This window comes from Kogia breviceps, chromosome 2, assembly GCF_026419965.1.
Source record: "Kogia breviceps isolate mKogBre1 chromosome 2, mKogBre1 haplotype 1, whole genome shotgun sequence".
Taxonomy (NCBI): Eukaryota; Metazoa; Chordata; class Mammalia; order Artiodactyla; family Physeteridae; genus Kogia; species Kogia breviceps.
Window position 1 is genome coordinate 183,805,824 of NC_081311.1, and position 68,984 is coordinate 183,874,807.

Below are 68,984 nucleotides of genomic sequence, written 5' to 3' on the forward strand. Positions count from 1 at the left end.
ATTTTTGGAGGTAATATATGCACCTCTTCATTCCCTTCCATTGTGCCCCCCTCCCCTGCTGCCTTCCCGATCCATGAAGATACCTAGTTGAGGAAACAAAGAAATCATCCAATTTCACCCTCTCTACCCACAATGCAATTTCAAGTGTGAAATTTTCATTATGGAGGAATCCTTAGCTTTCGGTTATCCGATCTCCTGCAGGAGTCTGTAGCACCAGAGTGGTGAGGTCCAGATCAGAGACAATGGCTCATGTCTTAAAGATGAACTTCTGTTCCCCCGTGGGCAACAGTCCAGGGGATTGCATGCTCCAAGGAAGCAGAAACAAGTAAGCTTTGGACCAGGATGCTGAAGTTTGTATTCTCCGGTAGCTGATTTTGTCATTCTTGTATGAAGATATCCTCTCTTTCCTTCTCTCCATTCCTGCTGCCTAAGTTATAACCAGCACACCTTCCCTTACCCCTTTGGTAACAAGCATTTTGCAGCTGCTACCCCAGGGAACTTAGGGGTGGCAGGGAAGCTACCAGTGGCAGCCGCTTACAACTCACTTTCCTCCTCACACAATAACATGGGGCTGAAACCTGATGCACATTTCTGATTTTAGGTGGAGTGTTATTCCTGCGGAATAAAACTCAGAAGAGTGTTTGTAAATTAAGAGCATGATGTCATGGCATTTCTTTGAGGAACATAATTTCATTCATGGTAACATGAAATTATGCAGTAGCAAGCCCTGTATATTATATTACTTTCTAAGGACAAGTTTTTTTGAAATGGCATTGCATGCTTTTTAAATAAAGATAATAATTCTTTTTTTTGTTTGTTTGTTTTTTCGGTATGTGTGCCTCTCACTGTTGTGGCCTCTCCCGTTGTGGAGCACAGGCTCCGGACGCGCAGGATCAGCGGTCATGGCTCACAGGCCCAGCCGCTCTGCGGCATGTGGGATCTTCCCGGACCGGGACACGAACCCGTGTTCCCTGCATTGGCAGGCGGACTTTCAACCACTGCGCCACCAGGGAAGCCTGATAATAATTCTTTAAGAGGTGAATTTGAAATTTGAACTTTAAAGAGTCCTTAGATTTAATTTTTAAAACAATGTTTAGCTCTTTAATCCTCCTGGAATTTAATGTGTGTGGTGTAAGGGAAGGAACTTAGTTTTTTTCAGATGGACAGCTAGTTGTCCCCAAACTATTGAACAACTCACTTTTTTTAATACCATTAAAATCAATTTTATCATGGATAGTAAAAAAAAAAAAATCCCCATGTATCTTGGTTGTTTCTGTCAATATTTGTCTATCTCTTTGTCAGTATCATGCTGCTTTGGTTACTGTGGCTTTTTTTTTTTTTTTTTTTTTTCTGGTGGTACGCGGGCCTCTCACTGCTGTGGCCCCTCCCATTGCGGAGCACAGGCTCGGGACGCACAGGCCCAGCGGCCATGGCTCACGGGCCCAGCCGCTCCGCGGCACGTGGGACCCTCCCGGACCAGGACACGAACCCGCGTCCCCTGCATCGGCAGGCGGACTCTCAACCACTGCGCCACCAGGGAAGCCCGGTTACTGTGGCTTTATAGGACATTTTGTTATCTGGTAGGGCAAGTCCCTTCTAAGTGCCTCTTATTCTTTTTTTCCCTCAAAGTTTCTTGGCAGTGCTCATGTTTAGTCTTCCAGAGGAATTTAAGAATTAACTTGTCAAGTTCCAAAATCTTCCCATTGAAATTCTGATGGAAATTGCATTAAATTGACATCATTATAATATTGAATCTTCTCATCAGGAACATGTTATCTTTCAATTACTTAGGTCATTTCTAATGTCCTTAAAGTTCTCTGGTTTTATATATATATATATATATATATATATATATATATATATATATATATATATATGGCATATTTCTCAAAATGTCCTAGGTTCTCTCTTTTTCTGTTACGGTGAATGGATAATTTCTTTCCCTTTCAGACTTTAAGTTTTTGCAAAGGTTTTGCTTTAGTCCAGGTCTTTATGGTAGCACTTTACAGAAATACACTCAACCTAACTTAGGGAAAAAGAAAGGGGTGGGGTGGGGAGAATTCTTTGGAAGGTGGCCAAGGCCTCCCCTGCAGGCCAAGGGCAGAAAGGGGAGTGGGCCTCACACAGGGCTTGAAAAAAGAACTGCTTGGTCTCTTCTTGTTGCTTCTCTCAGGAGATGGTTTCCTCTCCCTCTGTAGTTCAGCTTTCTTTGCTGCTCTTTGTCCCCCTTTTACATTCAAGGGGATGCAGAACAAATATGGCTATAGGGGCTACCCACATGAATGGTGAAAAACGATGTGGGCTGGAGAGGCACCCCTGAAATTGATTTCAAAGCACTACAATGTCAGAAACATCAAAAGAATCTGTCTCTTCTTGTCTAAAAAGGATAGAATTAGTAGTAACAGTATGGGAGAACCCGCCCTCCCGGGCTCCAGGCGATTAATAAACAGGGACTGACAATCATCACCCTTATGGGATTAATAATTCAACAAAAATATATTGCAACCTACTGTAGAGCACAGGGAATTCTACTCAATGCTCTGTGGTGACCTAAATGAGAAGGGAATCCAAAAAAGAGGGGATATATGTACAGGTATAGCTGACTCACTTTGCTGTACAGGGTAAACTAACACAATATTGTAAAGCAACTATACTCCTATAAAAATATGTATATATAGGTCCTACTTTCACTTCATATTTGTATACTGCTTCGCTGATCATGACGTGCTTCCTCTTAATCCCTTTCACTGCCTTTTAGGCTTTGGGTTCAGACCACACAAAGTATGCCATAGTCGCCAAACTGTGTGCTTTAGTGGCATAACTTGCCATTTCAAATAATTTGTCTTCAGAAAAGAAGATCCTTCAAATTTTGCAACTTGGGATAAAAACGACTATGACCTTATTCCTACTCTCAACTGGCTTACGATTCATGTTGAAAATAAATCAGAAAATTGGGCACTACATTTAAAAAAACCCAACCAAACAAACAAACAAACCTTCCTAGAAAACAAGAAATTCTGTTAAGAGACATTATTCTTAATCTAATTCCGTAGTCGACGTCTGTTATTTGACCGGGAGCCAGGTGAAAGCTACAAGGGGAACTTGGCAGTCTCAGCAATATCGGTCACTAATTGAACGACCTTCCCAAGTAACCTAAGCTTTGTGAATCCGTTTTCTCATTTTCAAACCCGAAACAATAACAACTTTTAAATTCAGGTGTTAGAAAACAAAGTAAAAACAACAAAAAATACAAAGGACGGGGCGCACGTGGAGGGCTAACAATCGCTAACGAGAGAGCCCGATACTGATAAAGGGAAAAAGAAAAGCGAGTCTGGAGCGAGATTAAGTAAAAACTGTCAAAGAAACCCCAGAAATGGCACCTCCGCCAGCTCCAGCTCTTTCACACAGATGTCAAAAAAAGTCCCTCCATGGCGGACACGCTCTCCTTTAATTGAAAAAGGAGTGTTCACTTTGGACGAGTCTTTTCCTTACTGACAGAAAATTCCTTTTCTCTAAACTTTGCTTCCCCGCCCAGTCTGCAAACAAGGAGTCAGATTTTCCTCACTGGCTCGTAGGAGCGCCGCCGAGCCCAGCGAGCGTCTCAGGACGTGCGGAGACCACAGCTGGGCGCGGTCGACGGAGGCCCAGCTTCCAGCAGTGGTCTGGGCTCAAGCAGCTGCCACCGCAGAAGGCCCGCCCCCCACAGAACCAGCGGGCACCGCCCCCCATCCGACACTTTCGCACGACTTAGGGAGTGGTTTCCGGCAGCGGAGGCCTGCTTTACGGCCGTCCTCCCGCGCGCCTTTCTTCCGGGGCGGGACTTCCTGTCCATTATTGATAGACGCCGGGCTGCAGAGCTGGTGGTAGGATTATACAGGAAGGTCAGTCTGGCTGGCCAGACGTTATGCTCCTTGAAAGGGCACCAAGGAGGAGCTCTTACTCGCTCTCTTTTTTGTTTTTTTTCTCTCCGCGAGGCCTCGGTTTGCGCGGACGTCTTGGCCTTTTGGCACTACCACCCACCTGAAGCTCTTCCGCTTCCTCTTTGCTCAGGCTCCGCCCCCAGCGTCCTGTGGCCATGACTACCGCCCCGCGGGACTCCCTGGTGTGGAAGCTCGCTGGGCTGCTGCGTGAGTCCGGTGAGTAGACTTCCGGCTGGGCGGGGGCGAGATGGGGTACTTCCTACCTTCCAGAGACACGCCCCCTAAGAGTCATGGGGTTACAGCTTTTTAGGGTCACGAGGGTTTGGGTGTCGAAGAATTTATTTCTTTACTCTTCTGCGGTTTGTTCGTTTTGTTGTCCTTTGTCTTTGACAGTCTAGACCTTAGCCATCCTTCGAGGCCAAACTCTAGTGCCCCTTCCTTCATGCGTTCTCTGATACTCTGAGGGAAGTGATGGTTACTTGGTCGTAAGCCCCTCGAGACCAAGGACTGGTCATAATCATCGTTCTGTGGCAAAGCACTAAGTTTAGCATAATTAAAAGCACGGGATTTGAAGTCAGACCCACCTGGGTTGGAATCCCAAGTCTTTCAAATTTGACCAAATTGTTTAAGTTTTCTGAGCCTTAGTTTTCCTCACCAGCAGAACGACATAATGATTGTACTTATCTCAAAGGTTGCTATGGGGATTAATTTTAATTCACATAAAGCATTTAGAGCAACGATTGCATATACAGTAAGTGCTCAAAATTGGTAGTAATTATTATAATTTCTTTCTTCGGAGGCTGGACACAGTGGAGCCATAGTCGTTGTTCAGTAATGGATGGCATTAGTTGTGGTAGAACACGTCCCGGCTTTGAGATCAGATGGACAACTTCCTACCAGCTGTATGATCTCAATCGAGATTCTTCTTTGAAGTCCAATTTCCTTATTTGTAAGAGAGTGTTAACAGTGCTTCTTAGGAGATTCTGATGACATTTAAATGAAGTAACATATGTCTGGCACGTATTACTCAACGTTAGCTGCCTTCCATCTCCCTGCACTCCTATTGATGGTATCTGTGGAATCTCTATAGCAGTTTTACTTTCTGGCTTGTAGTATTAACTGCACATGTCTTATCTCCACTTGTAGACTGGGAGGCTCTTTGAGGGTGGGGAGAGTCCTTGAACCTTGTCTGTATCTATCCTCGGTGTTCAGTACATAGAAAATCCTTCATACAAGGTTGTAGGATTTGATAATTTATTCAGCAGAAATCTGACTTGGTTCCAGGGGTTAGGGCTGATGGTGTGTGTGTGTGCGTGCACACACGTGCACGTGCAGGGACACAAGAGACTAAAGAGGTGGCAGGAGGGAGAGTGTTGCAGTGTTGGAATAGATTTATTTGTATCTTGATGTAGTGGTGGTTACAGGAATCTACATGTAGCAAAATAGCATAGATCTATATATACACATTGTACCAATGCCAATTTCCTGGTTTTGATATTATACTCCATATAAAATATAACCATTGGGGATTACATTTTAAAGGTATGAGGGACCTGTCTGTACTATTTCTGCAAAATCTTTCTAGTCCATCCTTATTTCTTCAAAAAACTTAAAAAAAATTCTCTTTGCCTACCTTGTAGTTGTACTTTTTTAGTTGCAGTAATGAATACCAAAGATGCCCTCAAGGATGAGAGTCTCACTGGAGAAAGCAGTTTTAACATGGAGAGCAATAACAGTACCGTAGTGCTATAGAGTGGTTATTTCCATGACTTGCATTTTAGTGTTGTTTGAAAGTTTCTGTAAGTGTGCATGTTACTTCTGCAATCAGAAAAAAAATACAGATAAAGCAATCAACTTTAACGTAAAATGAGTGATTATGGGGAAAAGTTCAGCAGTGTTGTGTGTTGAGGAAGCTTCCTGGAGAGAAGGTACGTCTCAATCTGGGCAGAGTGGAAGGGGGTGTGTCAGAAAATGAGGAAGCTGGGAACCAAGTCGACTGTATTACCAGCACTGTGAGTAGGCCAGGCTCTTTTGACCAGAAGGTGAAGGAAAATTTAGAAAAGTTGGAGTCTTGTAGCAAAGCAGTCTGCTATATCAGGCTGAAAAGTTAGGAGTTCTTGACGGTAGAGGAGAGTCGTTGAAGACTTTTGAGCAAGGAAGAGGTAAAAAATTTGATCCTGTAGTGGAGGATCGACAATGCGAGTTGGAGTGGGTGTATCCTGGGGTCACAAGTCTTAGAATAAAAGGAAAGAGCCTTATGTGCTCCTCCTGTCTGCCCCTCTCCCTGCAGGAGATGTGGTCCTGTCTGGCCGTAGCACCCTGAGCCTGCTCACTGCCACACTGCAGCAGCTGAACCACGTATTTGAGCTGCACCTGGGGCCATGGGGCCCTGGCCAGACAGGCTTTGTGGCTCTGCCTTCCCACCCCACCGACTCCCCCGTCATCCTCCAGCTTCAGTTCCTCTTCGATGTGCTGCAGAAAACGCTTTCACTCAAGGTTCTGGGGTGGGAATGGGGTAGGATATACAGAAAGCCCAAAGGAGCAGTGGAGGCGGGGCTGGGGGTATGGCATGAGTGCACGACGTCTGCAGGGCCCAGATTCAGGTGAGGTGAGAGCTGTGCTTGGCCATGCTAGGGAAGAGAGGCCAAGGAAAGGGACGTGTGCTGGACCTCAGTGACCTGAGTGTTTTTTTTTTTAGCTGGTCCATGTCCCAGGTCTTGGCCTCCCAGGGCCCATCAAAATCTTTCCATTCAAGTCCCTTCGGCAGCTGGAGGTATGGGGTGTTGGGGGATGTCTGTGCACCAAACCCAGCTTGAGCAGTCATTTGGGGTGGGGAAAGAGATGTGGCCTCTTTTGGTGGGGTGGTGGTGGGGCAGACCTGAGTGTGCTGGTTGCTCTGCAGTGATGTGCCACCCACTGTCTTCCACTTAATGCTGCCCTGAACCATAGGTGGCTTCGTCATCTTCTCCTGCCTCCCTCTTGGGAGGCGGGGATGAGACCTCTGTCTTCTGTGAAGTTCAGTCTTCTTCCCTCCCTCCCTTCCCTTGCCCCAGCTCCGAGGTGTCCCCCTCCACTGCCTCCACGGCCTCCGTGCCATCTATTCCCAGCTGGAGACCCTGATTTGCAGCAGGAGCCTCCAGGCATTAGAGGTGAGGAGGGTGAGGGGTGAACGTGGACGCCTTGTCCTGAGGGACGTGGAGGACCAAGCTCTGGGGTTCCCCCTTCTCTGCAGCCTTCCCTGCCTCCTACCTCCCACCTCCCCCTGGACCCAGTGTCCTTGCTCCCTCTGCGGTGTTCCCGCAGCACTCTGTGCCTGTCCACGTGTTTACAGTCACACCCGGCATGTTGTATGCAGTATCCTCATGTCTGCCTCCCCGCCCTGCCCGCAGTGAACTCCTTGGGGACAGGGCCCTGGGCTTTCCTTAAGTCTTCATCTCCAGACCGAGCTCAGTGTATGAAGAGTGAATGAACGGCCGGCTGATAGAGCGTGGTCTTGGCATGGTAGGGAGGGGAGAGTGGAGGTAACAGCACCTGCCTGCCCGCGCAGGAGCTCCTTTCAGCCTGCGGTGGTGACCTCTGCTCCGCCCTGCCCTGGCTGGCTCTGCTCTCTGCCGACTTCAGCTGCAACACTCTGACTGCCTTAGACAGCTCCCTGGTGGGTGAGCCCCAGAAGGGGCTTCGGGGAATTGGGGAGCGACAAGGATGGGTCCTTAGGGAGGAGGGCCAATTGGCTGCCTGGGGGCGTCCCATGTTCCACTTCCTTTTCCCATCCCCTCTCAGCGTCTCTTGTCAGCTCTGCGCTTCTTGAACCTGAGCCACAATCAGGTCCAGGACTGTGAGGGTTTCCTGATGGTGAGTAGGAATAGCCTGGCTGGGTGGGTGCCGCTGGGGCCTCTGATTGTTCTGCTCTGACCCTCTCTCCTGGACTCCTTTTGCTCCCACCTTGACCTTGCCCCCGCCCCCAGGCCCCTGACCCCCTAGGAACCACATTCTGGGAGGTGGTACTGTTTGGAGGCACAGATTCCAGCATAAGACAAAGCAGTGTTCAAATCTCAACTCCTATCCCTGTGTGATTTGGGACAAATTAGTTTCTCAGTTTTTTTATCTGTAAAGTGTGCATCCTAGAAGTACCTACTTTTATAGTATTAAAATGACTGTGAACGGTATCTGATGTTACTTAGCCCAGTGCCTAGCTCAGAAAAGGGTAGCTTTCGTGGTGAGAATGAAGAACACTTCTCCCATGTCTCCCTGTCAGAGATAAAGCTGGATACTAGTTAAAATGGTAATAAACTGTTTGTGATATTTAATTAGTAGTAAGACTATCTTAATCAGTAATAAGCTATTCAGCGTGAACTGAACTCAAGTTTGATTTGTGCATCGGTGGGCATTTTCAACGGAGAGTGAGCTAGTGGGAAGGGGGGCGATGGGGGGCTTGAGCAGATTCTTTCCTTGACCAAACTCTGGATGGGATCCTCTGAAGTCAGGGAAGTGGACATTTAGAAAGAGCAGGAAACGGGCATTGGTCTGTGTGAAACCTGTCTGGTTTGCTAACTGGTACTTTTCTAAGTCCCGTGGAGGCTGGGAGACCTGGGCCCTCTGCTTCAGGCTGGAGCAAACTAAATCCTTCTGGCGGCCTTGAGTTTTTCTGGGCAGCAGTGTAAGGGGGCTGGAGTTGTCATTCTGGAGCTATCAGAAACTGGTAGATTTATGCAAGCCTTAATGTGGGGGGAGGTGGGGGAGATGAAGTCATTTGTGCTGACAGTCTGCAGTCTTTATAGGCCAAGGTTGAGGCCTAGTCGAGAAGAGGGTTCAGAGGAGCCTGACTAGAGTTTGGTCAAGGAGAGACTCTTCCTCACCCCCACCCCCTCCCAGGACTTGTCTGAGCTCTGCCATCTGGACCTCTCCTATAACCATCTGCGTCTGGTGCCGAGAATGGGACCCTCGGGGGCTGCTCTGGGGACCCTGATACTGCGAGGCAATGAGCTCCAGAGCCTGCACGGTGAGTGGGGGAGATGGGGCGGCCAGGCTGTAGGGGAGGGCAGGGCAGACGTGGAGGGGAACGGCGGCATTGTGAGGCTCAGGGCGGCCTGGGACCCGCGTGCCCCCAGAGCCTCTCATGCGGCCTTCGGGCAGGTCTGAGGTGCCCAGGCTGGCCTTTCTTCTGTGCACCCCCACCCCCACCCCCTCCACCCTTGCTCACCCGCATGCCCCTCCTCCCCTCTCACCCCTGCCCCAGGCCTGGAGCAGCTGCGGAACCTGCGGCACCTGGATGTGGCCTACAACCTGCTGGAAAGACACAGGGAGCTGTCGCCGCTGTGGCTGCTGGCTGAGCTCCGCAAGGTGAGGACCCAGGAGCTAGCTTTGCGCCCCTCCTTCCTTCCCTCCCCCACCCCCCCCGTGCCGAGTTGCTCAGCATCCCTCCTCACACGGGGGTGCCCAAGGCCTGCCTCAGCCTCCTCTTCCCGTCCCCAGCTCTGCCTGGAGGGGAACCCTTTGTGGTTCCACCCTGAGCACCGAGCGGCCACCGCCCGGTGCTTGTCACCCCGTGCCAGGGACGCTGCTGCTGGGGTGAGTGGTCTTCCCGCGTCTGCTCTGCCTTCCCTTTCCTGCCCAGGCCTCCCCAGCCCCTGCACCCCTTTGCCTCTCCACCCCCATCCCTAGGCTAGGGACCAAGGCCTCGGACCCCCTGTGTATCATGCTGTTCCCCCTCGCCGACCCTGCTGGTGCTTACAGGGCTAGGAGGACCCCCAGCCCTGGCTTGGGGCTCCCCAGGGCGTGTGCTCCCCACCGACACTTCCCTCCCCTTTTATCTTCACTCAGTTCCTTCTTGATGGGAAGGCCTTGTCACTGACTGATTTTCAGGTTCGTGTGGTGGGAATGATGGCAGGTTCGATTTGGGAGGATGTGAAGGGAGGGCACTGGCCGATGGAAATAGAGGGCTGTGCAGAAGGGGGCCGCCTGCTCAGCTGGCGAGCGGGTCCCGTCTCTCAGCGAGCTCGGGCGGGACAGAGGTGCTCCCTGGCTCCGACCTCTTTCTCCTTCCTGTTGCCCCACGCCAGACCTCCCCATCCTCAGGCCTTGGCCCCGTGGCCCCACCTCTGCCCTGGCCGGTGGGGAGTACCACAGAAACCTCCGGTGGCGCTGACTTGAGTGACAGCCCCTCGTCGGGGGGCATTGCGGCCCAGCCCCCGGTTCGTAAGGTTAAGGTAAACGGTGTCCTAGGCTGCCTCGTGCCCGGGGTTGGGTGCTTCAATGGCGGCTCTGGTTAGCCGATGCACTGGGAGTAAGTAAGGGCTTATCCTTGCCGGTGGGTGGGTATTTGGGGCAGGTTGGGTGGCAGGCCCCTGGCTTTCATAGAATGTGGTCCTCTACCCAACCTTAGAGCCGAGTCCGTGTGAGGCGGGCGAGTATCTCGGAACCCAGTGATACGGACCCGGAGCCCCGGACTCTGGACCCCTCCCCGGCTGGTGAGTTAGCCCACCGCCAGCCCCCCTGCTCCCGTCCAGTCTGCTCCAGTCTTCTGGCTGGGAGGACTTTTATTTTCGGTGGAGTGGAGCATTGCGAGGGGCCTTGTCGTCCTTCCTCTTTGCTTTTAGTCTGGGGAAAGGAGAAGAGACTCCTGGGTAGCACTTTCCAAAGGGTGTTTCAAGGAACACTGTTTTTGTTGGATGTCAGAGGTCAGGTGATGAAAGGACTCCGTGGCCTGATCATTCTGGGAAAAGCTGTGTTAGACGAGAGTTAAGTAGTTTCTTCAGGACCTGAAATGTGCAGCTCGGTCTGTCCAGTCTCCCAAAGCGGCAGGTGCTGCGCGCTTCTCAGTCGCACGTGACCACAGTGTCCCGCAGAAGGCGCTTTGGGACGGGCTCCCTCTGACCTGGCTCTCCCCCTGCTGCCGCACCCCCTTTTACTTCACCCCGAGGGAGGGGCACGCTCCGAGGAGGCCGGGGCCGCCGGGGGTTGTGGCCGTCCGGGCTCGCTGAGCTGCGCTCCCCCGCCGGCCCAGGGTGCTTTGTGCGGCAGCGTCGGGAGCTGGAGCTCATGAACAGCTTCCGGGACCACTTTGGCCGTGACTGGCTGCAGTACAGGAATCACCTGGAGGCCTCCGGGACCCCTGCCCTCAGCACCCTGCCTCCGGACGCCCCGAGCCCAGAGAGCCCAGAGGCTGTGTGCAGCCCTCCGCCCGCTGAGAAGGAGTCTCCGCAGGAAGAGGCAGAGGAGGTCGGGGTGGAGCCGGAGCCTCGGCAGGAAGAGGAGGGAGAGGAGGGGGAGCAGGAGCGAAGCCAGGTGGAGGGTGAGCGCTCGGTGGCCGGCGGACGCTGGGGCCGGTGTTGGGGCGCGTCTGCGAGTTAGGAGACCCCAGGGGCGGGGTGGCTGACCCCTTTGGGATGGAAGGCCACCCCACGGGGGGCAGAGTCTTGGCTGCCTGTCTCTCCTTACAGGGTCCCTATCTTGGTCTCTCCTCAGTGGAGCTCTGCCGCCCCATGTTGGTGTGTCCCCTGGAGGGCCCCGAGGGCTTGCGGGGCAAGGAATGCTTTCTCTGGGTCACTGCTGGCCACCTGTTTGAGGTGGAGCTCCAAGCAGCTCGAACCCTGGAACGGCTTGAGCTCCAGAGTCTGGAGGCAGCTGAGATAGAGCCTGAGACCCAGACCCAGAGCGAGCCCGGGCCCGAGGTGAGCCTTGGAAGCTGGGGCTCTGGAAGCGGTGCTGGGCCTTTTTCGGGAGCCGACTCTGACAGCATGGCGTCGGGTGCCAGGCGCTGGGCGGCATGTTTCCCACACTCCCTCTCTGAGCTTAGAGCCTTGGAGGGGCGCTGAGCGGGGGAAGGTGGGCTCCAGGTGGCTTGGGAGGCTGGGCTGAGGAGCAGAGCTTCTGGGCTGGAGCATGGCGGTCAGCAAAAGCATTTTGACGGAATCCAGAGCTTTGTTTTCCTCCACGCTCTCAGTATAACCCTCGTCCCTCCGACCCCCTCTTCCTGCGCAGGGCTCACATCCACGCCCTGGGGGCCCTGTCCTCGTTCTCCGCTTCTCCTACATCTGCCCCGACAGGCAGTTGCGTCGCTATGTGGTGCTGGAGCCAGATGCCCAGGCGGCTGTCCAGGTGACGGGGCCTGGCGTGGGGCCCAGGAGGCTACGGGAAGTTGGGAGCCCGAGGGCTGGGGTCCTGCTCACGGCGCTGTTTGGCCCTCCCTGTTTCAGGAGCTGCTGGCTGCATTGACCCCAGCAGCCACCTTGGGGAAGCATCAGCTTGGGGAGACGAGGGACCCACCTGGCGACAGACTCCAGTGTCTGCGCTGTGGCCACGAGTTCAAGCCAGAGGAGCCCAGGTCGGGACTGGACGGTGAGGAAGGCTGGAGGCCTCTGTTCCGGAAGACAGGTACCAGCCCTGCCCTCGACCTCCCTGCCCAGGTGCCTCCTGCTGCTTCAGGGAAAATGGTTTTGAGGTGGGAGTGAGGAGGGGGAGCCCTAGGGCAGAAAGGAGCGGGGACCAACTTTTCTGCCTGGAAGAAAAATTAAAACCGTCTGCCTGCCGCATTTACGACAAAAGAAAGAAAGAAAAGAAGAAATTACATCCTTTTTTCCCCCCTTAAAGTCAGGAAATACAGTCTCTGTAACTGCTTGAACATACCCATTAATTTTTCATAACTCGGAGCCTTTCCCTCTTTTTTTTTTTTTTTTTTTTTTTTTTTTGCGGTATGCAGGCCTCTCACTGTTGTGGCCCCTCCCGTTGCGGAGCACAGGCTCCGGACGCGCAGGCTCAGTGGCCATGGCTCACGGGCCCAGCCGCTCCGCGGCACGTGGGATCTTCCCAGACCGGGGCAACTCAACCACTGCGCCACCAGGGAAGCCCTCCCTCCTTTTTTTGACTAATATGTCAGAAACTACATAAAACCTACTCAGCCCCCACTGCAGTACTGGGCTGTCTGGCTGCTGAGTAGGATGCTGTGGGAGTTGACTTAGACTGTCCTTCCCTGACTGACCTTGTGAGCTACTTGATACCGAGTAGCGCCTCGTGGCATCTCTTCACGTCCTGTTCTCTAAGACGAGAGGTTTTTCCATTACGGACCAGTCAAAAAGCCATGTCTTTGAAGACACTGAAGAAGAAAGAAATATGCTTGGTAACACCTGTGTTGAAATGTATGATTTTTTTTTTTTTTTTTTTTTCTTTTTTTGTGGTACGCGGGCCTCTCACTGTTGTGGCCTCTCCCGTTGCGGAGCACAGGCCCCAGATGCGCAGGCTCAGCAGCCATGGCTCACGGGCCCAGCCGCTCCGTGGCATGTGGGATCTTCCCGGACCGGGGCACGAACCCGCGTCCCCTGCATCGGCAGGCGGACTCTCAACCACTGCGCCACCAGGGAAGCCCAAAATGTATGATTTTTATTGGTCACTTTTCCCTTCTTGGCAGCAGCTGGAGCAGGGGTTTAAATTTTATTCAGAAACTTGAGCCCTCTCCATCCCCCACCGTGAATTTGCCCTGGCAGCCGCAGGCCCCCAAGGCCCAGCAGCACAGTGTGTGCGACGGAAAGAGCCCCACGCTGTCCCCGACCCTGTCTGTACACCATGGGTCGTGTGGCCCTGGGGGTCCTTTCGGTGGTGGCGTTTGTCATGAACATTCCTGTGTGCCCCATTCTCCTTTGATTTGAGCCTTAGTCACCTCATCTGAGCAAAGAAGCGAACGGACTTGCCCCATGACGTTAGGAGGTTTAAAAGTGACAGAACGGCACCAGGCACAGTTGCCTGGCACAGAACCAAGGACCTCCACAAATGGTAGCTGCTGCTATGACCCTCCAGCCATGTGGTCTTGGGCAGAGTGCGTCAGTCATTTGATCTCTGCTTTCCTCACTTGCAAAACGGGCTCAGGAGAGTTTTGATACAACGTCAAAGGGTGTAGCATGTCCCCAGTGCGTTGTTGCTGCCCAAAGAATGTTTCCTGTCTCATCACTGATCGGTGTCCTGGAATCTTTACCCGATTCCATTCCCTCGTCCTGACCACCCTCTAAGATAGATACCGTCATCATCCCCACCTCACAGATGAGGCACCAGGCACAGAGCGCTTAGGTGACGTGTCAGAGTTGCTTAGGTGACAGCCTTCAAGTAGTGGAGCCTGGAATTGGACCCTTATCTGTTGACTTGGGGCTTTCAGATGTCAAGTACCTGCCCAGCCCAAGGCTGTGGGAGGGGCCCAGAGCAGGGCCTGGCTGAGTTTGGCCCTCTGTGAGACAGCCTGAGAGGAGAAGGCAGGGTGTACTGAGGTTGTGGGCCGAGGCTCCGGGCTTGCTCAATCCGCACTGGGGATTGGTCAGCGGCCGCTGCTGCAGAGGGCGTCAGGTGGGTTGGGAGCCTGCAGAGCTGGCGTGTGAAGCTGGAGGTGGGGGGGTGGGGGCGGGAGGCCTGTGAGCACAGCGAGGGGGTGTGGTGCTGTGTGTGTGTGAGTCACGGGACTGCGCCCATCCTCCCTCCAGAATCGCCCGCTGTGTGTCCAAACTGTGGTAGTGATCACGTGGTTCTCCTGTCCCCTGGAACCCCCAGTGGGAAACGGAGACAGGGAGAGCAATCGCCGGTCCCCTCACAGTCCCCGAGCCCCGACCACAGCCCTCCTGGCCACAGTGTCTACAGCATCAGGGCCGGCGGTGCCCCATCTCAGGCACCGGCCTCCCGTGACCGCCACAGTTGGAGCCTCAGCCCCCGTGAGTCTAGGCGAACAGAGACGGGGTGTGTTCGGGGGAGGGGCGCTGGAGCCAGGGTGGCCGGGGCAGGCTGACGGCCCACCGCTTGCCCCCAGCCCCCGAGAACTGTGGCCTCCGCTCTGTGGACCACCGACTCCGGCTCTTCCTGGACGTCGAGGTGTTCACCGATGCCCAAGAGGAGTTCCAGTGCTGCCTCAAGGTCTGTGCCAGCCTGGCTCTGCCCTGTGCCCCCAACTGAGCAGGGTGCCCGCCTGTTTCCACCACAGCAAAGTGTGTCCAGGCGGTTGGCGCTGGAGCCTCCAGGTCTGGCTTCTGGTTTAGACTCCAGCAGCTGCTCTCAGTGTGGCTGTGAACACGTTTCTTGGTATCTGAGTCTCTGTTGTCTCCCCTCTACCACGGGGAGGATACTGCCTACCTCACGGGGTGTGGAGCACACGTGAGAGCCGATGTCTGCAGGCTGCCTGGTGCAGCCCCTGGCGCTTAGTAAATGGCGTCTCCGGCCATTATTGTATATGCACCACGCCATCAGACCCTCTCTGCGGAGCTCTGAGCAGTTGCAGGGCACTAAAGAGCTAGAGTACATCGGTCTTGCCCTCCATCTTCTCTTTTGGTGTGAGGAGCAGCCAGTCATGACGCGGTGTGAAAGTGCCGGAATCAGGCTCAGGCCGCAGAGGGGCGTCTGATCCAGCCTGTGTGGGCCAGGGAAGCTTCCCCTTCCTGTGGTGATGGTTAAACCAAGTCTTGAAGGATGAGTTACAGAGGAGGGAGGAAAAGAATGTTGTAGGAAAAGGAAGCAGCAAATGCGTGGAGGCCTGAGAGAGTAGCTAGTGGGGAGAACTGGCCGTGATCGGGACAGCCACGGGGTGGGGGTCCTGAGAGGAGTCTGAACGGGCAGGCAGGGGTCATTCAGGAGCATTGTCTTGTGTCGGCCACGGAGTTTGGACTCGAACCTGGGTCCTGCGGGAGCCACTGCAGGCCTTGGAAGCAGGGGAGCGGCCATTGGTTTTGTGTCTGGGGACAGTTGTTCTGTCAGAGGGTGGCTTGGCGGGGGCGAGATGACAGGCAGGAAGACCTGCTAAGAGCCTGCCGTGGGTCTGAGTGCAGGTGGGGCTGTGGCATAGAGAGCAAGGCCGATGGAGAGCCTGGGATGCACGCGCAGTGTCACCGGTAGCTCGGCCCTCAGCCTGGCAGCCGCCTCTCTAGTTCTCTCTGTTTCACATCAACTTCCTCTTCCCCTTAGGTGCCACTGGTGTTGGCAGGGCACCCCGGGGAGTTTCTGTGTCTCGCGGTTGTGTCTGACCACAGGCTCTACGTGTTGAAGGTGACAGGGGAGATGTGGTGAGTGAGCAGGGCCACGGCCGGGGAGGGCTCCGTCCGGGGCCCCCAGGCTCTCACTGTGCTCTCGCTCACTCCTGCCGTTCTGCCCTCACTGTCTCCACAGCGGGCCTCCGGCCGGCTGGCTGCAGCCGACCCTGGCCATTCTCCTGCAGGATCTGAGTAGCATAGAGCTGGGCCTGGCAGGACAGAGCCTGCGGCTGGAGTGGGCGGCCGGGGCAGGTGGCTGTGTCCTGCTGCCCCGAGATGCCAGGCACTGCCGGGCCTTCCTGAAGGAGCTTACGGGTGAGAGAGGGAAGAGGGAGGAGGGAGGGTGGGGTGGGGGCCGAGGGCCACAGCGCCAGCTCTGGTGCCCGCAGCGGAGACAGCCGGGTAACGGGACCCATCCCTCTTGGAAGTTCCGCAGTGCGGAGGATGGGAAGGTGTTAAGAGGTTGGGATGGAAGAGATGGAGTCTTTGAGGGCTCCCTGTCCCTGGCTGGCTCTGTCCAGATGTCTTGCAGTCTCTGCCCCCCACCCGGAGGAGCAGCGTCAGCGCCACGGAGGAGGAGGTGACCCCGAAGCATCGGCTCTGGTGAGTCGATAAGGAGGCTGAGACCAGGCTGAGGCCCAGATGGCTGCTCGTGGAGCACAGGCCCTCTCTCCACAAGCCCCTGGTCAGGCCCTGAGCGCCCGTGCCTCCTGACCCGGGCCTGGCCTTCTCCCCACTCTACCCCGTCGTGGTACTTCCCATCCCCTGGCTGACCACTGCTTCCTGGGCCTGCCGCCTTCTCCCCAGGCCGTTGCTAGAGACAGACCCTTCCTTGGAGCCTCTCCGGTTCTTCTATCTTCGGGCATTCCTGGTTGAAGGTGAGGCCACCGCCTCGGCCACCCAGCCCCGCAGCGCCTCTCCATGCCTTTGTAGCAATTCTCAGTGTTGGGATGTGGACTTCCCACCCAAATAACAGCCTTGGTGTTCCCGGCCTCTCTGGGAGGAGCCAGGAGGTGCCCTGGGGCGTCCGTGGCTCAGAGACCTTTGCTTCTGGGCCCAGATCGTCTGGGTCTGCTCTGCCTCTTCCTTGTGGTGAAGACGAGAGCCGGTCCTTTCCGATGGGGAGGTGGGGTGGTCAGGCAGGTCCACTTTGTCTTGGGCCTCAGCGGTCTTGGAGGCTGGAGATCCCTGGCGTTTGGGAAAGGGGGGGCCTTGGCCCCCAGAGGCACAGGCCGCACTGTGGCTGCCTCAGTGTGGTCACTCCTCTTCTGAGCAGCGCTGGGACGCTGCCCGGGGGATCTGGGCTCTTCCATGGCCTTCTCCTCCGGGCCTCACCCTGCTTCTTTCCCTCCAGGGCCTTCTACCTGCCCCGTGTCCCTGTTGCTGACTCTGTCCACCCTGTACCTGTTAGATGAGGACCCTATAGGGTCCCAGGCAGAGCCCCCTCTTCCAGCGGCATTGGGCGAAGCCTCCGAGAAGGCCCCACCCCCTGGGCCGGGCCCTTCAGTGCGTGTCAGGGAGCAGCAGCCACTCAGCAGCCTGAGCTCCGTGCTGCTCTACCGCGTGGCCCCAGAGGACCTGCGGCTGGTCTTCTACGACGAGGTGTGGGGGCGTGTGAGAGGGAGAGGGGCATTGTGTGTGTGTGTGTGTGTGTGTGTGTGTGTGTGTGTGTGTGTGTGTGTGTGTGTGTGTGTGTGTCGGGCTGTATGGAACTTACCACGGGCAGTCAGGGTAGGGGGGAACACAGAGGATTAGGGTGCAGGGAGCCAGGAGGCTGTCACGGGGGGTTTGGACAGTAGGGAGGGAGGCAGTTGTAGGCAGCGGAAACACCCTGGACTTGAAGCCCAGCCTTGTGTCATCTGGGAGGCCCTAATGGAGCACCCGGCTACTTGGAGTTCGTGTCTGATGGGGCCCGTGTGCCAGCTGTGTGATCTTTACAGCCTCCACGTGAGGAGGTACTATGATTATTAGTCTAGTTACAGTTGAGGACGCTGAGGCTTGGGGATGGTTAACCAACGTGCCCAGGTCACAAGTGGCAGAGCCAGGACTGAAGCCCAGGCAGTTCCTTGGAATTGACCCAGAACTGATGATATTCTGGAAATGGAGGATTAAAGAAACCAGGTGGTAAATGCGAAAGCCCTTTTGGGGCCTTCAGTCAAGGCTGATTGGGTTCTGTTTAAAAAACTCAGAGTCAGGGTCTTTTATGGGGAGTGACGCAGGCTTGGGGATGAGAAGAGGCCATGAACCAGGGAGGGGCGTGGGTCCTCCTGAGGCCTTCCCTGCCTCCCCTGCCCTGGTGTGGCCCTTGTGAGTCTCACCTCACCACTGGTTGTCTGCCAGGTGTCCCGGCAGGAGAGCTTTTGGGCACTCCATGTTGTGTGTCCGGAGCAGCTGACGGCCCTGCTGGCCTGGATCCGGGAGCCCTGGGAGGAGTTGTTTTCCATCGGACTCCGAACTGTGACCCAAGAGGCTCTAGACCTTGGCCAGTGAGGCTGCCATGCTGGCCCCGCCCCTGGCCTCAGGAGCCACGGCTACAGATGTTCTCTCTCCAGACTCTGGCTGCGGACTTCTCTGGCCTTTGGGCACTGGTCAGCAAGGCCCCAAATGACCCACAACTCAGGGGCAGGGTGAGAGGACTGGTCCAGCCTCTAGATGACCTGGCCCGAGGGAACGGGCTGAGTGGTCAGAAGGAATGTTTCTCCTGCACTTTTTCTCAGGTATCAATAAAGTTGTTTCCATTTCGGATGCCATGGGTGCAGTTGGATGTGTCACTCGTGAGGCCTGCTGTTCCCCTACTACTTCTAACAGAAACTGCCCCGCCCATGGCTCTTCCCCAACGGACAGGCCAAGCAGCCTTATCTGAACTGTGACACCCTATCTTCCAACCCTGCTTTTTGCCCCCACTGATGGGATCCAGTAGGGCTCCTACCCATGGGCACCAGTCCTCAGCCAGCAGCACCTGTCCTGAGGCCTGGTGTGAAATCACTGCCTAACAAACAGCTGGGACAGTTACATTGTCACTCTCCTGAGTTTCAGCTGCGAACTAATGAGACTCTCAGGCCATCGGCCAGTGGGAGCCGAATACGAGTGTGACTGCCGAGCGGGTTCGTGGAGCCGGGCTGTGGAGGGAGGGCAGGCATCTGGAGGCTTCCGTTCCTGCCTTCTTGTCAGTACTGCCTCACTCAGCCCAGGGGCCTGGTTGGGTTGACCCCACTCCTTTCCCTGTGTCTCTGTGGCCGTGGTGATCGGTTCAGGAATTCCCACGTGGCCCGGTTTGGCCTACCAAGGCCCAGTCCTGGCCTTTTGCTGGAACAACCGAGAAAGAGGCACGTTTCCCCCAGGAGGGCTGCTGAGAGGATGAGCCTGCAGCTGCTGGCCCCGAGGGGAGGTGGAACCATGCCGAGACAGGGAGGCAGAGCTGAGAGGTGGGGCAAGCAAGGCCAAGTCTGGGTGGTGTCCGTGGAATCCTTGGGTCCAGTGTGACCGCAGGCAGACAGCCCTGGAATTTTAGGTTACGTGAGCCGAAGGGGACCCCCTCCTTTTTTCTGTTCGGCTTAAGCTAATTTGAGCCAAATATGAGCCGCTGAACGGGTCCTAACTACATACACCCCTATTCTGACTTGATCCCGCCTGAGTAGGGATCTGTTTCCTGCACCCAAGCATGAACACAAGGGGAATAGTGGCTCCCGCACGTTTGTGTAGAGGTCCTAGTAAAAGGGCTTGGGAAGGGAGTGTGGGGACTCCCTTGGAGCCCCAAAGCCTGGCTCTGGTTGAATGTGTGTGTGGTTTTGAGAACTAATTGGTGGGCCTTATTTGGGGAGCAGGTACGTGCCAGGCACTGAGTTCAGTGTTGACAGTCTGCTCCACGCAGGGGTCCTGGGAGGTGGTGGGCATCTTGTTACAGGTGAGGAAACTGAGGCCTAGAGGAGGTGGATGACTTGCCCAAGATCTCGTCAGTAAGTAGAGGAGACCTGATGAGTCCAGGCTAGTATGACTTCAAACCTGCACTGTCAGCAAACCACTGGGCGCACTGCCTGCCCCTTCACTGCAGTGCGTGGGCCTCTGTGCCAGCCCCGCTCAGAGAGGGATCACTGCCCACTTTATCCTGGGCTGGGGCTCTCTGAATAACCGTACACTTGTCTAGGACGGGGAGGCCCAGATGCACCGTATTTGAAGTTTTTCTTTCCTCCAGAGTGTGGTGAGATGTTAGGAGAAGTATTAATTCATGGGTGGTTTTCACCCCTCCCAGCCGACTGGAGAGAACAAGATGCCGGATCTTGCAGTTGTAAGCGAAAGGGCTAAGCTGTAAGAAGAGACTTGAAAGGGACCTTAACTAGATAAGAGGTCTGGAGCGGGAGAGGGGAGGGTTTTTAGAGAAGAGCATTAGAGGCAGTGTCGGTGCAACTCCCCTGACATTGGGGGGCTCTCAGGGTGGAGGACCCTGTGCCTTGCTCCCTGTTTGGAATTAGGAAGGACAGTGACCTGTCAGACGCTCCCCAGGCCACCGGGGCAGATGGAGATATGGCAGTTGGGAAGGACCTGGCAGAATAGGGCTGGTGAATAAAAGCAAAAATAAATAAATGAGACCTAATTAAACTTAAAAGCTTTTGCACAGCAAAGGGAACCATAAACAAAATGAAAAGACAGCTCTCAGAATGGGAGAAAATACTTGCAAACGAAGCAACCAACAAGGGATTAATCTCCAAAATATACAAACAGCTCAATATCAAAAAACAACCCAATCAAAAAATGGGCAGAAAATCTAAATAGACATTTCTCCAAAGAAGACATACAGTTGGCCAAAAAGCACATAAAAAGATGCTCAACATCACTAGTTATTAGAGAAATGCAAATCAAAACTACAATGAGGTATCACTTCACACTGGTCAGAATGGCCATTATCAAAAAAAAATCTACAAACAACAAATGCTGGAGAGGGTGTGGAGAAAAGGGAACCCTCCTACACTGTTGGTGGGAATGTAAATTGGTACAGCCACTATGGAGAACAGTATACAGCGTCCTTAAAAAACTAAAAATAGAGCTAACATATGATCCAGTAATCCCTCTCCTGGGAATATATCCAGAGAAGACCATGATTCGAAAAGATTCAGGCACCCCAATGTTCATTGCAGCACTACTTACAATAGCCAGGACATGGAAGCAACCTCAATGTCCATCAACAGATAAATGGATAAAGAAGATGTGGTATATATATACAGTGGAATATTACTCAGCCATAAAAAAGAATGAAATAATGCTATTTGCAGCAACATGGATGGACCTAGAGATTGTCATACTGAGTGAAGTAAGTCAGAGGAAGACAAATATCATGCCACTTTTATGTGGAATCTAAAAAAATGGTACAAATGAACTTATTTACAAAACAAATAGTCACAGGTGTAGAAAACAAACTTATGGTTACGGGGGGAAAGGGGCAGGGGGTGCATAAATTGGGCGATTGGGATTGACATATACACACTACTATATGTAAAATAGATAACTAATAAGGACCTACTGTATAATACAGGGAACTCTACTCAATACTCTGTAATGGCCTATATGGGAAAAGGATCTAAAAAAGAGTGGATATGTGTATATGTATCACTGATTCACTTTGCTGTACACCTGAAGCTAACACTACATTGTAAATCAGTTATACTCCAATAAAAAGTTAAAAAAAAAAGCTGAGCAAGATCAAAAAAAAAAAAAAAATAGAATCGGGCTGGTGACATTTGCTCAGATTTCTCTTGACTGGAGAAGGGAGGTGGCCCGGAAGATCCTGCGGGCCTGCAGTGGGCCCTGGAGGTCAGCTGAGAGGGTGCTGCAGGGGTCACTGCAGGAGAACGGGATAGGCCTGGCCCCCCTGTGGGGAAGTGACCAAGTTAGACTTGAATTGAGTTTAAATCACTGACTGGGCTGAGTCTACCAGAATGTTACCAGGCTGACTTTTCTGTCGGTTAGAAATGGGGACTCATCATGAAGATAAAGTTGAGTTATAGAGGAAAAAGTTCTAGTTTTGCACACCTGAATTTGGGGGACCACTATGTTTCTGGAATTCCTATCTGTTACCTTTGGAAAGGTCAACACTGAGGGTTTGGAAGGTGTGGCCCTAGAGGGCAAGGGAAGTGGTTCTTTCACAGCGGTCTAGGGGGTGACTCCCTAACCCTGACTAGAGGCATTCAACTTGGGGTTCCCCAGGGAGGGATGTGTTCTGATAACTTAGGCCTCACTGTAAAGCTTTGTTTTGGGGAAGTCCAAGGCAGGGGTGGCTCCTGGGACTGGGGGGCGGGGAGAAGACTTAAATCCTCCTGGGGTCCTGTTCCACCCTTGACCCAGCCAGCTCTCTGCAAACCCTGGGCCCCGGTAGGATGGAACCGTGTGGGAAAGAATCAGTGCCACTGGAGGACAGTTACTCAGCCTCAGGCCCTCCTCATGAGGTACTGAAAGTCCCATATCGAGGTGCCTGGATTCCGGGGAGGGAAAAGAACGGCTGGTCCCCAGCGGGGGAGAAGGCGTTAGGGTGTTTAGGGCCACTCTGAGCAGCTGTGCCTTTCCTGACCTCCATGTTCCTCTCCTGAAGCACGTGCATTACATACTCATTCATAAATCCACTGAATGGATGCATTTATTCATTCCTTCACTCCATAGAGATTAACAGGACACAGGTTCTATCGCAGAGCCCATTAGAGCATATGTCAGGGCCAAAGGTGTTCCCCAGTGGCTCATAAACTACTCCCTCGAAACAACTACCTTCTCTGGGCCAGGACTGCAGGGAGGATGTGGTGGGGCCAATATTTGAGGCTCCGTTGAAGATTTATAGTGGAACACCCCTAAATAATGATGAAGGTAACAATCTTAACAGCTGTGGCTTAGTGAGCCCTTACTATGTTCCATGCATTGTTCAAAGCATCTGATCTTTTCAAGTGTTTCTCCTGTTCCTATGGTTGTAAGACACAGAACCGATAAGCTCAAGAAAAGAACCCTCAGTGTATAGACATGACCCAGACCTGGAAGGCTGGTGCCGAGGCCCCAGAGACGGGTTTTTCCTGTCTCTTGGAGCCAGATGGTTTCTCTCTCCCATCCCCAGTAGGGCCCAGGTCTGATCTGGCTGGAGAATGGGGAGGAAATGGTGTGAATCTTGGAACTGGCCAGTTGGGAAAAAGCTGGCCGGGGTGGAGGTTCTCTCAGCGACAAGCCTCCTTCTGCAGGGGTGGAGGGGCCCAGAAAGGGTGGTGCAGAGTTTCAGGAAATAAGTTCACCTACTTCTGTTTTGCGTGGAGCTGGCCTGAATTTTTAATTGAAGCAAATTAAAACTTCCCAAAAATACTAGTCCAGTTTCTTGGCAGTGTGCACACCCCCCTTCCCCACCGGTGATTTTGCATCATCTGCAAACAAGGGCCCATGCTGGTCCTGATGAAAGCCTTCCCCAGCCTCTGGCCCAGAGCTACCTTTCCTGGAAGCCGGGCCCGTCAACAAGCACATTCCCAGAAGCCCCATCAGGTCACGGTCCGGATGGGGCAGAATAATCTCCAGTCATTTTAGGGTCATCTGGAAAGCCGTGTGAAGCTGGGGGACTTGAAAGAGAACCTTCCTCCATTTCCTTGTGCTTAAAATCTCTGGGCACATCTTTGTTTTCTGTAACAATTCAACGAAGTCCTCTGCGTCCTTTGTCCCGAGGATGCTCTTTGTTTGGTGAGCCAGAGGACAGAGGTGCTGGTGTTGCCTGCTGAGGCCATTACCACTCCTGGGAGCATCTGACCTTTAGCTCTGCACCCCACCTGGAGGAGATGCCGGGACCCACCTCCTCCTCAGACCCTGCTTCATTCTGAGAAACTGGGGCTGCTTTGCCACTGACACTTGTGCACAGACGTCAGTCTGCAGGACTTGCCTTACACACCCTGAACTGACACCGGAGATCGATTTGTCTGCTCCCTGAAGGATTCGCTCCCTGAAATTGTACATAACAACATATGTAGAAATAAGGTGGGAGGGGATAAAATATACACGCACGTTTGCTTCTATTTGTGTAAATGAATTCTGGAGGGAATAAACAGACATTTGTGGTAGGGGATGAAGATGAGAACGAGGCAGAAGGGGGAGAGGGGTGGTATTGACTTTTATTTTTTTGGTTTTTTTTTTTTTTTTTAGCGGTACGCGGGCCTCTCACTGTTGCGGCCTCTCCCGCCGCGGAGCACAGGCTCCGGACGCGCAGGCGCAGCGGCCATGGCTCACGGGCCCAGCCGCTCCGCGGCGTGTGGGATCTTCCCAGACCGGGGCACGAACCCGCGTCCCCTGCATCGGCAGGCGGACTCTCAACCACTGCGCCACCAGGGAAAGCCCGACTTTTATTTTTTATTTATTTTTTACTTTTTAGCTGAAAAGTATTTAAAAAAATCTCTCGATGCGTTATGATTCAAAAATGATATTAACAATTTATATGAAGCCCTGGGGGGCGGTCAGTGGCCAAACTGAGCAGTGTAAGCTCTGATTCCTAAGACTTTGGAAGAGGGGAGCAGGTCAGCTTGAAGACCCATCCCTCTTTCTCAACGGGAGAGGGTCCATCTTGGCTGATGAATCATTCCATGAGGAGTGAGGGGGTGACCTCCCTCTCCTCCGTTGCCAAGATGCCGCGGTGGCTTCTAAGAAGACCCCGCCCAGACTGGTTAGCTGTGGCTGAAATTTCCCGCGCTGTTCTGTGTGGCCGTTTTGCCCATCTCTGGGTGCGCGCAGCATTTTGCATCCACCTAATCAAGAGTCGGTGTGTGTGATGGTCACATAGGAAAAGGCACAGGGGACTTAGACCCCAAAGATCCGGGATTATGGTTTGGTTTTGCATCTCGCTATATTTAACCACAAGCAAGCAACTTGCCCTTGCTGCTCTGTGGCTCCTTCATCTACAGTGAGGAGAGGAGACTAATCAATATCTTATCCAGGTCACCAAATTGTTGAGTGCAGTGACGGACATGGAAGCACTATGTGAATCATAAAGTAGTAAATACACGCTGTTTTGAAAAGCCCTGCCTGTTTGTTATTACAACCTGCTACGTTGCCTAGAAATGCTCTTTGTAAGCGGAGAGGGAAAGCCTGCATCTTCCTGCCTGTGTGCTTATGAGTGGCTATTTCTCCAGTGTGCTTCAGAGGGAACCTCAGACACTGCTGGAGACTTGAGCAGACCATGGCATGCTTTCTTCCTGGCCCATTCTCAGTCATTTGATCATCTTGGACCCAGTGACTTCTACGCCCTCCACAAAAACATTCTTCAGTTTATTAGTTACTATAACTACTTGTGTACTCGCCTTCAATGCCACAGACATTACTGAGCTCCTAAAGCGTGCCAGGCTCTCTGTGAGAGGAGGGGGTGGGATATGAGGATGAACCAGACATGCCCTGGCTCTCCAGGAGCTTACCGCCCATGGAGGGAGTGGGAAAAAGCACCTTGGAGCTGGGTCATGAGGACAGGAAAGATTTTGGAAGGAGAATATCATCATAATGGCCATTTTGGAGCATCTACTTTGTACTAATCGTTTCATCGACATCATTGTACTTGGTACAACCCTGAGGGAAAAGTGTGATCTCTAGTTTACAGGGGAGGAAGCTGAGACTCAGGTTAAGAAAGGTGATTCTCACCAAGGGGATGCTGGATCTCCAACTCCAGCCCTTCTTCTCTTTCCCTGAAACCTTATTGCCTCTTAGACCTTCCAGGGTGCCTACCCTCTAGTCCTTTTCAATCTGCCCCCTTGTGGCACCAGGTTCCAGGGATACCGCATCCTACCACCATCCAGATCCTCAGCACCCAGATACCTGTGCGGATGCCATTCTTTCCTGCCACGGGGCCTTTCCTGAGCTCTTCCTTCTGCCGGGATGCTTCTCCTGCTTCCCCAACTCACCCCTCTTTGCATGGCTGATTCTTTCGTACCCTCAGGTCGTAGTTTAATTGTCTCCCCCTTACAGAGCTCGTTCTTAACTCTGCTACCGGAATGTTCCCTGTAAATGTGCTGCCCCCCATGGCGCTTGCCACATTTCATAATTATAATTTATGTATTTGCTTGTTTGTTGTCTGTTAGCTTCCCCAGGGCAGGGACCATGTCAGATTTTCTTCACTGATGTATACCCAGCACCTGGCATAGTGTAGAGTGAGTATGTGGGTCTCGGTTTACACACTTGGGAGTGCAAGAAACATTACAACATTTTCAAAACAACCTTTTATTTCAAGCCCCCATGCCATGGGGTTGGCAGGACTTACTGACCTCCCCCCGTCTCGGGGAACGGGGGGTAACCTCCTTCTGCTTTGCTGATCGGGGAGGGCAAAGGGTGGCTCCTCCACCCCCTCCCTCCCCTCCCCAGTTTCTGGCCAAGACACTGAGGCTCTTGCTAACCTTTTCTTTTTCTTCCTCTGCAAGCCTCCCTAGGTTTCCTGAGACTTTGGCCCTGTGGGAACAAAAGGCAAAAAGGCTTGCTGGCTTTCCGTCCCACCCATTCCCCCAAAATGACAAAATCCAAAGCAGGTTAACTGTTTGGGTGGGGTTGGGGGAGAAGAGAGGACCTAGACTCATATGTCAAAATGTCACCCTAGCACAGATGAATCCGTTCCTCTGGAGCTGAAAGGTGGGCTCTGCAGGGCGAGAGAAACTTCGAGGGCAGGCGGTGTTGTCCTGGGATTGGGTTTGTTTCAAAGCTGAGTCCAGGCTTACTGATGGACACGTGGATTATGACAGGATAAATCACTGCAGAGTAACAACAATAGTAAATAAGAAGAATGACATTTACTGAGCACATATTCTGTGCCAAGCATTGAACTGGCATTTATATACAGCATCTCTGACTCCACAGTCTAGGCTTTTTATCAAAGCCACGTTACTTCTCTAGTAAAAATAAAATAAGGTCTTACTCACCACGAGGCCAGTCAACAGCATACGGCACTGGGTGCTCTGTTCTGAGAAGCAGGGAGGAGATACTGTTGGCAAGAAGGAATTCCAGGCCAGTCTCAGTGACAGCCTGGGGCTACCTGAACCCACACCCTATCATCTTCCAGAAACTCCTCAGCCTGCCAAGTTAGGATTATAATTGCAAAGATTGGTTCATTGGCCAAGGCCTGTCAGAATCTACCCTGATGGAGTTAGATCTCAGATCTTTCTGTCTTCTTCGAATTGGCGTGGATGGTATCTTCAGTTTGGCTGGACGGCTTACTGTGCTTTGAGATATAAGCCGACTTCTACTTATTTCATGTGTGTACATTTCATCATTTTTCAAACTGCAAGTTACCTGAAGGCTTTTGGGGCTCTTTGATTTGTAGTAATATTGAAATTAGCTTAACGTTTATTGAGCGCTTACTATGTGCCAGGCACTGGTCTGAGTGTTTCACACAGATGAACTCATGTCATCCTCTCAACAACTCTGTTCTTATTGCCATTTTGCAGACGGGGAATCCGAGGCCCATAGAGGGTAAATAACTTGCTCCAGGTCATGCAAGTATCAATGGCAGAGCTGGGCTATGAACTTGTGCTGCTTGATCACTCCCCTATATGGCTTCTAGTAGCAAAGATGAAGTCTCCTTAAAAAAACTCATCTGGGGAGCAAGTGGTATATTTCAGCTTGTGCTCATGGCACGGAAAGTTTAACACTTGTGGGAAGGCACCAAGGCGTGGTGGGGGTGGGCACGGGGCGCCGTGGGTGTGCGGATAAACACGAGACATGAAGCCAGAAGCCCTTGGGTTCAATTCTCCGTTATTCTGCCTGTGAGTCTTGGACCTTGGCCAAGTCACTTAAACTTCCTGAGCCTCATTCTTCTCACTTGTCAAATGGGATTAAGATGCTCTACCGTAGAGGGTTGCTGTGAGCTCATGAGAATATGAATATTAAAGTGGCTTGTACTGAAATTTAAGCTAATAAGATGATCACGGTTGTTATCTTTAGGACTGAAGGATGGAGTTGGTGAGGAATGACGTCGTAATAAGGGAGGCAGGGGTAACCCGGGCCTGCTAATAGGATATTATTCTCTCTCTTGCTCTCCCCCAGCTCCCTGACATTGGTACCATTCATGCCTGGTGCCTGTACAGCTCGTGCCCTGGACCCAGACCCCGTTTCTCTGATTCTATCAGTCAGGATGCCAAGCTGCAAAGAGCAGCTACTCTAAGCTGGAAAGGAATTTATTAAAGGGAATAGTGAATATTAGGTGGTAGTTTGGGGAGGAAGAGAGAGCTGGGAATAATGAGCAGCCACATCACCAGAGCTTCTATCTTCTATCTTTGGGCAACAAAATCTCCACCACACACACACACGCGCGCGCACACACACACACACACACACGACATGCATACAGAGTGGCCATCCTTTGTGCATGCAAGGAGCACTCTTTTGTCATAGGAATGAAGACCTCTTCGGGCACTTTCCACAGGGGACTGACAATTACAGATGCACAGTGAAAAAGGCTCCCAGATGCCAGCAGATCTGAGTGGGAATAACGAAAGCACACACTGCTGCCTAATAGGATGAGTTGGTATGAAACAACTGGGGCCATCAGCATCTCTTTCTTCACCCTGGAAGGAGAGATGAACATGGGTGTCTAGAGATCCTTTGAGGGGAGATTTCACTCCATCTCACTCCCCAGGGGTTAGGGGACAGAGGAAGGGGCTTGCAAGGCTAGAGACCAAAGCTGCTGACTGGGCATGGGGTGGGGGGAGTCCCCAACTGGGAAGAGAATGGGAGTCTGAGGGCCCCAGGGAGATGAGGCTTGTGCTCAGGCTGTTTCCTGGGGAGGGAGGGGCCTCAGAGGGATGAGTCGTGTGGCAAGGCATCAGTGTCCAGGACCCAGGTTGGCAAGACCGTCCCCAGGGTGTCTTGGTATTAAAGCAGGTGCTGTCTGACTTTACAGGCTAGAAGACAGGGACGGGGGCCATGAGCAGGACAAAGGTGTCAAAGGTAGACTGAAGGTCAGAGAGCCCTGGGAACGGTTCCCAGTCGGGGAACTCCAAGTCTCCTGTGCGTCTCTGAGCAAGGGCAGGCCCTGCCAAAACGCTCAAGGTAGACACTTGGAACCGCGTTACCTAGCTCAGAGCGATAAGGGATTGGGCCGTGTATTAGTGTGCTAGGGCTGCTGTAACAAAGAAGAGCACGAACAGAGCAGCTTAAACAACAGAAATCTGTTGTCTCACAGCTCTGGAGGCTGGAAGCCTGAGATCAAGATGCCAGCAGGGCCCTGTTCCCTCTGAAGGCCCAAGGGAAGGATCTGTTCCAAGTCTCTCTCCCAGCTTCTGGTAGTTCCTGGGCTTGTGGCAGCACAACTCCAATCTTCACATGGCGTTCTCCCTGAGTATGTCTGTGTCCATATTTCCCCTTTTTAGAAGGACACCATTCATACTGGGAAAGGAGCCCACCCCAGCCCCAGTATGACCTCATTTCCAAATAAGGTCACCTTCGGAGGTAATGGGGGTTGGGATTTCAACCTATGAATTGGTGGCATGTGAGTGTGTGTGTGTGTGTGTGTGTGTGTGTGTGTGTTGGATGGGGACACACAATGCAACCCATAACAGATGGGTCTCACATCCTGAGTTTTGGGGCACAGTTCACACACCCTACTTACACCCAGCTGGCTCTCACGTGGGCATTTTGGTTCACACTCTGCACACCCTGTGAGACGGGGAGGCCTAGCACATCTCTTTCCTTGAAAGAGGCTTGGAGCGGTAAATGTCTGTGGCTGGGTCATACACCGATGATGCCCTGTCAGCAGCCTCCTTCCCAGCTGTGACCATGGCAGGGTAACAAGGCTCCCTGAATCTCTGTTGTGGAAGCCAAGATGAGTATGGAGAGGGCCCAGCACAGGGCTGCTGGTGCAAAGCCAAGGGCTCAGCGGATACTAGCTGCCTGCCCCTCTTCCCCCTGATGGCTCTGAATGTAGAGAATCTTCCCTCAGGTTGACCTGAGACCCAGGTGAGGACAGGGCTGGGAGAGGGTAAATTACATGCCCAAGGTCACAGGGTTAAACCTCTTCCCCATACAGAGACCATCATGTCCAGCACCCTGTCATCCCCTGCCCCTCTCCCCTCCCGCCTCCCACCCCCTGCCCCCTGCCCCGCCGTGGCAGGCGTTGGTTTCTCTCTCCTGGGCCTGGCCCCTCTCCTGCCCATCAGCTCCACCCTGGGTTCTCCCCCAGTTCTCCTCAGGATTCAGGAACGTGGCTCCACCAGCTATTAATGAGGGGTTGTTAGGGACATGGCATTGTGCTAGGTGCTCAGTTTCAGCGAGACCCCCAGAGGGTCAAGTTGGGATCCAGTCGTTCCTTCCAAAGACCTTTGCCCTTGGAAAAGGAGATGTGACCTCGGGGGGTGGAGGAGGGGGAGAGAGGGTGTAGAAACCGAGCCGCAGAATCTCAGAGCTGGATGGAACTTCGGATCACCCCATTTCCAGGCCCCTCTGGCTACGTTGGGGAAACTGAGGCCTAGGGAGGTAACTGCCAAGGTCAAATGTTGGGCGCTGCCTGGTGGCAGAAGCCAGGCATCTGAGGCTATACCGGGACCGAAGGGACAGGTGGTGGGTGCTCCTGTAGGCCTGCGAGCTCAGTTTCCAAGGTTGGAGGGGCTGGCGTCTGCGGAGGGGTCGCCTCCACGGCTCTTGAGGGGAGGGGAGGCTAAAAGCAAGGTGGTGCGTGCATCTGGGGATTGTGGGAGTGGAGGGTGGCGCACCCGCCCTCGGCAACGCGTGGGGTGCCGGAAAAGGGGGCAGGTGGGGTCCTGCGGGGGCCCGCGCGTGGGGGCCGGGCCGGCCGGGGCGGGGTGAGTCACCGCCCGCCCGCTCCCATTGTGCGGCCCGGAGGCGGCGGCGGCGGCGGCGGCGGCGGAGCTGCGGAGCCGAGCGAGAGGAGGTGGAGCCGCGGGCTGCGGGCTCCGGCGCCTGCGTCCGCCCAGCCCGCCAGGCTCGCTGCCGCCGCGGGCGCCCCCAGGCCGTCCGGTCCTGCGCAGCGACAGGCCCCGGGGCGAGCGCGGGAAGGAGATGGGGCGCGGCGGTCGGCCCGAGCCCCGCACGCTCCGGAGCCCCGAGGTACCGCAGGGCGGGGCGGGGAGCGGCGGGCCGGGGCCCGGGGCATCCCGGGCGCGGCGGGGCCTCGATGGGCGCTCGGGCGGGCGGGCGATCCAGCTCCGGGGAGGAGGAGGGAGAGGGGGAGGGGGGGTGCGGCCGCGCGAGGCTCCTGACCCCGCCCTCCTCCCCCAGGGCTCCCCATTAGGTCCGCGCAGCGCCCCCGTCTTCTCACCCGGGTCACGGGTCCCTCAGTGAGTCAGAGCCCCCCTAGCCGCCTCTCCGGACATGGCCAATGGAGTGATTCCACCGCCCGGGGGCGCCTCCCCCCTACCCCAGGTGACTGACGCTCGCGGGGGTGGGAGAAGAGGAGGGGGAGGGACCTCAAGAAGGAGAGGGGGGTCTTCTGGTCGACCCTGGGACCCCCAGATCCAGGGATAGAGCTGGGCGGGAGATATGGAGAAAGAGGGGGTCTTTTGGTATTTCTCGGATCTGTTGCCCCCTCTCCTCCCAAGCCCTGGAAGCCTGGGAGGCTGACCCCAGCCTTGGCCACAGGGAGTAGAAGATGAGTCTGCTGGCCTCCCCCACACCTAGGGCTTGGAGTTGGGGTGGGTGTGTGGCGTTCATGGGTCCAGGGTTCCTTAGAAGAGGCTGTTGGGTTTGCAGGTCCGGGTGCCCTTGGAGGAGCCCCCTCTGAGTCCAGACATGGAGGAGGAGGAGGATGACTTGGGCAAGACCTTGGCTGTGAGCAGGTTTGGGGACCTCATCAACAAGCCCCCGGCCTGGGACCCCGAGAAGCCCAGCCGCAGCTACAGCGAGCGGGACTTTGAGTGTGGGTAGCCTGGGGACCCCTAGTGTGGCCGCCCTCACCGCCATCACCTTCATTGCCACCATCACCGTGCTCACCACTGGCTTGGTCACCCGGTGTCATCTTATGCTGGATGCTGTGCTGGATGCTGTGCTGGGCCACCATGCCATGTTAAGTCATCCTGCCTCACTTACCCATCACCTGTCTGCCTGCTAGGGGAGCTGAGCCCCAGACACAGGGGAGATGTAGGGAGATGGGCCTGAGGCCTCCCTTGGTGACCTTCATCTTCCTCAAGGCTCTGTCATACCTCTGGCCCTGCTCTCATCTCTGCCACCTCCCCTCCCATCCTTAGCTCTGCTGACTCCACCTTTCCCTTCCTTGCTGTGTCCTGTCCTCTCATCCCCGCATCCTCGCTGTCACATCCTCCCCTCTCCATCCCTTCACCCCCCCCCCCAAGTCTACCAGGCCTTTCCAATGACAGGCTATGGATACAGGTGTTGGGGGGAGCCTGACTCCGGAGGAAGGACTAGGGTGCCCTTGTCTGAGGCCTTGAGCTAGAATAAGGTGTGCGTCCCTAGGGTGGTGAGGGGCCCCTTTCTGTTGTGGGGGCCCCAACCAGCTCTCCTGCACCCCCAGTTCACCGGCACACATCCCACCACACCCACCACCCGCTCTCGGTGCGCCTGCCTCCACCCCACAAGCTGCGGCGACTGCCCGCCACGTCTGCCCGGCAAACCAGGAGGAAGAGGAAGAAGGAGAGAACCTCTGCTCCCCCTTCTGAGGGGACCCCTCCCATCCAGGAGGAGGGGGGAGCCGGAGTGGATGAGGAGGAGGAAGAGGAGGAGGAAGAGGGAGGGGAGTCTGAGGCAGAACCTGTAGAACCTCCACCCGCTGGGTCCCCACCGAAAGCAAAGGTAAGGTCTGTCCCCGGGGCGGGGAGGGGGGGGGCTGGCTGCTGAGGGAGAGGAGGGGAGGCCTGGGGGGAGGAGGGGAGGCCCGGCAGGGTTAGGGGGAGGCGGGGCTGAGTGGGGGTATTGGGGCTGAGTCAGGGCAGGGACCCAGGGCACACGGGGTTTATCCGCAGTTCTCCATTGGAAGTGACGAGGACGACAGTCCCGGCCTCTCGGGGAGGGCCGCCTTCACCAAGCCCCTGCCCGCGGTGGGCCCGCGCTCCGACAAGAGCCCCCAGCACTCGGTCAGGTACTGGCCTCCAGCCCAGCCCAGAGCAGGTCCCAGGCTCCTTCCTGACCCCAGTGAAGAAGCGAGGAGGAAAGGAGGCGGGGCGGAGGCGCCGGGGAGGGCGTGCCCCTTCTCTGCATGATTGACAAGGAGGAGAGAGCTAGAGGGCCGGCAGAGAGAGTCCTCCAGGAGAGCGAGGGTGTCTGGGTGAAGAGGAGGATGGGGACAAAGAGGAACTGGGGACCAGTGCGACGGGGGCAGGAAGATGGAGGTAAACTTTTCTCTCTGCCCAGGAGGAGCCTGTGTGTGGCCCCCAGGGGGCCTCTGCAGGCCCCGTCCCAAGCTGGGGGAGGGCAGAGGAACCCCCTCACCTGGCCCACCTCCACCGAGGGTCCCAGCCGATTTCAAGGTTGCCATGTTGCCTCTGCAGCTCCCCTAGTCCCCGGGCCCGGGTCTCCCGAGTCTCCGGAGAGAAGAGCCGGCCACGGAGCCCGTCAGCCAGCTATGACCTGCGGGAACGGCTGTGCCCAGGCAGTGCCCTGGGCAGCCCGGGTGGCCCGGAGCAGCAGGTGCCCACTGATGAGGCGGAGGCCCAGATGCTGGGCTCCGCGGACCTGGACGACATGAAGAGTGAGTGACACCCACTTCCAGGGGTGCCCAGCCTGTGAGGGACCTTGGAGAGGCTCTGTGTTCTCCCCCACCCAGGGCTGAGCTCCTCTGCGGTATCCCTGTCTGCTGGAATGTGGCCAGTGATGGGGAACTCACTACCTCAAGCCATGCCTCGGGTGCCAGGGCTGAGATTTCCCCTCACGATGCCTTTGCCCTTCCGTCCTGCTTGTGTCCTCTGAGTCACCCCCGGAATAAGGCAGCCCTTCTTCCACATGACGTTTGGAGACATCATTGTACCCCCCTCCCCCGAGGCTCCTCTTCTCGGGGCAAACTCTTTTTACCCGCTTCGAACCAGTGCCCTGAGTCCCAGCCACTCTGCCAGGCCCTGCCTCTCCCTGTGGCAGGAGCCTCTTACTCCCATCACACCACCCTCGGCCGGGCCTGGCTGTGATCTCGGCACATTCCTTCCGTCTTATCAGTGTCCTTGTTTCTGTGCCACCTGTCCGCACCCATGGGGCTCTGTGCCCAGCCAGGGGCATCACCGACCCCGCCCTCCTCCCCCTTGGAACCACAGTGTGTGTGTGTGTGGGGGGGGGGATGGGAGGGGGGAGGGCTCTGAGCGCAATACGTCATGGAAAGTTGCCAGGGCCTGAGGACAGGGACAGGAACAATCCGATGGCAGCAGCAGCGGCAGCAGCGGCCGTGGTGGCGGTGGGATGGGGGGGGGGTCAGGGGGAAGGCGTGTTTACAGACCTAGGGTGTGGGCTGGAAGCAGCAGGGAGCAGGCTTGGGGACCTGGGGAGTCGGGGTCAGGAGGCCCGGCCACTTTCAAGCACCGGTTGGACCAAGACCACTGCTGTCCAGGCTCCTACCTCTCAGGAGAGCCGGGGCTCTAGGAAGGAGCAGGGGCTGAGGCCTTGGCCATCTGGGGAATGATGAGCCTGCTGGAGGAGGTCACAGAGCCCAATGGGGCACTGAGCCCTGGGCCCGGGGACGCCGAGGGTCAGGGCCCTCAGAGGGCTCCAGCCCCCAGCCCTCGAGCCTCGCTGGCCTCAGAGGACTTAGAGATGTTTGTGCTGGACCTTGAGGACTATGACCTGTGGGAATCCATCAGGGGCCAACTGAGCCCCATGGTGGGCGGACCGGCTTGTGAGTAACTGGGCTGCTGGCCTTCCCCCAGCTGCGGGCCTGGAAGGGGCAGATGGGGAGGAAGGGAGAGAAGCTCTGCCTGAGTCCGTCTGGATGTGTACCCATGGGGGAGTACACATGGGTGCCTAGGGGCACGGGGAAGGTGCTGAGGGCGCCGGGCCTGGCGACTTATCGTGGGTCCTGGCACTGCCGAGTAAGAGGCAGTGGCCATGACCGGGGCTATGGACTGAGTTGGGGGTCTGCCTCTTTACTGTGGCTTAGCCAGTGTCCCCGTGTGACTTTGGACTAGTCCTTTCCCCTCTCTGGGCCTCAGTCTCCTTATGTATGAAATGGCCCATCCGGACGATATGGTTTTATCGGCATGGTCCCTGGGTGACTGTGGCGCCCCCCCAGAGTAGAATGGCTGGGCAGAGCTGGAGGGGCTGGCAATGACCCCGAGGCCCTGAGCTGGAACCCTGGGACCGCCAAGCCCATCTTCTCCGCAGGTCACCGGCTGGAGGACAACCCTGGCGTGCGCCGGCACCTGGTAAAGAAGCCGTCTCGGACGCAGGGCGGGAGGGGCAGCCCCAGTGGCCTGGCCCCCCTGCGCAGGAAGAAGAAGCAGCTGCTGGACCGGAGGCCTCATGAGGTACCGGGCCCCGAGGAAGTGGGCCTTTGGATGCTTCCCGCCTCTCCTCGCCCCTTCTCCCTCCCTGCCTGGCCCATCACCATGTCCCCAGGACAGCCGGTCCCACCTGGAGGCCCCCAGGCCTTCACCCTTGGCGCCCACCCCAGGTGTTTGTGGAGCTGAATGAGCTGATGCTGGATCGCAGCCAGGAGCCCCACTGGCGGGAGACAGCTCGCTGGATCAAGTTTGAGGAGGATGTGGAGGAAGAGACGGAGCGCTGGGGGAAGCCGCACGTGGCCTCGCTCTCCTTCCGGAGCCTGCTGGAGCTCAGGAGGACCATCGCCCACGGTAGGGGCCCTGCAGGCCTGGCCCTAGAGCTGCAGGCCCTCTTCATAAACCACAGAGCTCGGCCTGTGCCAGGGACTGCTCCCTGGAGCCCTGGGGCCAGGTGAGGTCTGGCTGCCACTTTGGGGACATGGGGTCCAGCTTCCTGCACAGCCATAAGCTCTGAGGGGTGGGGATGTGCCCAGGTACCTGGCACTGTACCCGGGGCATAGTAGGTATCTGTCCGCGTGCAGTAAATCAACAGATGACCCCCTCTCTGGGCAAGGAGGGGCTGTGCCCTCACCCCGTGCTCTCTTGGCATCCCTCTCGGGCTGGGCTGTGGCCACATGGAGCTGTGTACGCACCTGGGCACATCAGGTGCTTGGCTCACCCGGCGTGTCTGCCTGCCCTTGGGGAGCAAACCGCTGGGGGGGTGGTTTTTTTCTACCTGACGGGACCGTGCTCCCTCCCCTGACTGTGCCCCCAGGAGCTGCCCTCCTGGACCTGGAGCAGACCACTCTGCCAGGCATTGCACACCTCGTGGTGGAGACCATGATTGTGTCTGACCAGATCCGGCCGGAGGACAGGGCCAGTGTCCTTCGCACCCTGCTGCTGAAACACAGGTGCCAGGGTGGGGCGCCTGGGAGGGCGCCTTCAGGTTCAGCTGCCTTCCAGGAGTACAGACTCTACTGAGTGGTTCTCGAGCCTCTGCTTGAATACCCCCAAATGATGGGGAGCTCATTCCTCCTTTATCTTTGGACAGTACCAACTGTTAGAAAGTTCCTTCTTACATTGAGGCAAAAAGGATGGAGGCCCTGACCCTCCGTTTCTCATTTCCTTATGACCTCAGTCCACCAAGGGGCTGTCTTCCTAACCTGCCTTGCCCCCTCTGCCCTTTCCCCAGCCATCCCAATGATGACAAGGACAGCGGCTTCTTTCCCCGAAATGCGTCCAGTTCCAGCGTGAACTCGGTCCTAGGGAATCATCACCCAACCCCCAGCCATGGCCCCGATGGTGCAGTGCCTACCGTGGCTGATGACCTGGGAGAGCCAGCCCCACTCTGGCCTCATGACCCTGAGGCCAAGGAGGTCAGTCGCCTTGCTCTGACCTGGGCTGGGGGATGAGGAGGGCTTCCAGTTTCAGTGGAGGCCACGAATATGGCTTCACTGAGTGGGTCAGGAAGGTTGGATGCTGGGCACCATACTAGGGATGCGGGGGACCTACATTCAGGAGGGACCCCTGCCCTGGAGAAACAGAAATTTTAAATGGGATGACGGGACAGACCCAGGGGAGCCATTTAAACAAGGTAAGGCTGAGATGTAGGAGGGGGCTTGGAGGAGGGGTCCAGATCCTGCTGTGGGGCACTTCACCAATAGTCTCCACCCTGGCTGGGGAGGGAGAAAGCAGGGCCCAGATCCAGGGGTTGGTGGGCAGAGTCCAGGCCTAGAACAAGGGATGGGAGGGCCTGCCATGGCCTCCGGTCTGGGTCCCAGCCCTATTCCAGTTCTGCGTCCTCAGAAGCCCCTCCACATGCCTGGGGGAGATGGTCACCGGGGGAAAAGCCTGAAGCTGCTGGAGAAGATCCCTGAAGATGCTGAGGCTACTGTTGTGCTCGTGGGTAAGGAGGGCTGGGCCCTGGCGGCATGGGCTACAGGACGTGGATGCCTCCACCATGGTCTGCTTGTCTTGACCTCTGGCCTGCAGGCTGCCTCACACCCCCAACCAGGCCCCCACCTTGCCCCTGGTCTTCCTCTCAACCCATCTTCCCTAATCCTCTGCCTGCTTCCCATCCAGTTTTCTGCTATCTTGGATTGCTTCTAGTCCATATAACACCGTTGTGAGAATTAGAAAAAAGCACCCCTTCTTCAGTACCCTTGATTTCCACCTGCTGGTAAATTGTAATAAATGTACAGACATAAACAAATAGGGCTTCTTTAGATTGGGGTCTCTTTGTGCAGTGCACAACCTGCTCAACTGTACATGATGGCCCCAGATGTGCCCCCCAGGGCCTGCCTTGACCGCTCCCCTTTGCCGAGCACCCTGTGCCTTACTGTCCCCCCAGGCTGTGTGCCTTTCTTGGAGCAGCCAGCGGCAGCCTTTGTGCGCCTGAACGAAGCTGTACTCTTGGAGTCTGTGCTTGAGGTCCCCGTGCCGGTTCGCTTTCTCTTCGTGATGCTGGGGCCCGGCCACACCAGCACTGACTATCACGAGCTTGGGCGCTCCATTGCCACCCTCATGTCTGACAAGGTGGGTCCGGCAGCCCCCAGGCTGGGCGTTCAAGGCCTGTTCCCCTGAGCCCTGCTTGTTCTCTGTCCCTCTCTCTGCCCCCAGTGGTATCCATGGGTACAGGGGTGCTAGTGGCCCTTCGGGGTGGAGGCAGCGCTCTAGAGTGGTGGAGGGAGGGGTGAGCTGAGAGGGAAAAGGGAGCCTTGGGCTGGGGCTATGGGAGGGGACAGGGAGGTGGATGCAGGAACGAAGTAGCCCAGACGCTGAAGCTTTGGATGTGACATGAGAGTCGAAAGGGAAGCTGGGCTTGGAAAGGAGGGTCCTCTAGCCAGGGGTGATGTTCGAAATATTTCCCAACCAACAGGATATGGGCACTCTCCAGTGAGGATGGAGATTGGATTGGTAACGCTATGCCAGGCGTCATCCCTTCAGTTGTTACATTGTGGAAAAGTCTGGAGGCTCCCAGGGGAAGAGCGTGGGCACTCGTGGGGGTTTGGGAGGTGTTCAGGGCTGTGGCTGCCGCCGGCCAGCAGGGACATGAGTCAGAGTTTTGACAAGTGGACTGGACCTGTGTATGTGGCTGAACGTCCACCTTGCCTCTGGCTCTCTGACGGCCCAACACCTCCTCCCCGAAGCCCCCCCTCCCAGGGCCTCCCTGGGCTGTGGGCTCAGCCCCTGGCTTTCCTGCCTCCAGCTATTCCACGATGCTGCCTATCAGGCAGACGACCGGCAGGACCTCCTGAGCGCCATCAGTGAGTTCCTGGATGGCAGCATCGTGATCCCCCCGTCCGAGGTGGAGGGCCGAGACCTGCTGCGCTCCGTGGCTGCCTTCCAGCGCGAGCTGCTCAGGAAGCGGCGGGAGCGGGAGCAGACCAAAGTTGAGATGACCACCCAGGGCGGCTACGTGGCCCCTGGGAAAGGTCAGACCCTTTGGGGCCCGGAGCCCCCTGAACACATGCCCCCTCCTCGGCTCCCAAGGCTCTGACCCCAGCCCCATCCCGACTCCTGAGCCCTGCACGTCAGCTTCCAATCCCTGACCCGGGTCTCTGCACTGCGTCCCAGGCTGGGAAGGGTTGGGCCCAGGGCCTCCTCCACGCACGAGGTTCCAGCAGGCTCTTGTTCCCCCAGAGCTGGCGATGGAGTTAGGGGGCTCCGAGGCGCCCCCTGACGACGACCCCCTGCTGCGCACTGGCTCGGTGTTTGGGGGGCTTGTCCGGGACGTGAAGCGCCGGTACCCGCACTACCCCAGCGACCTGCGGGACGCCCTGCACTCCCAGTGCGTGGCTGCCGTGCTCTTCATCTACTTCGCTGCCCTCAGTCCCGCCATCACCTTCGGGGGGCTGCTAGGTGAGGGGCGGGAGGAGAGGTCAGGGGGCTCACTGTCATCTGCAGGGTTGCTGGGTCAGGGTGTCCCAGGGGTCCCTTCTGGGATGACGATGAAGTGAGAGCGAGTGGGTGCAAGGGGTGGGGGATCCGGTGATTACCCTGGGGGGGCTGGTGGTGAGAGGCGGGAGGGCTGAGAGTGCTGAGGGTCCCTATCTACCACTCTGCGGGGGGGGGGCTGCTCCATTTTTCTTGGGTCTCCAGCTTAGGGGAAACTAGACAAGAAAGAGGAGCCAGGTAGAAGGAGCCAGGCCAGGGCCGTCCCACTGACCCTTGCCCGCCCCAGGGGAGAAGACAGAAGGACTGATGGGTGTGTCTGAGCTGATCGTGTCCACGGCTGTGCTGGGTGTCCTCTTCTCTCTGCTGGGGGCCCAGCCGCTGCTCGTGGTCGGCTTCTCGGGGCCACTGCTCGTCTTCGAAGAAGCCTTCTTCAAGGTGACAGCCACCCCGCCCCTCCCCAGGGGTCACCTGCTCCACCCTGTGCCCCTGGCCCAGGCGATGGGCCCCTGCGGTCTTTCCCCCTCCTCTCCCTCGGGATTCACCTCCTGCCCGTCCCGTGGGGGCCCTGAGGGCCAGGTCAGATGGCTGTGGGTGACCACCTCTCTCTCCCGACCTCTAGTTCTGCCGAGCCCAGGGCCTGGAGTACCTCACAGGCCGGGTGTGGGTCGGCCTCTGGCTGGTGGTCTTTGTCCTTGCCCTGGTGGCCGCGGAAGGCAGCTTCCTGGTCCGCTACATCTCACCTTTCACCCAGGAGATCTTCGCCTTCCTCATCTCGCTCATTTTCATCTATGAGACCTTCCACAAGCTCTACAAGGTGGAGGCCCTGAGGGGTCTTGGGGGGGGGTGTAGATGGGGGCTGCGCAGCCCCCTGGGAAGGAGAGCCTGGGGTGAGGGTGTGGAGCACTGGGGGTGGAGGGACAAGGAGGAGGGCTCTGTAGGGTGTGGGCGTGGGGCTTGAGGATGCCCTAGGGCTAGGTCTGAGCTGAAGGGCAGGGAGTCAAACCCAGAGGTTTGAAGACCAGGATTCACCTGAACAGGTATGGGACGGAAAGGGGGCGTTGTCAGGGCTACGGGTCTGGGGGCCTTGGGTCCCTGTATGAAGGGGAAGGGCGTCTGTGTGTGAGATGGAGCTGGATGTCCTGTGTTATGCTGCCTGGTCAGGTGTGGGAGGGGCCAGCCCTCTCCCTCGCAGCTGTACTGATGCTATGAAATCAGGCACCTGCCCAGGTGACCACTAGGGCAACTCTGTAACCCACACAGGTGTTCACGGAGCACCCACTGCTGCCATTCTACCCCCCTGAGGGAGCCCTGGCAGCTGAGCTGGACCTGAATGGGAGTGCCCTGCCCCCCACCGAGGGGCCGCCGGGCCCCAGGAACCAGCCCAACACGGCTCTGCTGTCCCTCATCCTCATGCTCGGGACCTTCCTCATTGCCTTCTTCCTGCGCAAGTTCAGAAACAGCCGCTTCCTGGGTGGCAAGGTGCGTGGCCAGGGGGAGTGGGGCCTGTGGACCCCCTGTGGGTGTCCCTCAGTTCCTGCTGTCGCTGCCAGGCTCCGCTCGAGAGAGGCGCTGTCCCCTTCTCCCGGTCATGGGAGACCTCAGCCAAGGGCGTGCAGCCTTTGCCCCTGTCTGAAGCCTCAGAGAAGTGTCATCAGGAGAGGAATGCCCTCTTGGGCTGGGCTGGCACCTGTGGGGTTTAAAGGGACAGGTCAGGGGACTTCTGGCTCCTGCTCAGGCCCCACGTTAGTTTCCTGACCCTCCCCTCCATCCACCTTCTGCTCCCTTCCCCTCGCCGGCCCCTCTCAAGGCTCGCCGTATCATCGGGGACTTCGGTATCCCCATCTCCATTCTGCTGATGGTCCTGGTGGATTACTCCATTACAGACACCTACACACAGGTGAGTGAGTCCTGACCCCCTCTGGCAGCTGGTTCTCAGCCCCAGGGCCCTGAGAGGCAGGCCATAACGTCCCCATTGCCCCAGCAGCCAGTCAGGGCTGGCACCCAGCTTTCCTAGTGGAATGGCTATGTGCTGGGGCTGCACAGGGGTGGGTAGGCTGGGGGTTTCAGAAGCAGCTGTGTGGTCCAGCTGAGGAGGCCGGCCAGGGGGTCTGGGGCTCTGTGTGACCCTTAGTCAGGACTCCTGGAGGAGCCGGTGTGGGACTGGGGGCAGAAAGACAGGTGCCCCCGCCGCAGGTCTCCTGGCAGCTCCGGGGCTCAGGGAGAAGGTGTATCATTTCCTCATTCGCTGCCAGACCCCTTGGAGGAACAGTGACTTAGGAGGATACAAAACCGATTTTCCCCAAACCTGTTCTCACCCACATTCCCTGGAGCCCTGGTACTGGGCACGCAGAGCTGGGTGGGGGCAGCTGCTACGTGGAGTTGCTAGCGGACCCGAACCCGGTCTTCCTTCTGGTCATGCAGAAGCTGACGGTGCCCACGGGGCTCTCGGTGACCTCCCCCCATAAGCGCACGTGGTTCATCCCACCCCTGGGTAGCGCCCGCCCTTTCCCGCCCTGGATGATGGTGGCAGCCGCCGTGCCGGCCCTCCTGGTCCTCATCCTGATCTTCATGGAGACACAGATCACTGCGTGAGAGGGCTGGGGGGAGGAGCGGGGGGCCGTGGCGCTGGCGGCCGGAGGGTGTCCGTGGGCCCGGGGCATGGTTTCCCCGTGGTGCTTTGCCACGATATCTGTCTGTTACCACCACCACTTGCAGGGTGGCACTTGACAGTCTTCAGAAAACCCTGGCAGCATTTTCTCTCAGCCAGTGATGCTCACGTGTATCTCATTTTGGTTAAACCACAATGACGTGGTGAGAGCTGGCATCTGGCTTTTGTGGGGTTTTAAATATCCACAGTATGGGAATTTGTCTCAGATTTGCTTAAATATGAGAACTTCCATTTGAGAACTTGAAAGAGGAAGCTGGCAGGTCCTGGGAGAGTTCCGCTCTGCATGTCCTTCCCCCTCTACACCGTCCCTGCTGTGTGTGCCTGGCCCTGTCGCTGGCCACCCCCCCACTCACCCCCACTTCCCATCCTCTCCCCGCAGGCTCATTGTCAGCCAGAAGGCGCGGAGGCTGCTCAAAGGCTCCGGCTTCCACCTGGACCTGCTTCTCATCGGCTCCCTGGGTGGGCTCTGTGGCTTGTTTGGGTTGCCCTGGCTCACGGCCGCCACCGTCCGCTCGGTCACCCACGTGAATGCGCTGACCGTTATGCGCACTGCCATCGCTCCCGGCGACAAGCCCCAGATCCAGGAGGTGCGGGAGCAGCGGGTCACTGGAGTGCTCATCGCCAGCCTCGTGGGTGAGAGCGCCCACCTTGCGCGGCCCTGGTCCCCACCCCGCAGACTTGCGTTCCTGGGCCTTAAATCCTTTCTCCGTCCCAGGCTTGACCCAGATCTCTTCTGAGTTTCCAAACGCATCAGGACCAGCCCCTGCTCTGACCCCCAGACCTGCTTCTTGACGCTCCATGTGCCTTTTTGCTTGAGCCCTTTGGTTCTCTATCCTGTTGCATCTTCTCTTGGTCACGGTGATGAGGCCCGGCTCATCCCCTCCCCACCAGGCCCTTGCATCCTCACGGGGGCTGCCTGAGTGGTCATGTGGGTGTGTATCACCTCCAGGCCTGTCCATTGTCATGGGGGCTGTGCTGCGCCGGATCCCACTGGCTGTGCTCTTTGGGATCTTCCTGTACATGGGGGTCACGTCGCTGTCTGGCATCCAGCTGTCCCAGCGTCTGTTGCTGATACTCATGCCAGCAAAACACCATCCCGAACAGCCCTATGTGACCAAGGTAGGGCCAGGAGGCACAGAGGTGGGGCGACAGGGTGATGGGGAGTGGGGGGCGGCGGCGAGGGATCCCTGGGCTGCAGATGGACTCTGAAGGATAAGTTGGGACGTGGGGACCCGAGTCCCTAAAGGTGTGGTGAGACCTGACGCCTGTTCCCCAGGTGAAGACCTGGCGGATGCACTTGTTTACGTGCATCCAGCTGGGCTGCATCGCGCTGCTCTGGGTGGTCAAGTCCACGGCGGCCTCGCTCGCCTTTCCCTTCCTGCTGCTGCTCACGGTGCCCCTGAGGCGTTGCCTCCTGCCCCGGCTCTTCCAGGACAGGGAGCTACAGGCGGTAAGGGAAGGTGCTCGGGGCAGTCTCAGGGGCTTGGGCCCTTGGGTGCCAGTCTCTGCTGTTGTGTGACCACAGACAAATTACCTAACGTTCTGAAATCTCATTTTCATCTGTATGACGGGGCTACCAATAGATTCTCCCTTATAGGATCATGGTGAGGATTAAACACAAATCCAGGTAAAGCAATGAGAACGGTGGTTTGGTGTGAAAGATGCACAGGGCTGCTGTAGACAGCTGTGCAGGTTGTGTCCTGAACAAAAGCACACAGCTGAGGGATGAGCGGGCGTGGGGTGGTGCTGAAATCCATCCTGAGCCCTGTTTTTGTCAGCTAGGGGAAGGGACATCTTTTTGAAAATCCTCTGCCCACGCATGGTGTACAGAGGTACCGCAGGAGCTCAGTGCCCCAGGAAAGTACTTCTGTGTGGTAGCTGCTGTCATCATCATTATTATTATTAGGAGGTATCGCTGGGGGGGTGACCTGAAGGTTTTGGCCAGAGGGAAGTGCTTCACCCTGGGGCCACAGTCCCTGTAGACAGTGAGGCTTGGAAAGGTCTAGGGGCAGTGAGGGCTGCCGGCCCAAGGAGGAGCTGGGGAGCGGGAGGCGGTGAGTCTGCTGCCCTGCCCCTCCCAGCCCCCCGCTCCTTTTTGCAGCTGGACTCCGAAGACGCTGAACCAAACTTTGATGAGGACGGCCAGGATGAGTACAACGAGCTGCACATGCCCGTGTGATCCTCCACCGTGGAGCCCCTCGGGGACCCCGACACCTTGGTGATTGACACCAGGCCCCAGTCAGAGCCCAGCCCCAGGGCCAGCGGGCTCCTCATGACCCAGAGACGTGCCTGGAACCACTACTGATGCCATGGCTAGAGTGGCCCCCTGACTCTGCCCGGGGCACTGACCTCGTCTCACCCAGGCCCTTTCACAGACCAGACCGGCACAGGCTTTGAGCTCATTATAACCACACTCCTTGTCTTGTGTCTGCCTCACTTTCTTGGTTCCATCTCTGGTTTCTCGGGTCATACTTATCCATCTGGAACTGGAAGAATTCTATTTTCAGGGTCGTCAAAATCGGGGAGAGTTTTGAGGCAAGGACAGAATTCTTGGGGGAAAGGGAGAGAATCAAGACCACAGAAGGTCAGAGCTGGATCTTATCAGCACCCCCTCGACCCCCCCCTGAAGTACAGTTGAGGAGCTGGAGGCTCAAGGTCTGGCTCAAGGTCACATGCTGTTGATCCAGCCCCTGCTTAGAAGGGGGAGGTTGGGGGACGGGAGAGGGAGGAGGTTGCTCTGCTTTAGCCACTAGGGAAATCAGAGCGTCCCAACGGCTGTGGGGCTACAGAGGGGAATGGAAAATGTTTATTTTCTTTTCCTGATCCTTGGCAGTCCAAAGAGCAGGGACAGGAGCTGCCCAAACCCCTAGACGCCAGGGTGGTGCTGGCTTTGGGGTCCCTGGACCGTTTTAGAGTCTCCAGGCTTAAAAGAGAGGCAGTTCTGGGATTCCTGAGGCCACTCCTTGCGTGCAACAGTCTTTGTTACGCCAGAAATAACCTGGGAGGCCTTGAAGAGGGTGCAAACTGGGAGCCCATTTCGTCACAGTTGCTAGGCAACCAGCTGCGTGGTTGAGCGGCTGTCCCTGTGTTGCCCTCTGGTGGCCGCTCTCACTGCAGGCTCTGTCTGGACTGGGCCCGGGTAACACTGCCACCTGGTGGACCCGCTATGATCAAAGGTCCCATTCAAGCACATTAAGTTCCTCATTGGGAGGCAAGAGGGTGGGGCAGAGAGGTTCCATGGACTTACAAAGCCCTGGGCAGCTCTGAGCATCCAGAGCCAGGATGCCTCAACCCTACGTTACCCATTTACTCTGGAGGTGGCCCAAGTTCTTCCTTACCTTTCCCCAGTTTCCTCCCAGGTGTTCAGGCCAACAGCTAGAGCCCTGAAGTTTGTCAAGAAAGAAGGGACAGATTGCTGTGAGGCTATTTGTTTTGTTCATAAGGAAGAGAGGTGCCCCTCCAGCTGTCCTGGATTGTCATTCAGATTTAAGTATTTCAGTCCAGTCGGCCGCTTCGGTCTCTCATCTGGCCTCTGACTGATTCTCCTGGCTTACATGAAGGCAAGATTCCTTTTCCCTTAGATTGGCCAAGGCCAGGTGGAATTTCCGAGGAACTTCGCCAAGGAGCAAAGTGAAGGTCAAACACAAAAAACTAGAACACAGACGTGTGCAGAGCAGATTCCAAACGCAGAGATGGCAGGGGCCACACGTGTAGATACGCTTGGCTGAGAAGCTTTGCACGCAGGACTCTGTTCCTTGTCTGAGCCCTAAATCAGCTTGCCTAGTCCCCCCATCGGGGCCTTGGTGTGCGCGGACTTCCCTGTTGGGTCTGTGGGATGCTGAGACCCCACGGGAAAGAACCTGCTTCTTCCAGAGCCCCTGAGAGAAAGTAGTGACCTGAGCCCTGGAGACTCGGCTCTTCATTGGACGCAGGTTGTGTCAGTCATCTCTGCTTGGCGAATAGCTGAGAAGTATGGGTGTTGCTCAGCTGGAAAATGAGAAACAAGAGGGCGGGGGCTTTTGAAACTGAATGAGTCTTGGTCCTGGCTAGTGGGTCAGGGCGGCCTCCAGTCTGACTGGGCCCTGAGGCCCCAGTTAGAACAATAGGTGAACAAATTTCAGTGAGAGATCGAGCCAGACATAACCTCGGGCTATCAACATGCCCCCTCCGCTCCCCCCAATGGGAAAGGACATGAATAAGCCCTAAGAGCTTGGAGTCTTAAAGACCAAGTCCTTTAAACCACCCTCCCCCGGCCCCACCCCGCAAGGGAAGGCACCTGCAGCTTAGTGAAGTACAAGGCTGTAGTTGACCAACACATGCACTGGGCTGGGCCTGGTTAGGGGGGATTCTTTCTCACCCAGGGTTGAGGCCTGTGGAGGCTCTGAGAGCACTTAGGGGGCTGAGAAACCCAAACTTTTGCCAGGGATGGGCCCCTTGAAGGATGGCAGAGGACAGAATGACAGTGGGGGCCAGGGAAAGACAGGGGTGATGGGACAGCAGCAAACCCGCCGGAAGACAACTGGCCTGGCCTTTCAGAGATCATCACATTTGGGGATATTCAGAGTTTGTCCTGAAGCCTTGGTGTTTTCTCTGACTTTCTCTTCACTGACCCTTCAACCTTATCTTCCTGGGGGGCTGCAGCTTGACTGAGGCTGCCTTCTTCCAGATGTGGAGGGGAACCAAAGGAGAGGAGCCGCATCCGGCCCTGGTGGCACAGCTCTGGGGGACTAAGGGAGGGTAGAGGCCGTGGTACTTTTGAGTGACAGGCGCTGCTACCGTCTGCTTTACAGTGGAAGCAGCTTGGCGAGCGGGCACATCCCAGGTGGCACAGGACCCTTCCAATAAGGAGGACAGTGGGCCTGTTGCCATCTTAGCCTTCTCCTTGTGGCTCTCTGTGTGGGGTTAAGGCCGCATCCTGGGCAGCTGCCCCAAGCTTTCAGTATTCTTGGTCTAGTTCAAGCCCACTTCAGGCCCAGAGAAGTGCTAATTCATTCTTCTGCTTTGAGCAAAGAGAGCGGCTGGCATTTCCTCATTCTGTGCTGAAGATTCAGCTCACTCGTGGTCTGATGCCCTCGTGAAAACTTCTGGCTGTCGAAGCTCACAGACCATCTGCTCGGATTGCCCCTGCCCTCTCCCTTAGGGCACAGAACCTGGCAATAATATGTCCCGTTTGGCAGCCGGTGTGACATCTCTTCTTGTATCAGGTGACTCAAATAATGATTGTGCCTGTTGACACTTAGAGCTCTCAAAGGGAATTCTGAAAGTGGAAAGACGAAACAGAACTCAAGGGCACTTGCACCAAACGCTGCCCGTACAGCTGGCGCTTAAGCCGTTGCTGGAAATAACAATCAAACAGGTTCCGGGCAAGCACTGAGCCGGGGAGTGAATCCAATGGGGCAGATAGGAAACTCGGAGTGAGGAGTTTGGGTTCTAGATAAATAAAAGATATAATTATCTGAGAGAGAACTTGATCAGTTGTGTGATTCACCACTTGTGCCAAGAGCAGACTTCAGTATTTGTAGGGTTTATGTTCTAGAAGGAATATTTAATATTTGAAGGCTCTGCTTGGATTGTTTTTAATTTAGTTAGAAATGTCTTTCTTGAACAACGCTTTATCAAGTGCTGACTGAGCACACAGCTTTGGGGATGTTCTCTGGGTGGTGGGTGAGTCCCACTTGGATCTGGGGGCCGAGAGGAGGAGCAGGGAGCTCCGGGGACAAGGCTGCCTGGACTGCCGCCAGCCGTGGCAGGTCCTCAAAGTGCAGCAACAATCGACGAGAGGGGGTAGGGAACTGAACGCACCAAGGTATGGGATCAGAAGGGCACAAGCAACTGATGGTTGCAGGGCAAGTTTAATAACAAAGCATAGCCATCTATGTACCCCTAAAGCAGGGAATTTGCTTAGTCATTCCTTATCGGCATCAGCTGGTTGATTGGCTTCTCGGCTTAGTCACGCCTTATCGGCATCAGCTGGTTGATTGGCTTCTCGGCTTCTCCTTCAAAGGCACCAATTTCCCCTCCAGGGTTGCTTTTCCTAGCTTTAGGGAACAACCAGGGACTCCCAGTAACTGAGCAGGTCCCTGGAGCGATTTGGCCAAAGGCCATCTCCTTTTTTACGTTCATACCATAAAGTCCAGGATGCATACCAAGCAGAGTACAATCGGGCCCTGAGGCTTATGAGAGTCTTAATGGCGCCTTCCTCAGAGGGCAATGCTCGCCACATTTCCCCCTCTTTTATTTTTTAAAGCTTGATAATGCAATTTCAACCCATACACCTCCTGACGAAGAGCAGCGAGACGGCCAACAATCAAGGGTAATAAACAAGGTAAGGCAATTAACATCAACAATACACATGACCCCACGGTAATCAATTCTGTGAGTCCATTTTGAAACCAATGCATTGGGTTTAACCATTGAAGCTGATCCAAGAGTCCTTGAATTAATTGTTGGGGCCCGTCTTCTTGTAGATGAGCTTCTTGAATTGCTTGTATTTCCGCATTAAGTTTTTGTATGTCCAAACTAATGTGTCCATCAGTCGATACACTTAAAAAGTGCATTTTTACTTTGTTCCAATCCCAGTCAGTTTCATTATAAGCGTGTTGAGTCACACAAATCCAAGTATATTTAGCATGGCAAATCAAACACATTTTCAATTTTAAAGCGGTAATTTGGTCTCCTAAACCTATGAGAGCATTTTTTAACTCATCAACCTCAGTTTTTAGTTGAGTATCAATATGACTTTGTAATGCTAATGCAATACTGGTATTTTTAGACAATTGATTAACATAATGTGCTTGTTGTACAGTTTTACTTAATGCTAAACCGGCGGTAGCAGCTATGGCTGTTAAAGAGGCTAAGGCTAATATGCTACATATTAATATTCCAATGAATCGTTTAGGTCTTTTTAAAGCTTCAGATAATTCTAGCCAAGCTTGCATGCTAGTACTATGATACCATGGTTCAGAAATATTTACAGGCAGCATTACATAGGAAGGTTGTTTTAACATCATAACAGAAAAAGTTCCTTTCATAGGCAGAATGCAAGTACTAAAAATACAATTCTGACAAGTTATATTATATCCTGAGGAACCAGAAGTAAACTCAATCTGTAAATCTCCTATTAGCAAGGCATATGAGGGTGTAACACAAGTAATAACCGGTTGATAAGAATAAGACAATGCAGGTGCGTGGCGGTGGCGCTTGGCGAGGGCTGTCTGTGGCTGGCCGCGCACCCCTCCCTCTCGGCCCCGAGACCCTGCAGCTGAGCCTCATTTTCCTCTCGTTGTAGTAGCGGAGCAAGCCCCGCACGGGGCACCCCTACGGTGCAGCCCCATTGCTGGCCTTGGGGCGGGTCGCAACTATTGGGACCGGACGGAGCGGGCTCGGGGATCCCCACCGCCCCAGGCCCCGGTGCGTGACTGACCCACCCGTTCCCAGAGCCCCCTGCGCAGGCCGGGATGTTCGTCCTGGTGGAGATGGTAGACACCGTGCGGATCCCCCCGTGGCAGTTTGAGAGGAAGCTCAACGACTCCATTGCCGAGGAGTTGAACAAGAAGTTGGCCAACAAGGTACTGGGTCCACGGGGTCGCGGGCAGGCCTTGGCACGGGAGGGCCCAGCACTGCCTACCCGCCCGCTGCCGGCCTGGCCATGCCAAGCCTTGGAGTTGGGCAAATAGCTTAACGTCTCAGAATTCGGTTTCTAAGCCTGTGCATGGGATGGGGGTAATCCTTAACCCACTAGGATGTTGGCAGGAATTAAAGAAAAACTGGGTTTGAAAAAGGCCTTGTAACTGGGACTTGATAGCGTCCCCGCTTCCAAATTACTTTGCAATCTAGGGCGAGTCCTTTACCCCCTCTGGGCCTCAGTTTCCATTTGTAAAATGGAAATAATAATTGCTGTCCAACCATGCATTGTTTCTGTGAAGATGGATGGTAGTTTAGATGTAAGGAGGTTTATCCATTCATTCCTGCAAAAAAATGTTTGTGCACCTTTTATGTGCCAGGCTAGCATGCCTTAGTGCTGGGTGCTCAGAGGCCTTCCCATGGCCTTTTCTGAAGCAGCCCTGCCTCTGCAGTTATTCTGTGTCATATCACTCTTTTATTCTTAGCACTTACCACTCTTTTCTTATTTGTTTACTTGGTTACTGTTTTTCTCTTGCCTCTCCATGAGGGCAAGTGACTGTTGTCTTCTTCCCCACGGTATCCCCCATATTTAGCCAGAGTCTGGCACAGAGTAGATGTTCCATAATTGTTTATTAAATGAATAAAACAGACAAGCTTCTTCTGTAGTGTGGTGGGGAAAGCTGATATGGATGAGAGACTCCCACAGTTGAGTGTGTGATGAGAAGTTGAGGTACATGTTATGAGAACAGGTGTTCACAAGCCTGTGGAATGAAAGAACTTCGCCTACAGTGAGGGAGACAAGAGGGTTTGCTAGGGAGGTGGTGCTTAAGCTGAGATCTGGTGGTGAGGAAGAACTAACATAGGGGATTTGTTTTTTTTGTTGTGGGGAGGTTCTGGGCAGAGAGTAGAGCTGTGCGGGAAGCAGAAACAGCATGTGCAAAAGCCCTGTGGCAGGAGGGACTATCGCACCTATCATGGCATGGAGGGGCTGGTGTGGCCTGGGCAGACGGAGAGAGGAGAGGTCAGGCTGGAAAGTGGTGGGAGCCAGGTCATACAGGACTTCATCGAATAATGGTCTTCATCTGTAGAACAGCAGGAGGTGGTAGGCTGAGAAGGAGAGAGCCGGAGGAAGACTGGCTGGCTGTAGGCAGGAGGCAGGTCCCTGCCATAGAGCCTGAAATCACAGGAGGTGGAGTATACAGACCTGGGGAGTTTTTGTTGGCGGAGAGAACTCATGGAGTCCTTAGTGGATGGTGTCTGATTACTTCGTGAGGTAAAAGGAGAAGGGGCCTCTAAAGGACAAAGAGAAAAGGTGTGAAAATTACAAGAAGGGTATGTAGTCCTTTTGTGATGCAGGTCCTTCTCTGACCTGTTCAGACAAGTATTTCTTTTTTTTGGCCACACTGCGAGGGTTGCAGGATTTTAGTTCCCTGACCAGGGATCGAACCCGGGCCCTCAGCAGTGAAAGAGCCGGACTGCCAGGGAATTCCCAGACAAGTATTTCTGTATTTGAATCATTGAGTCATTTGAGAGGAGGCCACACAGAAGAGGTCCAAGGTCCAGCCAAGGGCACACATCTCCTTGTGCTTCCAAAGCCAGCCGACTCTGCCTCATTGCCCTGAGGTCTGGCCAGGACTCTGAGTTCTCTGAGCTTCTTGCTAATCCTTGAACAGTCCTGCAAGGTCTCTAATTGGGAGGTGATGACGCTGGTGTCAGATAAACAGACACCAAGCGGCCAGTCCTTTGCAGCATCATGGAGTGGAGACGGGTCCTGGGATGCCCTCTGCCTGTTCTCTGCCCAGTTTCAGGGCCTCCCACGTGTCAGCCTGCCAGCCTCAGTGCCTGTGGCCATGTCTGTGTGTCCGAGACTTTGGGAGCAGAACAGCGATTAGCTGTGGTCTCTGACTCTTTAAACTGTGAGCTCTAGTATGGGCCTGGGGCCTGGGAAAGTGTAGGTTTAACCAGGGTTCCCCACCATTGATCCTTATTAGTAAGGATAATGCTGCTTGATTGGTAAGAAAAAAAAAAAGAAAAAAAAAAAAAAAAAAAAAAAAGAATAAGACAATGCAAACTTCCCAAAATCCCAATGCTTATTAAAAAAACCAAACTATTATTAGTAACAGAAACTGAAGAAATTAAAATGGTACCATTATTATAATTTAAGGTGCACCAGATTTGAGAATTCAAAATCAGATTGGGGAAAATCAGAAGGAAAAAAGGAGGGAAACGTCAAACTTGTAACAGCTTTAACTACCTTTAAACTATGGCCGGCCAGTAAAGTCCCTTGTCCTCCTACATATACTTCAACACAAAAATAGTATCTTTGGCTTTGCAGCTTCTATTAGAGCTCCACTTTCAGCTTTATGATTAGACCCATCTTTGTTGCTGTAATTACCAGTCTCATTTTTTCCATTTTTGTTATTGTTGCCCTGTGAAATCATTTTTTCTAGAACAGCAAGAAGATGTAAAGCTTTCTCAGCTTGGTAGGTTAATATATACAGGTCTACGAGCAAAAAACACACTGCTTGGGCAAATTTTTCTTCAAAAGGTTCTATGAACTGAGAAAGTTTTTCACCAATGGATATGGCTTCTGTATACTGTCGGACATGATACAGGATGACTGCTTGATTGTAATACAACATACTGTTTTCAACATCATCTAATCCATCCATTTCTTCAACAGCCGAGTGCACCTGATTCTTCAATTGGTTAAGTGTCTGTCTTAAACTATCTGTTGTTGTCTGGTTACTTTTGAAAAACTCAGCTACTGCCGTATTCAAAATTATTTTATAATCATCTTTGTTTACATCTTGTAGGCAGGCAAGATGTTGCAGACAGACATCATAATTTCCAGCTGTGAAAGCCTGGAAAGCACTGGTGGACAACTCCTTCTCTAGATCAGTGATCTCAGGTCGCTTCTTGGATACTTTTTGTCCCATATTTTTTTACTTCTGACTATTGCCCCGAGTTACTATCAACTTTACTATGTGGCCACACTTTCACTCTTCACTCCGGGGATTCACCTACCGAGATTCAGATGTCCCTCTTGTCAAGTCCCTGTTCGGGCGCCACTTGCCGCCAGCCGCGGCAGGTCCTCAAAGTGCAGCAACAATCGACGAGAGGGGGTAGGGAACTGAACGCACCAAGGTATGGGATCAGAAGGGCACAAGCAACTGATGGTTGCAAGGCAAGTTTAATAACAAAGCATAGCCGTCTATATACCCCTAAAGCAGGGAATTTGCTTAGTCACCATCTTATCGGCATAGCTGGTTGATTGGCTTCTCGGCTTCTCCCTCAAAGGCACCAATTTCCCCTCCAGGGTTGCTTTTCCTAGCTTTAGGGAACAACCAGGGACTCCCAGCAACTGAGCAGGTCCCTGGAGCGATTTGGCCAAAGGCCATCTCCTTTTTTACGTTCATACCATAAAGTCCAGGATGCATAACCAAGGAGAGTCCAATCGGGCCCTGAGGCTTATGAGGGTCTTAATGGCGCCTTCCTCAGAGGGCAATGCTCGCCACACTGGACCATCGGAGGGGAGGGGCAGAGAGCAGGTGGGGCACAGCTGGAGATAGAGCAGGGGCTGGCGGCTGCTGGAATGACGGAGGGGGATGGGAACGCTGAGGAGCATGCGAAACAAGACTTCTAAAAAATAAATTTTATCGGAGTATGGTTGATTTACAATGTTGTGTTAGTTTCAGGTGTACAGCAAAATGAATCTGGTATACATATATCCACTCTTTCTTAGATTCCTTTCCCATATAGGTCATTACAGAGTGTTGAGTAGAGTTCCCTGCGCTCTACAGTAGGTCCTTATTGGTTATCTATTTTATATATAGTAGTGTGTTTGTGTCAATCCCAGTCTTCCAATTTATCCCTCCCCTTTCCTTACCCCCCAGTAACCATAAGTTTGTTTTCTACATCTGTAATTCTATTACTGTTTTGTAGATAAGTTGATTTGTAGCCTTTTTTAAGATTCCACGTATAAGCAGTATCATATGATATTCGACAAGACTTTCTTTAGAGACTCTCTCGGCATGGCTGCCAAGGCACCACTCCTGCCGCACCCCCGTGACTTGTACTTGTCTATCTCCCTTCTCGGCTGTAAGATGGGCAGAGACCCAGCCTGTGCCTTTTTTGTACCGTGAACAACAACAAAACAATGCCTGGTCACAGGGTGCTCCGGGCCTACGGCTGAGCAGGTGACAGAGGAGGAAGGGCCAAGAGGTCAAGGACACTGCCCCGCTGAGGATCCAGTGACAGCAATAGAACTTTTAAAGAATTCTGAGAATGTTTCGGTTTTCATGTTTGTTTCAATGACAGCTGTCACTTTCTCTGTGTCTGTTAGTAAAAATCCCCTCAAAACTGGGTTTCTTTCCCAGCCAGCTGGAGGGAGAGATGCTGGCGAGGCTGCATACCAGGCTGATGAGTAGCCAGTGGCAGGTGGGAGAGAGGAAGCGCCATCAGAAGCCCCAGGAGCCGTAGGAGACAAGATGGGACGTGGACAGGAGTCTGGGAGATGGCCCTGGGGTTCCAGCCGGCAGGAAGGTTTGCGTTCTATCTTAGCTGTCCTGCTCCTGCTCCACCAGCGGTTCTTCAAAAGGCTAATGATGGAGGGGCCAGAGCATCGTCAGTCTGGCTTTCGGAGGGCCCATTGTGTACAGGGCTTTTTTGGTAAGAGTTTTCCCCAAGGATGGGACCCCTGGAAGCCACCCCTATGTCTTGTTTTCTCTCCTCCAGCCTCTGCTCATTGGGGCCCGGCTCTACCCCCTCTTCCCACCATAGCTGACAGTCATTTCTTATTGTCGCTTCTCCCTAGTGTGAAAACACAAATACATGGTATGTATATTTATTTTAGAGAGGGCAGGAACCATGCCTATTTCTATGCTGTTTACCAAGCAACTGAAAGGGCTGTACGCAGCACACTCTTAATGTTTGGGCTGGTTGGCTGGGGCTGTGATCTGTGAGCTCCTTCCTGGCTCTGCTGACTTTGCTGTTGTTGAAGGCATTGTGGTTGAGTGGTCACAGGGCGGGGTTGGGAGTTGGGAGTCCTGGGTTGTAACCTTAGTCCAGGAACTGGTTGGTGACTTGGTTATGTCCTCTCATCCTTCTGGGAGGTTAGGGATTTGCTCCAGTGCCTCTGATGTGGACCTTGTTCTTCCAAGAGACCTTGGTCATTGTAGCGCCTGCTTTGGGAGGGTGGGAAGCGGGAGGCTGTAGTTCCATGGTAACTCCAGACAATCTCTGGGAGAAGGTACTAGGCTTAAGAAGTTTCTTACTTAGCCTTGCCGGGTAGAAGGGAGCATAGATCTTGGAGGGAGCCTGCTCTTCCATTCCCAGGGGAATTAGGAACTCAGGGACCACAGTGGGTAAAGTAGGGTGAAGAGGTGGGGCTGAGAAATGACCCTGGAGAATGACCTTGGGAGTTATGACTGAATAATCAGACAAAGCTCTGGGACATAACCAGAATTAAATTAGATAGAAGTTTAACATCCATAAGAATTGTGCAGCCCCAAGGGATAAGAATAATATGAAAGGAATGCAAGATTCTTTAAAGTTATATGGGAAATAACATAGCTACATACTTTAAGAGTCAAATAATTACAAAATCAGGTATGGGTCTTGGATGGGGTTATGGACTGGGCTCTGGTTTGAAAGCCAGTAATCAACCACTTGTATCTAAGGGAGTGATCTCTTTGGCCACCTCCATCTTTAAGTCAGAAAGTTAGAGACTGCAAATAGGGCTTGACAGGTCCACAGAGTCACCAGTGAGGATACAGTCGGCATCCCACCCAAAATCTCATGGGTTAACAACTTCAGAGAAAAGGAAATTATCTCCTTTATGCATAGACATTTCAGTAGCCTAGGGGAACTTAAAAATTCAGCACACAACTGTTTAGGGGAATCAAAGCTGTAGTTTTAATATTTTCAAGTTCAAAGAATTTGTGCATATATTATTATTTTTTTTAATTAATTAATTTTTGGCTGTGTTGGGTCTTCGTTTCTGTGCGAGGGCTTTCTCTAGTTGCAGTGAGTGGGGGCCACTCTTCATCGCAGTGCGCAGGCCTCTCACTGTTGCAGCCTCTCTTGTTGCGGAGCACAGGCTCCAGACGCACAGGCTCAGTAGTTGTGGCTCACGGGCCTAGTTGCTCCGCGGCCTGTGGGATCTTCCCAGACTAGTGTTCGAACCTATATCCCCTGCATTGGCAGGCAGATTCTCAACCACTGCGCCACCAGGGAAGTCCTGTGCATATATTATTATCTTAGCCCATTCAAGGTGCTATAATAAAATACTGTAGACTGGCTAGCTTATAAACAACAGAAAATTATTTCTCACACTTCTAGAGGCTGGGAAATCCAAGATCAAGGTGCTGAAGATCTAATGTCTGGTGAGGGCCCACTTCCTGATTCATAGATAGCAGTTGTCTTCTTTTTTTAAAAAATTGAAGTATAGTTGATTTACAATGTCATATTAGTTTCAGGTGTACAACATAATGATTCCATATTTTTATAGATTATACTCCACTTAAAAGTTACTCTAAAATATTGGCTATATTCCCTGTGCTGTGCATTACATAGTGATATCTTTATTTATTTATTTATAAAATATATCACTCTTTCTTTTTTTTTTTGGCTGTGCCACGTGGCATACAAAATGAAGGATCTTATTTCCCTGACCAGGAGTCAAACCCACGCCCCCTGCAATGATAGCGTGGAGTCTTAACCACTGGACCACCAGGGAGGTCGCTCTTATTTATTTATTTATTTTGTGCTACGTGGGCCTCTCACTGTTGTGGCCTCTCCCGTTGCGGAGCACAGGCTCCAGACGCGCAGGCTCAGAGGCCATGGCTCACGGGCCCAGCCACTCCGTGGCATGTGGGATCTTCCCAGACCAGAGCACAATCCCATGTCTCCTGCATCAGCTGGCGGAATCTCAACCACTGCGCCACCAGGGAAGCCACCTCTTGTTTATTTTATACTTAGTAGTTTGTACCTCTTAATCCCTTTCCTCTATCTTGCCTCTCCCCTCGGGGAGAGGTAACCACTAGTTTGTCCTCTGTTCTGTTTGTCTGTTTCTGTTTTGTTATATTCATTCATTTGTTTTATTTTTTAGATTCCACATATAAGGGAAAACATACAATATTTGTTTTTCTCTGTTTGATTTATTTCACTAAGCATAATACCCTCCAGGTCCATCCATGTTGTTGCAGTTGGCCATCTGTCTTCTTGCTGTGTCCTCACATGGCAGAATGGACAAGGGAGATCTCTGGGATCTTCTATAAGGGCACTAATTTCATTCATGGGGACTCCACCTTCATGACCTAATCACCTCACAAAGGCCCCACCTTCTAATATCATCACTTTGGGGGTTAGGATTTCAACATATGAATTTTGGTGGGGGACACAGACATTCAGTCAATAGCAATGATACTTTATGTTTATACAATTTTTTTAAAAAATTTATTTTTGGCTGCTTTGGGTCTCTGTTGCTGTGCGCCGGCTTTCTCTAGTTGCAGTGAGCGGGGGCTACTCTTCATTGAGGTGCACGGGCTTCTCATTGCAGTGGCTTCTCTTGTTGCGGAGCATGGGCTCTAGGCATGCAGGCTTCAGTAGTTGTGGCATGTAAGCTCAGTAGTTGTGGTTTGTGGGCTCTAGAGCGCAGGCTCAGTAGTTGTGGCGCACGGGCTTAGTTGCTCCGCGGCATGTGGGATCTTCCCGGACAAGGGGTCGAACACATGTCCCCTGCATTGGCAGGCGGATTCTTAACCACTGCTCTGCCAGTGAAGCCCCAATGTTCATGCAGTTTTAAAGAGAATTTGGCTATTAGAATAATAGATTGCTAACATTCTTCTTTTGTGCTTTCATTTGAATAACTGATTGAGATTTGTGATTTTAAATTGAAATCTAAGTTTACATATAGATTGGAAATTTAAGAGAATTTAAGCTTGACTGTTTTTTGTATTCTTAATTTATTAAATCTATGAGTCACTTTAGTACTCGGGAAGGTTTGTCAGATGAAGTACTGAAAAAGGAATTGAATATATTACATTTATAAAAGCTGCTTAAAATGTTAAAGAGGTTTAATTAGCTAAGTGTATAAATGAGACTGAACATTAATCAAAAGCCCTCTCAAAATGATTGTTAATATTTGCTAGACGTATAAATAGGATAATAAGCTGATTTTTTAAAGCTTAAGGAAGAGCCATATATTTCTGAATCTACACATTTAGTAAATCAAATTCTAATTTTCAAGACCCGAGTAAAGCTATAAGTGGTCTTTTTCATGCACAAAAGCCACCCTCAAGGACATAAAAAACCAGTGATCAGGTCTTCAGCAGTGTCGAAGGGGGGAGGGTGAGTGGGAAGTGCAGAAGGGAGAATAAGATTTCAGTGTCACCTGGATTGTCTTGTTCCCAAGGTCATGCTAGTTAGTGCATTCCACCCAATGGCCACTTGCTCATCTCACAGGGAGAGACTATAATTAAGTCACTGTGTGGGCGGTCAGAATAGTCCACAGGGACATTTGGCAGCTAAGATAGTGCGTTGTGTCGTTGTGGCTTTGGGCTCCTAGCAGCCCCTCTCAGCAGCCCCTTCTAGGTTGAGTTCCACTGCTCTGTTAGCTGTAAGTTACTCCCCAAATCATTTCCCCTAAGTAAGAATAAAGATGTTTGTGGTAGAGGCTGAGGTTTTTGTCTCGCAGAGGGGTTTGCAGCTGAGAGCCAGTGCAATGTGCAGTCAGTCAGAATGCTTATTGGCACCCGACAGAGGCCAGACTTAGCCAATTTAAGCAGAAACAGAGCTGTTGAAAGCCACTCATAGAACCACTGGGAACGTAGGAGAATCCAACTCAGAGCTGACATTGTCCAGAACCACAAAGACATGTCATAGAAAAAGTTTGGCGAGAACACTGCTGTCACCACTGAGCATGAGTTGCCGCGGTTTGAGCCCCTGGTGGTGGATGCCATCCCTGGTACTGCTGTCATGGCTGCCCCTGGAATGGCCACCAGAAGGATCCTCCACTATCCTGCTCCATCACTAGTGCCTGATCCACGGTCCCAGGTGGATGCATCTCCTTGGCCAAGCTGACATCGTGTGTCTGTGCCCAAGCTGCAGGGAAGGCTGGGAATGAGAGCATGTGGCATTTTTAACTTCTGTGGTGGCAGATGGTCTCTGACTCCCTCTGAAACTCATAGCAGTGTGATGTTGGAGCCAGCTTACAAGAGCCAGTTGTTAAATTTTAGGGACTGGTGAGCTGGTTGTTGAATACAGCTTTTATTAAAAAATAAATGACAGTAGGTATACTCTCTCCTACTCCTCCTGAAAAGTACAACTAACACCCCTGGATATTATATATAAAAGAAACACAAGAAAACTGAAAGGAAAGAAGGTGGCAGACCAGGAGGGACCTTGGGACCTGAGGAAGAGCACATCGATGAGTTCCTTGGGATTTTTTTTTTTTTTTAGCCTCATATTTCCCAAATTTGGAGCTGAAGTAGCTGGCAAGTCAGAAAAGTCAATGAGTTTGAAAAAAAAAAAAAAAAAACTCCAGTAAAGTCTGCTTTTTCTAGCCAAAGGACCAGGAAAGGAACAACACAGCAAGACAGAAAACTTTCATACAGTAACCATCCCCACCCATGCCAAGAAAGGATAAGTGGGGAGCCCTGATTTCCAGCCTTGAGAGACTGTGACAAGGCTCTTCAACAGCCCTGCTGGGGTGGTGTCATAGAGGCCAAGTAGGGGGTCTGGATTTCCACCCCACGTAGCGGTGATGAGGCCCCTTCTCCCTCCCATCAGGGTGGTTTCAGAAGAGACCTAGTGGGGAGTTGGAACTTTCACTGTTGCCCAGCAGTAGGAGACAGAGAAGAATATGATATCATGATAAAAGAGTCAATCCACCAAGAAGACTTAACAATCCCAAATGTGTATGCACCAAACAACAGAGCAATGAAATATGTGAAGCAAACACTGAACTGAAAGGAGAAGTAGACAAATCACAATTCTAGATGGAGATTTCAACACTCCTCTCTCAACAATTGATAGAACAATGGGTAGAAAATCATCAAGGAGGTGGAAAAAAGTCAATCACACCATCAACCAGTGGGATCAAATGAGCCTTATAGAACAGTAACCCAACAACACTGGAATACACATTCTTTTCAAGTGATCATGGAGCATATACCAAGATAGACCATATCCTGGGCCATAAAACAATTTGTAACACACTTAAAAGAATCAAAATCATACAGAATTTATTTTCTGACCACAGGGGAATTAAACTAGAAAATCAACAACAGGAAAATAACAGGAAAACTTCAAACTTGAAAATTAAATAACACACTTTTAAATAATCCATGTGTCAAAAAAGAAGTCTTGGGGAAATAAAAGAAATATTGAACTGAATGAAATGAGAATACAACATATGAAAATTTGTGGGACACAGCTACAGCAGTGCTCAGAGGGAAATTTTTGTTTGTTTGTTTTGTTCGGTAACGTGGGCCTCTCACTGTTGTGGCCTCTCCCATTGTGGAGCACAGGCTCAGCAGCCATGGCTCACAGGCCCAGCCGCTCCGCGGCATGTGGGATCTTCCCAGACCGGGGCACGAACGAACCCGTGTCCCTGCATCGGCAGGCGAACTCTCAACCACTGCGCCACCAGGGAAGCCCTCAGAGGGAATTTTATAGTGCTAAATGCATACGTTAGAAAAGAGGGAAAATCTCAAAACGATAACCTAAGTTCCCACTTAAAGAATCCAGAATTAAGATGAGCAAAACTAAACCCAAAGCAAGCAGAAGGAAATATTGGGTTGGCCAAAAATTCGTTTGGGTTTTCCATGAGACGTTACAGCTAAACCCGAACGAACATTTTGGCCAACCCAATAATAATGAGTAGAAATCAATAGAAATGAAAACCAAAAGAAAAAATGGAGAAAATCAATGAAATGAAGAGCTTGTTCTTTGAAAAAGTCAAGAAAATTGACAAATCTCTAGCAAGACTGACAAAGAAAAAAAGAGAAGGCACAGGTTAGCACTATCAGGAATGACAGGGGATATAATTACCAACCCTGTAGACATCAAAAGACTGATAAGGTAATACTGTGAAGAAGTCTGTATGTATAAACTTGACAACTTAGATGAAATGTACTGTTTCTCAAAAAACACAAACTATCATAACTCACTCAATATAAAAGAGATTATTTGAATAGTCCTGTAACAATGAAGGAAACTGAATTCTTTAACAACTCCAGAATAAGAAATCTCCAAGCCCAGATCATTTTACTGGAGAATTCTACTAAACATTTAAAGAATTAACACCAATTCTACACAATCTTTTCCAGAAAATAGAAGAGGAAGGGACACTTCCTAATTCATTTGATGAATTATTTCCCTGATACCAAGACCAGACAAAGATAATACAAAAAATGAAAACTAAAGACCAGTATCCTTCATGAATACAGATGCAAGAAATATTTTTAAAAATTAATAAATATAAACCAGAAATATAAAAAAGAGGGAGTTCCCTAGGGGCCTAATGGTTAGGATTCCAGGCTTTCACTGCTGTGTTCTGGGTTCAGTCCCTGGTCGGGGAACTGAGATCCCCCAACTATCATTGCTGCCAAAAAAAAAAAATAAAGAAAGAAATATAAAAGAGAATTATACATTATGACCAAGTGGGGTTTATTCCAGAGATGCAAAGCTGGTTCAATATTCAGAAATCAATCAATGTAATCCACTATGTTAACACATGATTGTATCAATTGATACAGAAAAAAGCATTTGACAAAATTCAACATTCATTCATGATCAAAACTCAGAAATATAGAAATAGAGGGGAATTTCCTCAACATAATAAAGGGAATCCACAAAACATCTACAGCTGATCTATACTTGATAGTGAGAGATTGAATGCACTCCCCTGAAGATTGGGAACAAGGTGGAATGTCCTCTCCCACCAATCTTAGGCAACATTGTGCCAGTGCAATAGGCAGGAAGAAGAAATAAAAGGCATACAGATCAGAAAGGAAGAAATAAAATAGTCTTTGTTCACAGGTGACATATTGTCTACATAGAAAAGCCTAAGGAATCTATAGAAACAAAACAAAACAAAACTCCTAGAACTAATGAGTGAGTTGACAAGGTCAGAGGATACATGATAAACATAGAAATTAATCACATTTCTATAGCCTAGCAAAAAACATGTGGACACCAAAATTAAAAATACAATACCATCCATAGCTATGCAAAAAAATGAAATACTTAGGCATAAATATAACAAAAATGTATGGGACCTATATGCTAAAAAACTATATAAAGTTTATGAAAGAAATCAAAAAACACCCAAATAAATTGAGAGACACACTGCAGTCACAGATTGGAAGACTCAACATCATAAAGATGTCAATTCTCCCTAAATTGATATATAGTTAAAATTTTTTTTTTATTGAAGTATAGGTTGAATTACAATGTTGTGTTAATTACTGCTGTATAGCAAAGTGACTGAGTTATACATTCTTTTTCATATTCTTTTCCCTTGTGGTTTGTCACAGGATATTGAATATAGTTCCCTGTGCTATACAGTAGGACCTTGTTTATCCATTCTATATACACCAGCTTGCATATTGCTAATTCCAAACTCTCAGTCCAACCCTATTCCACCTTCCTCCCCCTTGGCAACCACCAGTCTATTCTCTATGTCCCTAATTCTGTTTCTGTTTCATAGGTGGGTTCATTTGTGTCATATTTTAGATTCCACATATAAGTGATATCATAGGTATTTGTCTTTCTCTTTCTGACTTACTTCACTTAGTATGATAATCTCTAATTTCATCCAGATAGTTTAAATTCAATTTTTATTAAAATCTAAGCAATATTTTTTGAAGATATATACAAGATTGTCCTAATGTTTATATGGAAAGATATAAGAACTAATAGCTAAAACAATTTTTAAAAAATTATTATTATTATTATTTTTGGTGGTACGTGGGCCTCTCACTGCTGTGGCCTCTCCGGTTGCGGAGCACAGGCTCCGGACGCACAGGCCCAGCGGCCATGGCTCACGGGCCCAGCCGCTCCGCGGCATGTGGGATCTTCCCGGACCGGGGCACGAACCCGTGTCCCCTGCATCCGCAGGTGGATTCTCAACCACCGCGCCACCAGGGAAGCCCTAAAACAATTTTTAAAAAGAAGAATAAAGTGGGATGAAACAGTCTACCTGATTTCAAGACTTATTACATTGCTACAGTAATCAAGGCTGTGTGGCATTGGTATAGGGACAGACACATAGATAAATGGAACAGAATGGAGACCTCAGATATAGACCCACACAAATGTGCCCTACTGAGTCTTGACAAATAGTGCAAAAACAATTCAACAGAGGAAAGATAGTCTTATCAACAAAAGAGAATGGAGTAACTGGACATCCATAGGCAAAAAGATGAACCCTGACCTAAACCTCACACCTTATATAAAAATTAACTTGAAATAGATCACAGACTTAATTGTAAAACTTAAAACTATAAACATTTCAGAAAAATATAGGAGAAAATCTTTGAGATCTAAGGCTAGGCAGAGTTCTTGGACTTGAGAACAAAAGCATGATCCATAGTAGGAAAAATTACTAAATTGGACTTCATCAAAAATTTAAAATTTTGCTTTGCAATAGACCCCAAGAAGGTGAAAAGATAAGTTACAGAGTAGCAGAAAATATTTGCAAACTACATATCTGATGAAGGAGTAGTATCTAGAATGGATAAAGAATTCTCAAAACTCAACAGCAAAACCCAAACAATCCAATTTGAAAAAATAGGCAAAACACACAAACATTGCACTAAAGAAGATATACTGATGACAAGCACATTAAAAGATGTTCAGTGTTATTGGCCTTTAAGGAAATGCAAATTAAAACTGCAAGATACCACTACATACCTATCAGAATGGCTAAAATAAAAAATAGTGACAATAGCAAAGGCTGATGAAGCTATGGAGAAACTGGATCACTCATACATTACTGGTAGGAAGGTAAAATGGAGCAGCCACTCTGGAAAACAGTTTGGCAGTTTCTTAAAAACTTAGACATGTAGGGCTTCCCTGGTGGCGCAGTGGTTGAGAATCCGCCTGCGGATGCAGGGGACACGGGTTCGTGCCCCGGTCCGGGAAGATCCCACATGCCGCGGAGCAGCTGGGCCCGTGAGCCATGGCCACTGAGCCTGTGCTCCGCAAAGGGAGAGACCACAGCAGTGAGAGGCCCGTGTACCACCAAAAAAAACAAAAAAACAAAAAAAACCACAAAAGACTTAGACATGTAAGTATCATATGACTTAGCAATTGAACTCATGGGCATTTATCCCCGAGAAATGAAGAATTATGTTCATACAAAAACTTGTACACAAATATTTCTAGCAGTTTACTAATAACAGCCCCAAACTGGGAACAAACCAGATATCCCTTAATGGGTGAATGGTTAAACAAACTGGAATAATAGTCAACGCTGAAAAGGAATGAACTTCTGATACACACACAACCTGTGTGTATCTCCAGAGCATAATGTTGAGTGAAAAGAGCCAGTCCCCAGAGGTTACACAGTCCCCAGATTCCATTTATATAATATTCTTAAGGTGACAAAATTATAGAAATAAAGAACAGGTTAGTGATTTGCAAGGGTTAAGGAGGGGATGCGGGTAGGAAGGAAGCGGGCTGCTATAAAAGGACAGTATGAAGGGTCATCATGGTGATGGCAGTGTTATATATATTGGCTGTGTCAAGGTCAGTATCCTTGTTGTGATATTGATCTCAGCATAAAAAACAAATAAAAAAGTAAATCATATAAACTCAATTGAATACATCATATTAAAAACAAAGGTATTAAATGCTCAAAAGTTGTCACTTCCTAATTATTTTATTGCTTTTACTATTATTATTATTATTATTATTTTTTTTTTGCGGTACGCAGGCCTCTCACTGTTGCGGCCTCTCCCGTTGCGGAGCACAGGCTCCGGACGCGCAGGCTCAGCGGCCACGGCTCACGGGCCCAGCAGCTCCGCGGCACGTGGGATCCTCCCGGACCGTGTCACGAACCCGTGTCCCTGCATCGGCAGGCGGACTCCCAACCACTGCGCCACCAGGGAAGCCCTGCTTTTACTATTATTGATGCTCCTGAAGTTTTTTATGCCTTTTGTATCTGGATGGTGGAAACACTCTATAATGATGTGCCACGGTACCTCTCTTCCCAATTCTGCATTCAGTGACATCACTTTGCTAAGCCTAAAATCAGCCATAGTAGGAGGCTCTACACCACAGAAATGGGCAAACACTGCAAGTTAGGTCTCCCCTCCCTTCATAGCAGGTTGTTAAGCTTTTACCAGGACACCACTGCTTGTAAGGTAAGGAATTTCCCGAACAGAAAGTGGGTTTAGATACTGGGTGACAACCTCACCCCCCAAATAACAAAGGTCTATCAAAAAATGAATAATGATTCAGATCACTTATGAGAGGAAGAAGAAACTGGGCTCTTCTTAAGGCTACTTCCTCTCTAGTTCATTGCTACCCTCATTTTATACAAGGCAATTGTGGACTGCAGGTGAGGAGGGCTCCGGGGGAATGAAATCGTTACTGTTGATTATCTTGTTCTTTGACTATTCAGCAAAAAAATGGCAAGATGGTAAAACTACAAAACAATGGAACTGTATGAAGGCTCAGCTATCTTTGTACATTTCCGTAGGTGATATCCTCTCTACTGTCTATCATATTCTGATTCTTTCTTTAGCACCAAGTCTAGGACCTATGTAGCTATTGGTCTTGCTCCTCCAGCAAACGTTTCCTTCCCATGCTTCTCCATTTGCCTATAGATGGCATGGTAGTAGGCGGCAGTGGGCCTGTGGATAGGGATCCAATCAACAATCCTATCCCATATTTTGGCCACAGTGACTGGTCCAAAGCGTGGGCACGCACGGACAAGGGGATACGTGGACATTTGGTAGGAGTCCTTTTCATCCACTAGGACTGCTAAATTGGCACTTGCAGCCTCCATACCCCCTGCCACACAGAGAGGGCCTCTCTGCAGCCCGAGTGTGGCCAGCACAGAGCTTGGCAGAGGTGAGAGACAGTCAGAGTACTATGTGGGCTGAGTTCTGGGGAGCCCCTGAGGCTCTGTTGCCTGCAGCTCATCCTTCCCAGGTAATCCCACATTTTGCAGAAGCAAATTCTAGTAGAGTTTTTTGGCACGTGCACCACCCAGAATTCCAGACGAACACATATTCCTTGTAGAGTTTTCCCTGGTCTCCATGGCTTCTCTTCCCTTTTCCTGTTCTTGATTTGGAATTTACTTATGTGATCTAAAACTGCCAGTCACAACCTAAAGCCACGGGAAACACTTTTCCACCTAGGGATCTGGCGAACTTACAGATAATCTTCAGAGGGCCCCCGAGTAGGCTGCTTCTCTCCTCTGAGTGTCTTTGGATGCTTCAGCCAGCCAAAGAGTCAGAGGCAGGGTAACAGCACGAATCTGCTGGTTTATAGCCTGAAAGAAATATTTGGGTAGGAATACACTTTTTTTTTTTTTTTTTTTTCCAATATAGGAGAAACCTCCAAGGATCAAGCCAAATGGTTTTGAGAAACATTTTGTGGTGGTAAACTGATTGGGTGCTAAGACACCTCCATCTTTGGCTCCCATATTCCCCGATTTATTTTGACACCAGAACATCTGTAAGTGCCACCATCTAGCCACATGTTAATTTTTTTTGTCTATGCAAGGGTGTAAACTGCATATACTTTATTTCAATTAGCTTAACTGTTTTTGGTATTTAGTACTAACTGTCTCAATTAGCTTCCAAAGCACAACAATGCTGACGATGGTAATGACTACATCTTATCCATATGGTTACAGAAGACGGATGACTTAATTTCCCATCCTCAGGCTGTGTGAGTCCCAGGAGGAGGACCGGGCAGATGTGAGAGGAGGAAGATGTAAGTCTTCCAGAGAGCTGCTGGCCTTGAATGCAAAACCTGAATATCAAGAAGAGATGAGGAGGTGGTGGACAGGGGAATAAAACAGGAGAATGAAGGATCTATGGAGAACTTGGATCATCTATTTTCTTAATGTGCACATCATGGAGTGATGCTGGGTGAATAATAATAACAACAAACTTCCCAGTGCCAGCAGGCTATATTGGCTCTGATCTGAAGAGGCAATGTTTGAAGACCAAATTGTAGGAGACTGAAAGTGAGAAATGCCCCATAGCGCAATCTGTCTTGGGAAAAGCTGGTACCAGTCAAAATCTGGGTGGCATTTCTTGGGCAAATCTGGCTTAGAAGAAGTTCATAGCTAGTGCCTGGCATATATTGGGAGCTTAATATATGTTTTAATCAGCACATGGCAGAAAATCCTTTGGGGTCAATCTTCAAAATATATCTAGACCCTGACACTTAGCACCTCCTTAAACTGCTGCTATCCAGCTCTGATCCGCCATCCTCTTTGACCTGCCTGCCCCTACCAGCCTCTCGACTTGTCTTCCTGCGTCTACCCTCAGCCCCTACAGTTTATTTTCAACACAGCAACCAGAGGAATCTTTTAAAACATAAATCATATCATATCACTGTTCTTCTCAGAGCCCTCTGATGGCTCCCATCTCACTCAGAATAAAAGTCGGAGTCCTTACGATGACTGGCGGGGTCCTCCTACCTGACCTCCTCATTTGCTCCTGCTTTCTGCCACTTTCTCCCCTGCACCTTCCCTCAGTGTCCCTGGCACATCCACACTTGCTGGCTGCATCACCCAATTCTGTATGCACCAGACCCTTGTGGCTAGTGACTCTCATATAGGACAGTGCACAGGTGGAGTATTTCCACCGTCACAGACAGTTCTACTGGACAAGGCTGCCCTAAGACTTTACCCTGGCTGGATAGCTCTTTCCAAAGACACCCACATGGCAAACTCCCTCAAATCCTGACTCTGTTCAAATGCTACCTTTTCCAAGAAGCCCCCCGCTGAAACCACCCAATTTAAAATCTCACCCCACGACCTAGTTCCCTACCAATCATTCCTGCTCCCCTCACTCTGCTCTATTTTTTCCATAGCACTTAACACCTTATAGCACTTTATATGGTTTAGTTATTTATTTTAATCATGGATTATTGTCAGTCCCCCCCATGAAAATGTATGCTCTAAGAATAGGAGTTTTTGCCACTTTTGTCCGCTGCTGTATCCCCAGCGTCTAGAACAGTGCCTGGCACAGAGTAAACACTCGTGAAATAATTGTCAAAGGAATTAGTCAATGGATCAACATATTTTTTGATCACCTGCTGTATCCCAGGCTCTGTGCTAGGCACTGGGGAAACATAGAAGAGTGAAATAGACACTGTTCCTGCTGTCATGAAGTTTCTAGTCTAGTGGGAGAGATAAGTAAACAAACAAGTACCTAAAACAAATTCTGGGGAGGTTTATAGAAGAGACAAATAGGGAGCAGAAATAGATAATTGTGTGTGTGTGTGTGTGTGTGTGTGTGTGTGTGTGTGTGTGTGTGTGTGTGTGTGTCTCGACAGGCCAGCTATGTAATGAAGGGTTGGGGGTGGTCATTGCAGGGAAGGGGTGAAGAGTATTTTAGAAGAAAGAGCATGTGCAGAGGCCCTGACACAGGCAGGCATTCATGCAAAGGTGCGTGAAGAGTGCATGTAAGATGCCCGTGAATTAGGAATTGTAGATCAGTCACTGTCATCATGGATCTGCCTTCTGTGGCAACGCTACTCAGAGTGTGATCTTGAATGCGCAGTGTTCAAATCATCTGGGATCTTGTTAGAAATGCATTCACAAGACCAATGCCACGCTTGGGAATCTCTTTTTAACAAGCCCTTCAGGTGATCTTGACTCTCACTGTTCTTTAACGTTGTGCCTCTTTATAGAACCTAAGCACATGGCGGGCATCCATACCCATTATTGGAATGAATGGATGAATGAATGAATGAAAGGATGATGAGGGGATATGTGTCAGCTGAGGCTCAGATGATAATTAACATGAAATACAAAGAGATTCTTTCTTTCTTGAGCCAAAGGTCAATCATTAAGTGCAAGAATGAAAAAGAAGGAAATACCTGAGTGTCAGAGGAACTCAGAGATTTGGATTTAGAGAGGAGGGTGAAAGGTATGCCTGACAGAGGAGAGCAAAGGGTTGAGGTTGACAGGAGCATGACTTGATCACGGCAGAGAGGAGGCCACCTTCCGGAAAGGGCAGTTTGAGAGGGCAGTGTGAGAGGAAGTGGGGAGGATGCTGGAAGATGGGCAGGTCTTTACTGCTGGTGTAGCAAGTACACAGGAGGGAAGCTGGCCTCCAGATGTTTTAGGAAGGTAGTGTTGTCATTTGCAAGGTGAGTGGAGTGACAAAACATACAGTGGTCTTGGCATTACTTACAGAATACCTTGGCTAGGAAGGTACTGCCACCATCTAGCATTTTCTATATGCCACACACTGTTCTAAGCCTTTTACATGCACATGCTGGTTCAGTC

The 68,984-nt window shown here is 52.2% G+C and overlaps 2 protein-coding genes and 1 long non-coding RNA gene across 5 annotated transcripts; 2 read left to right on the top strand and 1 right to left on the bottom strand.

The window, feature by feature from the left end:
- Window positions 1-3,814: 3,814 nt before the first annotated feature.
- On the top strand, window positions 3,815-18,655 carry STK11IP (serine/threonine kinase 11 interacting protein). 3 transcript variants are annotated; one of them, XM_059055184.2, is made up of 25 exons: window positions 3,815-3,881; window positions 4,051-4,136; window positions 6,211-6,416; window positions 6,619-6,693; window positions 6,974-7,069; window positions 7,468-7,575; window positions 7,701-7,772; window positions 8,793-8,919; window positions 9,157-9,260; window positions 9,393-9,488; window positions 9,741-9,782; window positions 9,980-10,126; window positions 10,303-10,387; window positions 10,924-11,211; window positions 11,385-11,590; window positions 11,901-12,017; window positions 12,116-12,293; window positions 14,381-14,605; window positions 14,701-14,804; window positions 15,846-15,943; window positions 16,047-16,225; window positions 16,432-16,513; window positions 16,718-16,788; window positions 17,265-17,512; window positions 18,251-18,655. In XM_059055184.2, the coding sequence occupies exons 2-25, from the start codon at window positions 4,076-4,078 to the stop codon at window positions 18,398-18,400; spliced, it is 3,165 nt and encodes a 1,054-aa protein (XP_058911167.1). In that variant the 5' UTR covers window positions 3,815-3,881; window positions 4,051-4,075; the 3' UTR covers window positions 18,401-18,655. The 3 variants fall into 3 exon arrangements, with proteins under 3 accessions (XP_058911167.1, XP_066883077.1, XP_066883076.1); XM_067026976.1 differs by lacking the exon at window positions 6,211-6,416 and having other exon boundaries at window positions 3,854-3,881; XM_067026975.1 differs by lacking the exon at window positions 3,815-3,881 and having other exon boundaries at window positions 4,096-4,136; window positions 6,211-6,435.
- A 7,894-nt stretch (window positions 18,656-26,549) lies between these two features.
- Window positions 26,550-28,319, bottom strand: LOC136793628 (uncharacterized). The gene is made up of 3 exons (XR_010839223.1): window positions 28,284-28,319; window positions 26,803-26,864; window positions 26,550-26,634 (listed from the first exon to the last, which is right to left on the bottom strand). It is a non-coding gene; the product is annotated as an uncharacterized lncRNA (long non-coding RNA).
- Window positions 28,320-30,759: 2,440 nt separating this feature from the next.
- SLC4A3 (solute carrier family 4 member 3) lies at window positions 30,760-44,308 on the top strand. Its single transcript, XM_059055180.2, has 23 exons — window positions 30,760-30,943; window positions 31,115-31,258; window positions 31,586-31,751; window positions 32,364-32,641; window positions 32,812-32,927; window positions 33,337-33,536; window positions 35,150-35,292; window positions 35,439-35,619; window positions 36,083-36,218; window positions 36,500-36,683; window positions 37,114-37,213; window positions 37,658-37,842; window positions 38,516-38,741; window positions 38,950-39,168; window positions 39,491-39,639; window positions 39,824-40,018; window positions 40,465-40,683; window positions 41,012-41,101; window positions 41,626-41,792; window positions 42,252-42,505; window positions 42,822-42,991; window positions 43,149-43,322; window positions 43,974-44,308. Exons 2-23 carry the CDS (start codon window positions 31,208-31,210, stop codon window positions 44,049-44,051), a joined length of 3,681 nt encoding a protein of 1,226 aa, XP_058911163.1. The 5' UTR covers window positions 30,760-30,943; window positions 31,115-31,207; the 3' UTR covers window positions 44,052-44,308.
- The last annotated feature ends 24,676 nt before the right edge of the window (window positions 44,309-68,984 follow it).

Excerpts from the sequence above, each read along its gene's own strand:
- STK11IP (XM_059055184.2), top strand. The coding sequence starts at position 4,076 with ATGACTACCGCCCCGCGGGACTCCCTGGTGTGGAAGCTCGCTGGGCTG. Across the intron at positions 6,694-6,973 it reads AGTCCCTTCGGCAGCTGGAG|CTCCGAGGTGTCCCCCTCCA; the intron begins GTATGGGGTGTT and ends CCCTTGCCCCAG. Across the intron at positions 11,591-11,900 it reads AGAGCGAGCCCGGGCCCGAG|GGCTCACATCCACGCCCTGG; the intron begins GTGAGCCTTGGA and ends CTTCCTGCGCAG.
- SLC4A3 (XM_059055180.2), top strand. The coding sequence starts at position 31,208 with ATGGCCAATGGAGTGATTCCACCGCCCGGGGGCGCCTCCCCCCTACCC. Across the intron at positions 31,752-32,363 it reads CAGCGAGCGGGACTTTGAGT|TTCACCGGCACACATCCCAC; the intron begins GTGGGTAGCCTG and ends CTGCACCCCCAG. Across the intron at positions 32,642-32,811 it reads GGTCCCCACCGAAAGCAAAG|TTCTCCATTGGAAGTGACGA; the intron begins GTAAGGTCTGTC and ends GTTTATCCGCAG.